Genomic DNA, 72089 nt, shown 5'->3' on the forward strand with positions numbered 1-72089 from the left:
TATTTTATGCATGCTGTAAGTAACAGAAACACAAGAGGATAGACAATAATTTAGAGCTTAGGCGACGGGAAAGCATTGTGACGTCATATTAAAACATGCTTACTTCTTGATGGGTGGCTTCATACAGACAATCCGGCACTTTTACTTTTGTTACGTCACAGTGAAAGTATGTTGAAGTCATGTGTCGGTGGAGAGAAAGGAACAATCTTTAGATAGATGAGGCAATTAGTGAACTAATGAATGAAAAGTCTTCTTACAGAAGCTAAACTAGTTTTTCATTCAATTCTATTAGGTTTTAGCTAAGCAGACTTTACAGAAGTTATAAAGTTTTTTAACAAAAAAAAACTCTAAGTTTAATGGACTTATTGTTTAATTAGAAATCACTTATATCTTAATAAAATTTTATTAATATAAAATGACAACTTAAAAATTCTAAAGGGATTAAATGGTAATGTTTAGTAAATTAACTAACGTAAAAGTAATTGTTTACTGTGTAAATAAAATAAGTTTATATAAGTTTCTTATACTAAAATGCAGTGCAATTAAAGTCTTATCATGTTTACAATCAAATATATTTCAGTAGAATGTTCAAATCAACAGGTGAATTGTTATAAGTGCTAAAAAATTAATTAATTTGATATCCTACCATAGCTCTTGTATTGTCAAAACAACTCTTATACTTGGTTATTAAAATTTAATTTGATAATGTTTTCAATTATTTTTTACTAAACGGAGGAATGATAAGTTATAAGTAAATGTAAGTAACTGTTTTGAGATGTACTTGTATATTAATACTAAAATTTTTTTTTATAAATTTGATAAATCTTAAACATTGATACTTCTTAATTTTGTACAAACAAAACTTATAAAAAAATTTGCTTTTAAATATTTCAAAGTCTATAATATCACTTATACCATAAGTGGTGTAGGCAGTGTTCATTAGTAGTATTCAAAATAAAAAAAAATGATCTAATTACAAACATGTATTTTTTTAATAGTTAATTGAGTATGTAATTATTTTCTTACTTTTATCAAACTACAACATACAAAGTTCTTAGTATGTAGAACCTATTAGTTTATTGTATGTACTGAGTGTCTGCTAGAAATTAAAATAAGCTTGAAGTTTTTTATTGAAGATATATAAAATCGTTCGTAAACAATCAACTTTAAGTTCAACTTCTTTATAATGTTTTTATGATCAAAATAACTTTTTAAATGTAACTGATAAACAACAAACAGATTTTAGGCTTACTTTTACAAAACTATATCTAAACTTTAGGAATATGCTTATAAATCATTGTTTTTTAAAAGCCTAATTAGTACTAGAAATACTTAATTAAAAAATTTGAATTTAACAACCAAGTAAAGCAACACTTTTTATTTTACATTAGAAATGCAATTTCAAATAAATTAAGTTTATGAAATGTTAGGATAGTTGTTATAACGGTTCTCTTTTTAAAAACATGCTTAGTACAAAATTTTAAACAATTTTATTTTAAGCTCAGCAACTAGTCCCGTGGTGTAATGGTTATCTTATTGGATTTTGAATCCATTAATCCGAGTTCAAGTATCAGCGGGACCTATTTTAAAATTTGTTTTTATTTTCTAACTCACATCAGTGTTTAAAAAAGCCGATATTCAATTTTTACATGTGTGTCATTTATATTTTTAACTCTAAATTGCTATATATTACTGCCTTAGTTTGATTTTAAAATGAAGGTAAAGCTATTTGTCTATTTAACAAAAAAAATTGTTATTTTCTGTTTTTAGTAGTTGTTTAAAGTTTCAACAAAATCTTCAAATTTGTTTTAACGAAAATAATTAAATCAATGAATTTAATACCTATTGGAACTTTTTTTTTATTAAATATTATAAATAATATTAATTAAAAAAGTAATAAATAGCAATGATTATAAATAAATTATCCAGCTTAGTTATAGATTGTTTCTTTTAATAGTCTTATAATGAAATTTTTACAAACAAGTTATTAAGATAAATAAAAGTAAAAGATAAAGATAGCTTGAATTTCACTTTTACAGTCCAACCAGTTGACAATTTAAAACTACAAGTAACTTAAAACATGTGTCCTATACGCCATATCAAAATAATTATAAAGTTAAGAAATTTTTTCAAAACATTTGAAGTACTTTAAACTAAATATTTATTTTAAAGCAGTTTAAGAAATATAAGTTAAATCAGTTATAGGTGTAAGCTTCAAAGGGGGCAAAGTTTCTTAATTTCTTTCTTTAATCTCATTCAGTCTGTAAATTAAGAATGTTGTTGATGTATTTTTTAAATACGAAATAATACAACTTAATTTAAACTTGCTGTCAATTATGTCTTATTAAAAACAAACTTCTGGCGCCTACTTTGACCAAACAACACAAACTTTAAACACCTTTGAAAGATTTGACGCCTGAAAGTCTGTTACTTGTGTTTGTACCTGCTAAATGCGGTGAGCAAAGTTTTAAAACGAAATAAAAGCTTTGTAGTAGTCTGTTAAGATATTTATACTCTTTTAGCAAAAAAAAAACGGCAGTCTTTTTAAGTATAATATTTCTATATAAAAACCTTTTGTACAGTTAAAGGTTAAAATGAAAGATGAAAATTATTAAAGAGCTAGATCAAAAAAAATATTCGAGCAGTCTAAAAATTAAAAAAAAGTGTTGTTTTAAAACAAATGTTTAAGCATTGGAGGTAGTGCAAAAAATTAAAAAAAATTATAAAAGTTTAAAATATTGTTATAGTTTCTTAATAGGATTATTATTTAAAAATTTTTAAAAGTTTAATAACAGTAACACAGTGATCAAAATTTTTTTTAAATCTAGCAAAAGTATCTAAAGTCAAGTTGCTATATTTGATCAAAAAACAAGTTTCGGTCAAAACTACCATCATTAATCATTGTATTTCTAGAATAAGAACTATAGTATTGTACACTAAAATCGTAAATGTTTTTCTTTTACAATGATTAATAATATTCATTAAAAAATCACTCAAAAATCATTCATCAGCAAAAAATCTAAGCATGTGTCATTATTTACACAAAGCAACCATTATTCCTTTAGATAAAATAGTTTCAGGATGTTTGCAGTAATTATTCGATAATGGGGTTAAAAGAGCCGTCAAATTGTATTAATTATAATCTAATTTTAGCTGGTCTGTAAATATGATTTTTGTTTGTTTACAAGCGCTATAATTTATTACAGTAAAATTTGTAATACATGATAAACTATAGGTTTTATTGAGCATTAACAAAGCTGTATTTAGATACTAGTTTTTATGTTTGTGTTTCCTTTATTTATTCGTTTTCTTAAAGCTTCGTTTTTTAATGACAATCTTCGTTTTTATGTCAAGTATGATCGCAAAACAAAAAGTAGAAAAAAAAATTTTTGAATTTACTATAAGATATTGGTTAGATTGCAAAAAAGTATTTTGCAGCTAAGTTAATACTAAAGTTACTTTTCAAATAAAAATTAAATATAAAAACTAATGTCGAAAATATATATTTTAAAAATCAAAAGTAAACATAATACTATCTATTTTTAATTATATAATATTATCTATAATAACATTATGTCGACTAAAACAAAAGTTCGCATTTAAAAGATTAAAATTTAGCACATATTTAAAAGCTCAACTTAGTTTTAGTATAAAGTTGTGAAAATTTTCTTTGTTCTAACTTGTGGGTTACTGTAAATAACTTACTTTAAAATAAACGAATCTGGTCAAAAAACGAACTCAAGTACAGTGCTTCCTCGCTAATCCGGTCCTCGCTAATCCGGTTCCTCGCTAATCCGGCCGGTTTTAGTCGAGAAGTCAACTTATTTACTTTAGCGTTTTTAGCGTTTAATTTCATTTTACTTCGAAAAACTATTCAATTTACGTTTTATATGTATGCAAGCAATATATTGTTACGTCATAATAAAGTATCATTTGTATAATGTTAAGTTTTTTTTCATACTTTTCCCGCTCAGTTGTAACAAACTTGTTTATTATTCATTTGCAATTTTCTGTTACACTTTAATATACTACAATCAACATATCTGGTTAAAAAATGGATAAGACAGCAAAGAAACGAAAACGCGTTCAACTAACAATTGAAAACAAGTTAAAAGTTTGCGAAATGGCAAACAATAATGTGCCTAAAGCTGTTATAATGCGCCAGTTTAACATTGGTAAGTCAACTTTAAATGACAATCTGAGAGTTGAAGAAAAGTTCAAAAAGTTTAAAGCCGAAAAGGAGGAGCTGGGACTAATTGGAGCTGCTAAAACGGCAAAAAAATAAAGGGAGGCGTCTTTGACAAGCTAGACAGCGCCCTTTACATTTGGTTTCGTCAGAAACGTGAAAAGGGTTGTCCAATAACTGGCCCAATACTATTAGAATAGCCTCCGAGTTCCACCGTTTAAATTACGGTGAAAACTCAAGGCCCTTTTCTTATCCGGCCAAAGGCAAATCCGGCCGTATTTTCAAAAAATCTTGCCCAACTTGGCCGGATTAGCGAGGAAGCACTGTATATTGGAAAACAACATATTAAAGTAAGTGTGCTTTGCTATTATTAGATAAGTTTATAAAACCTTAATTAAAGTACGTCTGAAGGTTTGTAAAAATACTGAATTACTTTATTTATTATATTTTAACATTTCTTTTATTGGTTAAATTTTAACGTTGAACGTTTTTATTTAAAACAACTGGTCTTTTGTAAATAAAATAATTTTTGATTCTTTTAATTCGAATTATATAATGTGAAAATAAAACTAAAGAATTATTTGAAATATAAAAGCTTGTATGACAATAAAAAATTAAATCACATGATAATTAAATTTAAAAATTTTACTTTATTTAGATTGAAGAAGTTATAAACAAATATGCCTAGAGACAAACTATTTTAAAGGGCTAACACTAGCTGTAAAAATTAACACAAATAAATAAATAAAATACAGGTACCACACAACTTTTCTAAAGTGTTTATTTTATTTTTGAGTTTGCCATAATGTGTTTTCGTATTTTTTTTACATAATACATTTAACCTTTTTAAAGTTATCAAAAAATGTCTACAATATTTGTATAAACCAAATAAAACAAGACATATTGTACAATGCATTACATAACATAGAATAGGTTTGTTTGCAAAGCTTTATTCTTCAAATATTAAGTATTCGTTAAGTTTTGTTTTATTGTAAATATTGAACAAAATAACTGTTTGTTTAATAACTACGTTTTTAAATAAATTTATAATCTTTACACTGTGACACTTTTAATTGTGTACTATCTGTTTATTTAAAAGCAAGTATTATTAAACTTTAATAAAAACTTTGTATTTAACTTCATATTATTAGAATTAAGTTCTATAAAAGTTTTATTTTTTTTAAACAATGTTAAAATTTATTAATACAGAATACCATGTTTCAAAAATATACAAATGATTTATGTTGAAACTTTATTAAGTTGATTTATTTAAGTTTAACAAACTTGTAATTACAAAAAAACATAATTTAAATAACATGATTTTTAAAATATTTTTTTGAATGGTATAAAATACCAAAAAGTAGTCAAAAAAACGAACACTATAGAAAGATTGTTGTGACAAACTTAAAGTAGGTCATATGAAATGATATTTAAGATATCATTTTTAATTTATTTTTTATGTTAGCTATTAATGAAAATATAAATAGCTGATTTGTTTAGTATTTTATAAACATAGCTTCCGTATATAAAATTAACATTTCCGTAAAACATTGTAAAATGTATATAAAACCATTTTTTTTTTTTTTGAAATTATACTGATTTAAACACAAAATAGTGATAAAAATACTTTAAGCAGACACTTTGACATTTGCGTAGTTTTTATTTTTAGGTTGCATTATAGAAACAATTAACATATATGAATAAACTAAAATTAAATAGCTAAAATAGTTAAACGCTAAAATAATACCAAGCATAAAGTGACATAATGTAACAAACTTTAACTGTAAAAGGTTGCAAAATTTAATTCAAGATATTGAATAAACATAAGTTTAAAAATTAAAAAGTTTTTTGTATAAAAAACAAATTTATGAAATTAACTTCACGTAAGAAGTTAATACTTTTTTTGCACGTTTGAACTTTTAAAATATCTGTACGTGAATATTTGAAAGTTTAAAATGACATTGACGACACATCAATCCTGTTTTAAACTTAAAATAAGTTCACGACTATAACAATTAATTTGTAATATTAGACACAAATATTTTGATATTTTACCAAAACAAATGTCACTTGTATTTCATGTAAAAATATCTTGTAGTAAAAGTTGTATTGATATTTACTTTTTGCTAGTATTTACTTGTACATTTTTGTAAATGTCTGTTATTTTAGTAAAACATCCATCAATCACTTGTTAAGCTGACTATTATTATGGTAGTTCTAAACATAAAACAACTACAATTAAAACTTTATACTCTTTTAACAAAAAAAGGTTAAAAAAATATCTCAAAACTTTTGTATTAGGTTTTTTTAAAGTGGACTGTGTAAGTAAAAGGGTTTTTAAACAAATATATAGTTAATGACTTACTTTTACAAATTTTGTTAACTTTTAATTTCTCAAAATTTATTACCAAGCTAAGTTTAGCTAAAAGCGCTTGCCAGTGATTTAATAACTATTATTAGAGTGGAATGTTCCATTTGTTCTCCTTATATGAAATGAAGCTCTTTAAAAACTTCAAACGATCAAACCGATAGTTTTAGTTATCCTTATTGTTTAACATAAATGACATAAAAAACCTACCTTCTATACTTACTACATAATAGGTATACCTAAGTTAAAGATTAAAAAAAATTAAAAATTTACTGATGTGTAAAATATTCAAAAAATCAATATGCTATATTTTCAAAAGTTAATTTAAAGTTAATAAAAGCTTTCAGCTAAAATCTACAGCTAAACTTTGCCTATGCGTACATAAAACTAATGTTATGTATATATTAATAAATTAATTAATTTATAAGTTTAGTCATTACATTGTGAAGTTAACATTGTTTGTATGAACGTTAATATGACGTCACAAAAGTTACTGCTGTCAGTTTAATTTAATTAATAATTGACAATGTTAGTTTTAAAGTTAAAATATTTTTGTTTTCTCATCATAAGTTGCTTTCTATTAACTAGCATAACCAACTGCTTACTAACACTGATTTACATAAAACTATAGAAATTTATAATTCATTAAAATTTACCTTTACACAAATTATCAATACTTGTTTTTGCAACGTTGTTAGTTATTGAAATTGCAATAATGACATTTAACGTTAAGTTTATCGCCAATAAGTAAAAAATTAACCTAGTGTAAAAACACAAAACAAAGGAGTAAAAGGTAGTACTTAAAATTAAATATTTTTTAAGTAGTATTTAAAGTAGCTTAAACTCAGTAGGTATACATTTATGGGTATCCTAGCAGGGGAACACTTTTGCACAAAGAGTCTAATATGCATGAAGACTTTTTTGCTACGAATTATATGTTTTAAGCCGATAGTGATGTCACGATCCACGATCACAACGATTAGTTTGTTGTTTTCAATAAAAATATTTTTATTCTACTAGAAAACACATGTTACTGTACTTCTCGTAGAAAGTATAAGTTTTGTTTTTAAGTACTTATTTTGTGCATGTTTGTAAATGTCTATCATTAACAACGATTATAACATCAATCAATCATTTTTAAGTTAGTGTTATTATGAAAGTTCTAAAAATACACACATAGTTGATTAAAAGCTTAAAACTCTTTGGTAATAAAACAATATTAAGCTATTTAATTATTTATTTATATAAAATTTATTTATAATTTTAAATTGTTTTAATTATTGTAACTTCTATACCAAATTTTGTTTTTGTTGTTTAACTTTATATTTAATGAAATTTTAAATTAGTCTGTTTCCTCTTATTAAAATTGCTATTAATGATTTTAATTTCTAGTACTTTAGCTTTTTACTTTAAATTTTGTTAAAAACCTTTATAATAAGATCGCATAATCTTACGGGTTTATTAAATTTTTACACAAATATGTTAATTTATCTACATGAACTTTTGATAAGCGTAGATTGAAAAGTTTTAAGTTCACAAAAACAAATTGCAAAATGAATTTCTGTCTCCAATTTTTATTAAAAGTTATTTTAGGTATTCGTTTTTAAATCATCAAACACTTACATTTTTACAATATTCTTTCAGAGTAAATTTAATAAGGCAAACAAATATATAATTGGTCATTAACTTGATAGCTTTCAAAAAGTTTTGCTATCATTAATACTTTGGCTATAGATAAACAAACTAAAATATAATCATGGGTGCCAAGTTTTTACCAATTTACTAAGTCTCTCACACATTCAAATAATTTAGAACCACTTTTTTTATTTTTTGAGTTTGTTTAAAATATTTTGCTGATTTCAAGTTCTATAAATTAAATATATTATTGAAAGTAAATCGTTAATGTAATAAAAATGTTTAAATGCTGTGATAGATTTATTACAGTTAAAAAATTAAAATATTGCTTCTTAAAGATTCAGTATTTATTTTTCTTAAGTTTACAAATAAATAAAATTTAAAAAAACAACAATGTTTACCTTCAAGTGTATTTTGACTTATTCTGTTTACATAAAATCTAAAAGTTAAAACTTCAACTACAGAAGTTTTAAATGACAAATGTTTTAATAAGAAGGTCACCTGACCACCTTTTTGCGCAGAAAATAGATTTTATCAATCACGCTTTTATTTATCACGTGACTAGACATTTTGGCGCCAAATTGAAGTTACGCCTGAGTAAGCATTTTAAACGAGAGAGCTCTTGAAATGCTGTCACTTGTCAGCTGTAAAAGCTTAATGTGTTATTCTGGCTTAATAACTTCGATTGTTTCAAATTTGTTCGTACATATTTAAACAAAAAATTATTTATTGTGTTAAAAAGCTTTGAAACTCTTAGGTTACAACACTTGATAAACCTTTTACTCGTAAATTTGCCACTGAAACCTTTAAATTGAAACTAAATTTCTGTTTATTATTTAAAACATTTGAGCTTTTGACTTAAAACGGCGTTACCTTGCTACACAAAAATTGCCGGTTTCATTGCAATATTTAATTTACTTTGAATTGCTTAAAGTAAATAAACTTTAAGCTAAAAGTAACTTTTTGGATCGTCAAAAAGCTATCAATTTTTCTGTATATTTCAGAATTCTAGGGCAATTAAGTATGAAGATAATTTAACCTAAGTTTTTATGTAATTTTTGCAATATCATGTTGATCACTTCTTTAATGTGGTTAGTTTAAATATTTTCAAAAAACTAATGAATAAAAAATATTTTATTCTACTTTAAAAACTTTATTTAAAACAAGCTTATTTGTTTTATTACATCAAGTTAAAAAAGCTGAAGACAAGTGTATTTAAAAACTGCAACGAAATACATCAAATTATATTTTTGATAGGTGTAAACTTAATTTAAAGAAATATTTAAAATTGTTGTGTCTTGTTGCTAATGCCTTATTTTCTTAAATCTTTAATAATGTTAAATAGTTTATAATTTTCTAAAAACTCAAACACACAGTCTCATTTTACTAAATAACGTTTTTGTTAGATATTTTTTTAATTTATTTAGATAAAAAAGTTCTTATATAGAATTGTCAAAAATAGAGAAAATGTACGAAATAGTGCATAAGCTATAAGCTTTTGCAATAATTAAAGTTTTGATTTTAATGTAAATTGTTTTAATTAACAAAGCTGCTTTAAAATGAAAGTGATTAATTTATGCTGTAAAAACATGTTTTGTTTGGCACCATAGCTTTGATATGCCAACAAAACAATACATGCGAAAATCAGTTGTAAAACAGGTCTCATTTTGACATCAATAGTTGTTTTTTCGCAGGCATAAAATTTTCCTGGCTTCATTTAGTCGTCAAAACAATAATAGTTTGATGTTAGTCATAGACAGAAGTACAGCTTTGTAAAAATTAAAAAATGAAAAAAGTATGGAACCCTAAAAATATTTTTTTACTTAATGTTTTGAGCGATGAAAGCATTAGCAAAAGTCTACAGAGATTCTACGGCTTGTGGTCTAATGATCGAATTGGTATGATTAAACCTTATGGTAAATTTATGTTTTAGTGTTAGTTTTCTATGACTCGTTCTATAAATATTTAAGTTATTATTGAAAATATATAATTTTATCTATTAACTTTATTCTATAAACTAAAAGGCTTATTAAAGTTTTTTGATAAACTTGCAATCCATTTGCAGCACTATAGTTTAGTTTACACGATAACCAAGCAATTAATTTTTTGTTACGTGAAACCGATGTTTATTTTTTTACAAGCTTCGAATACAAAGAATTTATACTTATTCATTTCATAAAAGTTTGCAATATAAATTCCAGTTTAACACCTAACAATACTTTTGCATTTTTCAGTGGGAATTTCAGTAGGAAGTTTTATTTCATAGTTACAATGACCGTACTAAATGGTAAAGTCTTTGTGTAAAATTTAAGTTGTAACAAAATCTTCCAGAAACATGAAACAACTTAAACTTTATAGTTCTACATTTGATATTAAAATAAAAAAATATTGAAATACTGAATTAGCATGACTAGTTAGGTTGCAATGTTTGTAAAATATTTAAAGTGTATAAAATTAACAAACTATTTCTCTAAAGTTACTATTTACTTTCGTAAAAAACCTACCATGGTTAGAAAGTAGTTAAGTGGTTTAAGGTAACAAAATACTGCTTATAATTTTTTTTTTATTTGCAACCTCTTATTTATCTTAAACATCAAGCTAGCTTTAAGCTTTAAAAAAGTAAAGCAGTTTTATAAATATTAAAAAAAAAAATTGAAATACTTCAAAACTGCAAAGCTGCTACCATAATTCTTAGAACATTTTTATAGAAAATGCACTAGAAAAAAAAACTGTGTTCAGGCATTTTAACTCTATTTTAAAACTTTCTTAAGAACTTGATCAAGTTTACAACTTTTTTTACCTTTATAAATAGATTTTGAACTTATAATTAAGTTATACATAAATCAAAACAAAAAAAATTAAAAATATATTTATATGGTAACGGTTTTTAATATTTTGTAAAATTAAAAATATCCCCCGTTTTTAAAAACTTATTTATATATTGCATTTTAATCATTTTTTAATAGATTTTTACTGTTATTAAACTAACACCTTTGTATTCAATAATCAAGGGTCCATATTTAATCGAAGTTGTTACTAAAAATTGCTTCAACTGAACTACAAATAATAAACATTCGAGTTTCTTAATGTTATAAAATAGAAAATAAACTTGTACATTTGGCATCTGCACTATGCACAGTGCATATAAAAGTGAAAACATGAAAAGTATGCTGTTTACAAACAAAGTAAAGTTAGTAATTAAAAACAAAAAAGATCTTACAAATGCTACGAGTATATTTTCGATATTTAAACTTTAATTATCAATTGCATTTTAGCAGATAAATATTGATTAGTTTATATTTCACAGTCATTTTACAACATTGTTATAATCATTTTGATTTTAATAGAATCTAAGCAATTATATTCATAAAAACCAAAGTTGTGTGAATATAAAGAGTTTTGCTACACAATTGTTTAAAAAAATATTGTTTGTAGAAGGAGCCACTTAAATCTAATTTGAAACTTTTAAGAACAAAGCTGTAACAAAATCATTGGTCAAATTGATATAGTCATAAACCTAAAAAAGTTACGTATACAACTAAACTAGTCTAACAGTACACTAATTTTAGATATTAGATCAGAAAAAACAAGTTATAAATAGTAAAGTTGTAACAAAATTGTACAATCAATTCTAAAAGTAGTTGTCAATGTAAAAAAAAAAAGTTCAAAATAATAGCATCTGCACAAAACAGCGGAAGAAGTTTGTCGAACAAATCTGTTTCAAGAATGGGATTAAGTCAGTTTTTCAGTTTAAAAGATTGGCTTACGCAGGCGCCAATCCTCAGCAAAAGCTGTTATTGAAGTAATTTTGATCTAAGGAACAGATTAAAGTCGGCGCCGTAGCGTCGCTATGCCAACAAAGATGAAGGAACCTGCTAAAGAGAGGTAACAGGTTCATTTGACAGCATTTTTAAGGGGATCAAATTTCTGTGGCGCCTTTTAGTCGCTGTACAGGCGAAAAGTCGATGTTGATAGATAAAAAAAAATCTTTGATAAAAAAGAAAGCTTCTGTATATATATCACGAATAATAAAAAGTTTAAATTTATATAATTTTTTACAATACTTTATTAACATTTTCAGGAATTTATTAACAGTTACCTTTCAGGAAAAAATTATACTACTACACACATTTGTAAAAAGAATAATATGCAAACTAATCTAGTATCAAATATGAAACTTTTATGGTGCATCTGTTGCCCCTCAAAAATGAAAATTTCGAAATTTCGTTAAGTAATTTTTTTTTCACTTTGGTAAATCACATAAATAGACAGCACAAAAAAGAATTAGCTTCCTAGTTTTAAACCTGTTAGGGAAAACTAATTTTGATATTTTGCTTTATACCGGCATATTTGTTAAGGGGAAAAAGAAAACTTCACTCTAAACTTATTTCCTCCTACGTTTTTTAGAATACTTATTATTTATTATTATTTGAGATTTTCAAATAATTATTTGAAACAGTTTTGAATTCTTTTGCAAAATAATCAGTTGTCTTAATTATTATTTTTTAACTTTGTTTATACAGAGTTTTTTAAATATGGCAAGGAACATTTTCAAACCTTATCAGGTAATTTTATCAAAGAACGTATGAGAAATAATTTTTTTAGTGAAGTAGTCTTTTTTCCCTTTTTTAATAATACCGATATAAAGCAAACTTTTCAAAAGTAATTTGCTCCAACAAGCCTAAAGTTAGGAAGCTTTTTTTTGTGTTTTCTATTCATGTGATTACCCAACGTCAAAAAAATTGTTCAGCAAAATTTTAAGATCGGGGCAACAGATGCTAACTTATAGTCAACTATTTATAAGTAATAATAAAATAACGACTATCTTTTAGCAATTCATCTTAAAAAAAAATTTATGTATTTCACTACAAATTGTTCTAGTTAGTCCTAAGATAAATTGTTAATACTTTGCTTAGATTAAGTATGTCAATTATAATGCAGTTAACTGTTTTAGAAAAAAAAAGATTAACTCGGAAAAAAAATAATTAGTACTAAGTTAATTAACAACTCTAAAGAACAATAAAAAGAAACTATTAAAAGCAACCAGGGATAATCAAAACCAGACTAACACGTTGACAACTTTAAACAAAGCTGTTTTCTGAGAACACAGTATGTTTGATGTTAGCAACAGATTACAGTTGGCGCCAATTGGTCGCCATGACAACAAAGAAGCGGGTTTCTAGGCGACAGGTTCGCATTTTGACAGGAATTGTTCCGGTGAATTCATTTCCTGGCGCCGTTATTTTATACATTATTAAAATCAGGTATTTAAACAAAAAAATTGAGAATTTCTAAATTTACAAAAGTTATTTGTAAAACAAGGAAATTCCGTTTTACTAGTGAATTAATTTACCTAAAAATACAAGAATTATAAGAACGTTAAGCAACCTGTTTTTTTACAAGTTATTAATCAGTTTGCCGGAAAACAAAATAAATATAATTTTTAACTATTATTATACAGTAACAAATTTTAAGAAAACTAAAAAATAAAACGTTGTGGTTCATACCAAAACTTTTTTTGCCTGTTAAATGTTTCCTTAGCATAATCCTTAGAACAAGTTTTACAATAGTTTTATTTACCATTATATTTTTGAAATTTAAACGGTATAAAATTAAGAAATTGTAGTTATGTAGTAATAAATAAGCTTATAGTGATCTAAAACATAATTTTAAGTTAAAATGTAGTGTAGTAGAATGTCTAAAATAGAAAAACACTAATTTGAGAGCTTTTTTAGAAAGCCTGGTTAAGTTATAAAATTAATTCGTTTCACACTACAAACACTCCAAACAAAAAATAAACGCTAACAATAAGATAAAATTAACTCACTAATATAAGTTTAAAACATAAAAAAACAGTTTTATACAAAAAACTAAGTTTTAATTCATAAATGTGTAATTTAAAAAAAAACTAACAGTTTCAACTAAAAGATAACTTTTAAATATATTTAATATTTAACAAAATAAACTAACCTTTTGTTTTAAAATTATTTTAATTATTTAAAAAGGTAACCATAGTTCGATATATAAAAAACTTTTTTTATGGCTAAAAAGTTTTAGAGCTCTTTTATTTTAAAAGTTTTAAAATCAATAAATTCTATAAGAAATTTTCAAAAATGTATAGCATAGAATAAACAGTATATTTTAAAACTTTAACTGAGTAAACTAGCTTGAAGGTTTTATTATTAAAGTTATGCAATTTTAAAAGCAAGAGTTATTCTAGAACAGGGGTCGGCAGGCAGTTGGTGTTTGCGGGCCAAATTTCAAGTTTTCAATATCTTCGCAGGCCACAGTTTTAGTTTTAGTGACGTTTTAAAAATTTTTTGGCTTTAATTTTGGTCACACAAGAGATAGTTTTACTTTTATTCACTTAATTACTTTAAATGACTTTTTGATTCACATACAATGCCTATTAAATATATAAATATCTATTGTAATGAAATTTTCATTGTTTTATATACTTAGTCTTAATAAAATATGTACTTTTTTAGATACTTAATAACTTAAATAAATAAAATACTTTTATTATTTTACTTACAATCTAACTCTCTATAAAACCGAGCTTGAAAAACATTTATGGGTCATTTTATACATTTTTTATATTATGAACCACCTTCTCATATTTAAAAAATGTTAACTTTAGAAATTGTTTTTGCGTTTTAAATAGTTTACAATATTAATTCAGTAATTAGTTATTTATATTAAATTAATACCCATTTATACTATAGATAAGCTAAATCAAAATTTTTAGCATAATCAAATAAGATACCTTATTAGTAATTAATTAGTCTTTAACACGGATGCCATTTTCAAAGAAAAAATTTCTAATTTATTTTAAAAGTTTACTAAAAGTTAAAAATCTAAAATTTTTTCTGTTAATCAAGCTTAAATACATAACTAAAGTATAGTTATTATAAAAAGCACAATATGTAAATAGACAAAAATTACAATTAGTAAACTACACTACACTCATAAAAACTATTCTGAGAATTCGAAGATTTATTCAAAGTGTTTGAAATAAAAGTTTTAGATACACCTGAGTTTTATAAAATTTCTTAAACAGCCTTAACCTAGTCTGAATTAAAAAAAAAAATTAACTAGCCTGTTTGTTTGGCAACTCAGTTTAAAAAAAAGTTCACAAAATAAAGAAATACCGTAGTTTATTGACAATGAATTAATTATATAACAAAAAAAATTAATGTAATTCAGCTTGAATGGACAATTAAGTTTTTAAACATTTACCAAGCTATTAATGAATTATAAAAACCTATTATTTATTGAGGTTTATAGCAATTTTTTATCTGCAACAAAAATATTGCATTTAAAAAGAGCAAATGTGAATTATAAGACGAGCTATAAGAACTATAATACGTTAGTTTGGAGTTATTGCGAGAAAAAAAAAATCGCTTAAGTCAGTTTCAACAACGAACATAATTATTTTCAGTTACTACAGGCTAATCAGAAAAAAACTGTCTAGGCAAGTTTTAAAGAAGCAAAAGTAATTACTAAAAAAAGATACCGTTGAAAGTTTAAATAATTTTTGTTTGCATTAGTAAAATATTTTTGTTTATTTTTTCAATATCAATAAGAAGTCGTGTTTAAGAAACGTCTGAAGATTATAAAGCCGTATAAACCAAATTAGGACTTAAACCAATCTGTTAAGATGCGAGAACTGAAACAATAGATATTGTTAACTTTAAAGCTTTTATTACAGGTGGTTTTACTAATTTTGACATTTTAGAAAAATTCCTATGTTTAGTTTCAATACAAAGCACAACAATAGGTAAAGACATTATAAAAGCAAAGGTTTAATGAACCAATATAAAGTTTTCAAAAGTACAACTTTTTGCTTCTACTTTTAGTATATAATTAAGTTAAAGGTAAAAAAAACTGTCTTAAATAATATAGAAAAAATTAAAAGATGCTGTTGAGATACTTTAAATGTGTTTTTTAATAAAATATATTTATATGGTAGATTTTTTGTGTTCAATCAAAATTTCATTACTTACCTGAAAAATTGTTTAATACTCCAGGTGTTTTTGATAATTCTCAAATTCAAGGCTTTTTCAGATTTTTTAAGTATAAAATGTCAAATTCCAAGCTTTTCCAGGATTGTTTGATAACACTAATTGTTCACACTTATATGTATACAGTTAGTATAAATAATAACTCAAATTATATCAGCTGAAAGACGTAAAATTTAAAATATATTTTAATTCAAACCAACACTTGCATTGAACAAAACATACATCATAAATTTAATCTACCACACTTTAAAGAAAAAAAGTCAGTCCGAATGACCAAAACTAGCCTGATAATTAGCATACAAAAAGCAATTCAAGCCAAAAACTGAAAAGTGACTAAATTGGCTTGAGATTTGAAATCTTCAAATAGTAATAGGTTGAGTGTGTAGAAATTTTTACTTGTTTATATGATCGAATATGAACTATTTTGATTAAAAATGTACAAACTTAATAAATTACCATTTCTCAATCTAGTTTGAATTAAATAGGTAGTTCCAAAAGACAGCAACTATTTATATTAGTATGCAACGCATAAAATATAACTTATTTTGCTAAAAAACATAGTTTGAAAAATCAAAAAGTATACTAACAAAAATAAACTTAGATATTACATGTAGAAACAATGATGTTAGAAAATTATGCATTAACAAAATAAAACAACAATTAACAAAATAATTTCACAAGTTCAAATAAAAACCATATATCAAAGTACTGAAAATTATTTTTTTTTATCTTTTAATAAAGGTTTTAAATTGTTTTATATTTAAAGTTTTTTTCAAACAATTACATAGGTCATAGAAGTTAAAAATATAAACGAAGTATTTTTTAATCATACTTTTATAAAAAAATTTAACATTTAGCACCATCAACTAACTTTATATCTCTTACGAGTATTATGGTAATTTCATAACTTGGTTTAAACTTAATTAGCAAATTTTATTACGTTTTTAAGTATTCTTGATTTTACTCTTGTTTACTTTGGACTATTTAAAGAAATATTTTACAGGTGACTTATTATTATAGTTTGTCGTTTTATTTTCTTCTTTTTTTTTTTGCGGCCTGCAAAAGACTGATTTTTTTGTAAATCATGTAATGCTTTTCAAAGATAAACATTTAAAAGAAAAAAAAAACATAAATATTGATTTTCAATAATTATGAAAAGTAGATGTTTTAGATTTAAATCAAACTTTTGTAAGCAAAACAAAGATTCTTCATTTATACGATTTACAATAAGCGTTTAAAAATGCTTTGTGTCATTTATTTCACTAGAACACAAATATATTTATTTATTCAATTGATAATATTATGAATTTCGATAATTTGAAGTGTTTATATATTTTTAACCTTACAAAACAACGTTCAAAATGTATTAAAGTTCTTATATCAATAAAGATAAATATGAAATCAATTCACCTTTTAAGCACTAAGTTTATCACCTGTCGAATTTATGTCTTGCGTTATACAGATTATCTGAGTCACCTTCAAGCCTTTCACTTACCCACGTGATGAGACATTGTGGCGCCAAAAGTTAAGTCACGTGTTACTTCACGTTGAGCTAACGAGAAAATACGAGAGATCTCTCGTTCAAATGACAGGTTATTACTAAAAAACTTTGTGTGGGTTCAATTCGTGACGGAGATTAAAAAGGCTCAAAGTCTAGATAAAACTATTTTAATCCTAAATATACTTGTCTTTTAAAAAACAGTTCGATACTACCTGAATTACTCATAACTTCTAAAAATGATAAGATGTATGGGGTTATCACAAAACACAAAGATTCACATATTCAGTAGTTGACACTTGACTAAACAACTTGTACTCACTTTAATATTTACTTTTAGGTTTTTACATATCAATGAGTATAAATAGTCTGGCATACTTGTAACTGAAAAATTTTGTAGTTTAGTGAAAATTCAAGCAGCTATGATAACTATCGATGGTTTTGTATGGTTACAATAGTACTACTTTGCAAGCATAAAAACATAAAAGTCCAGAATAAAATGTGCCAGCTAGCAAAAATTTAATAATTAATGTTTATTGATGATCATGTAAAAAATACTTACTGTAGGAAAAGAGAAGTAATCTCATACAACAGCAGATGTTATTTTTCATTTCTACGTTCATGTTGTTTAAAAAAAAAGATTTCTGAAGATGTTTTATTAACGCAAAGTCCATATTTTATTCCACGATTGCTTTGTAACACTGTTATACAATCAAGTAAAAAGTAACTAAATTGATCAAATTAAAACATGATAACTTGTACCGTAAAATACTATTCAGTATGTAACCATAAGTATAATTTTCATCTCAAAGGCAATAACAACTAGAAATTACTGAAAACTTAATACTTTAATGTATAACTTTTTTCATTTTTAGTTATGCAAAAAAGTAAATTGCTCGAAATTTATGTTTTAATTACTTGAAAAAAATGAAACGAAATTTTAAAATAACTTAAAAAAAGTTGAATTAGTTAAAATTGTTCTATTTATGATTCTTTTAGCAAACATTAATTATGACAGTCATTTTTTTAAAGTTTTCAAAGTACTCAAAGTTTTAAAAAAAAACTATTTTATAATTAAATATAAACTAAATTAAAATAACTAAAAAATAATTGTTTAGTGTATCATCTGCAAACTTTAGTAGTTGTGTTAGGTTTTATTTTACACATCTTACATCTGTTAAGTTTTTGATTGGATTAGCCTTATACAAAAAACTGTTGTTTCGATAGTTGTTATGATAATGTACATTAGGCGCCTTTAACTTTCCTATACTGGTGTAGGCCGTGTAAAGTGTTTGAGTAAAGCTCAGAACTTTAGTTAACTACTTTTTAAAGTCGTATTAATTAACTTGAAAGAGTTTTAAAGTAAACTTTGAGAGTAGTTTATAGATATTAGAACACTTACTAGCTGTTCGATTAAATATTAAGTTAGTTCTAAAAATTTAAGTGTAATTATAGGGCAGTGTTTTAAATCATAAAGCTTACAAAATAAAAAGGTGGCCAGTTTTATATGTTCATAACTGTTTGAAGATATCTTATTTTATCTTTTTTTGAATTTAAAACAATTTTTTTACTACTGTTAATAAATCTAAAAAAGTTATAATTTATCTAACAAAATAAGTGTTTAAAGTCATTGTTTAAAAAAGTTTTAAATTTTGCAAAGCATATTTTAACTACTTAAAATTTTTAGGTATCTATTTTAAAAAAAAACTTTTTAAAACTTCTAAATTTATTTATTTTAAACAGGAAATGCATACAAACTTAAATTAAGACTTAACTTTTAGATTCAAGTATTATAAAATGCGTATGAAAAAAGAAAAAATAATAAATGAGTTTAAAAATAACAAAATTAAAAAGCAATAAATTTACAAGAAAGTTAAAACACTTAAAGAACTTATTAATTTATAAATGGTTTCAAATAAAGCTTCTTTTTCTATTTAGTTACATCTTCTAAGAACAAACTCAGTTTTATAAAATTTGTACACGGAGAAAAATTTATAAAACAATTTTTATTGTAAGTTTAAGTAGTGTGAAACTAAAAGAAAAATATTATTATTCATTACTTTTAATAAAAAGCTGAAGTTGTATTTTAGTTTGTCCTAGTTGATAATTTAAAATAGTATTAAATTTAAAAGAAAATGTGATATCTTTTTTTAATTAAATGTATACATCTGTTGTGTTAGCAAAAGAAAACCTACCAGTCTGTTCGTCTATTGTTTGCATTTCAATTATTTTTTAAAGAAATACCTTAACATTGTTTAAAATCACCAATAACTTGGTTATGAGATTTTTTTCTAACCGTTAAACTAAGTTAGTATTAAATTTGAAGCATAAATGAGGTCAAAATTAAAGTTAAAAATAAAGCAAAAAGCTTTTCATCTGCTTTGCGAAAAAGAATTCAAGAGAATTTCAAAGCTGTTCACGAATGTTTACTTTTCAACTTAAAAGGGGGGAAGACTTACACAGGCGCCATGACGTCACAAAGAAAACAAAACCTGCAATCTAGAGAAAACCGAAAGCACACGTTGACAACTTTAAACTTTACAAAGCTGTTTTCTGAGAACACACTTTTTTGATGTTAGCAACAGATTACAGTTGGCGCCACGTGGTCGCCATGTCAACAAAGAAGCGGGTATCTAGGCGACAGGTTCGCATTTTGACAGGAATTGTTCCGGTGAATGCATTTCCTGGCGCCGTTCGGTCGTCATGACAACGGAGTATAAAAATATAATCACTGATATAAACTCGCCTTGTGGTAAGAATAAAAACCATGTGTAGTTTTTTTTTCTTAAATTTAAGTTTTGTACTTTGATACAGGGTCTTTTTAGAGAAGTATCAATCTGTTTATTTTAATAAGTATGCTATTTATAGTTTAGTATTTAGCTGTTTTGTTTGCTTTTAAATCTTTTTAAATTTAAATAAGTGAATTATCAAATAAATTTAGTTTAAGTAAATTAGCTCGATATGTTTTTATTTTATTTAAGAAAATATATAGTTATAAGTAAACTTAATTTTAGTTATCTCTAAGTATAAAAATATACAACTGTTTTAAACTTATTTTTAATTCTCATCTCAATAGCTTAAATTGTATTTACTTTTTAAATTAAGTTAAATGTACTCTTAAACCTTGGTTTAATTTAACAAATTCAAGTTATAATTAGTCAGCATATGTAAATATTTATTAGATATCTTAACTTTCAAAACTTAATCTATTAAAGTTCTATAGATTTCTAAAGATTAAAAAACTTACTTTTTGTCCTAGATTGAGTTTAAAAGGTTGTTTTATTAAAAAATCTCGTTTCGTTAGTATAGTTTAATGATGTTTATAACTACTAAATTATTGTAGTTGACTAATAAAAATTAAACTAAGTTAATACTATACAAAACAATATTAAGACGTTTTATAACTTTAAGCTTACCATTATATACCATTTGAAAAATTGTATAATTAGCTTGAGTAATTGTAGAATACTGACAAAAATTTTGTTCAAATTTACTCATTGCAAAAGCTTATCACCTTTCAAATATGCATTGATCACATCACATCAAATCATTTTCCTGCACTTTAAAACACGTGACTAGACTTTATGGCGCCAAATGTAATTCACGTGCTATTTAACGCTTCAGTGAAAAATCTCTCGTTTCACTGACATCTGTAAAAGTATTCTTTTTGAAAATAAAGCTCCAGAATTTGTAGAGGTTTGGTTCGGCAATTTTGTCGTAAGCGTTCATTGTTTTCGTGAACCCTTGTCAATAAACTTATAGTGAATTTTTATCTCTAATTTGTATTTCAATACATAAAAACCATATTTTTCTGACCAATTATTTTCATTCATAATGTAATTTTTAGACATACTTTGTAAATGTTACATTAACAATATTTGTTTTCTTCAAAGCGTTTATTATTGTTCGATAGTAATAAAAAATAAACTTTTAAATAAAACAATAATTTTATAAATTAAAATAACCTCTCAAAATATCACTAATCTAGTTGTCAAAATTAAAAGAACGTGTATATAAAACTAACTACTTATTTTTAGATTTTTTGACTTTTTAGTTAAATAAGAACATAAATATATTATTAAATGGTATTTAACTTCATGTGTTTAATTATTTATCATTTTTTTCTTCTGCAAAATAACTCAGGGTTTTTAAAAAGGTCATTTAAAATATAATATATATTCAGTACTTTTTATGAACTACAGTTAGTTTTTTTTTTAATCTTTGATGAAGTTTAAAATATATTTTATTAAGTTTGATATAGGTTTTGATTTGTTATAAACTAATGCTCAAAATAAACGTTTTATAGTATAAAGTTTTTGAATTAAATTTCATTCATTAATATAGTTAAGATGAGATATTAAGTACTAGAATTATTACTTATTGTTCATCAATAAATAAAGCTAGTAAACCTAAAACAAATTAAGTAACTAAGATATACAGTATTTAAAAACATTATTAATTTAAAATATATTTAAATGAACCACAAAGTGATAAATGTGTTTGTGAAAAACTAAAATTATTAATATATTTGCGGTACATTCTAAATATATTTTTTTCTTATTAAAACAAAATTAAAAAGCCATAGTTAACTATATTTAACAGTTATAAAACTTGAGACTATAAGTTTAACTATATATTGTTCAAAGCTACAAAGCTTAGTTACTTACTAAACATGTAAAAACATCAATCTAGCCAATATATGTATTTTTTTATTTGTGTTAAACAGATTTTAGTAATAGTTTTAATTTATTTACGATTGGCCAAGAAAAATTAAAAACTGATTATACATTATAATAGTAATTAAATCAAATTTTTATAAATTTATACCTTCTAGCTATTTAGTTATTATGGTTATATATGCTTTTTCAATTAAAATACTTCGTTTTACTAATATAACATAAAACGCACAAATTATTGTTTAATCAGCACTATTTAACTACAATTATTGTTTTAATACTATTATTAAAAGATACGAACTTTGTTCTATTGTCTCAATTAGTAATAGTATCTGTTTTTAAACAAAAAAACTTATTTTGTAGACATTATTCAAAGTAAAAAATACAACATTAACAGAAAAACAACTATTTTTAATCAACAAATAAAATTTTATAAAATATAAAAATACTGTTGTCAACACTACGACTACATGTTTGTTTGCAATTCAATTAATTATATTTTTTTTAATTTAATTTCTCTCCAAAGGTCTTTTGTCCTAATGCTATATCAACAAAACACATGCACTTAGGATCTTAAATTACGAATAGCTTTAAACTTTAAATATTTTTTTAGCTTGGAATTATTTATTATTGTAAAAGGTAAATAAAAAAATGCAAAAAAATTCAATTGGAATATTGTGAATAAAAAAATTTGCGAAATATTAACAAAGAACAAATAAGATATTTACGTTTTTCTACTAAAAAAAGTTTTTTTTAACTTTGATTATACAAATATTTTTCAAACAGCAGAATTATATTTTGATAAACAAAAATTAAAACTTAAATTGTTTTATAGTCTGTTAAATAGGGAGAATTTCAAGCTTATACATAAGATTATAAAACTATAAGTTTTAGTATTAGTCAAGTATATGAGCATATTAAAACAATCTACTAAACATAAAAAGTTGCAAAAATCATAAAAGATTAAATAATAAAATGATACAAAAATATAGTATCACATTTAAACAACTTTTTATTGTTGCATAGTGTTTCAAACGAAACTTTTAAACCTGTAAAAGACTTTTATTGATTGATTTTATGATTAAACGTTAACTTCATATTTCAAAGATCTTAAGGCTATAAAAGTAATTTGTTCTAGTACCGATGTTTGCTTTTGTATTATCTACTTTATTTAAGTGTTAATTTATTCTGATAAATTGTTCAGTGTGCTCGTTTCAACATACCAGCACCTTAGCTCAAATTCCTAATTTACTGTGATAAATCTTGTAAAAGTTTTATAAAGTTGTTAGGGGAAAGTTTTTATTTTTATACTTCATACAAAATCAAAAAATGTTTTTAGAGAAATTATAATCAGTTGAAATACTTTAAATACATACTTTTTATTAGCTTAAAAACAAGCAAATTGATAAGTACTATAAAGTAAATAGAAAATTTTGTTAGGTTTAATACTTTTTAGTATTAAAAGTAAATATTCTTAATTGAACTCCTACAGACGATTTATTATTTATCAACCAATTGTTTAAAGTACTGCAGAGATTTAGCAAGTGTTTGAAACAACTTTTTATAGTTGATTGTTTTATTTTTAATGTGATAAAACTCTGTAATAAGTACTAACTTCATTTGGCATATTTTCTTAACTGGTATTAGATAAACTTTACTTTTTTTAATATTATTATTTGTTTTTATTTTTTTTTAACTTTATGAACACGCATGATTGAAATGAAAACAAAAAAGGACAAATTGTTATTTATTGTTGACAGAAAATAATGAAGTATCTTTCAATAGTTGTACCTTTATACATGTTCAGTACAATCAAAATACTTCAAAAAATTAATTGAACTTTTTAAATGATTAAGACATTAACATATTAACACATTCTTATGTTTTTATTGTCACAAAATACCAAGTAAACTTGAATAATAATATTTTAAAAAATTGATCATTGTTTATGTAAGTTATTTTAATGTAATTAAACAATTAGTATTAGCTTAAATTGAAAGCATCTTTTTGTGATGACAAAATAACTTTAATAAATAAATATTTTTAAACTTATAACAATGACGAACTAGAACATATGTGTTTAATCAACCTACTTTTAAGCCTTTTTAGATAACATTAATTATAATCATATAAGATATTCTCGACAAAATTAAAACCTATTAAAAACAACCATTTAGTTTCATAGTGAATCCAATTACTATATTTTATACACAAATATTCCTATTCAATTGAAAAATATACTTAATTAAGTAATTCATTAAAAGAGTTTTCATAAACTACTTGATAAATGATTGAAATCTCTGTATAACAAAACGAAAATATATAATCATATCATCCATATAAATTAAATCACAGTTACTACAAATATTACCAAAAAGTTGATTTGAAACTAACAAAATCATAATACTTGGTGATTATGAAAAATATATTATAACTATCAGTATTTATAAGTAAAACTTTATTATAAAAATGACCAGTTAAATTTGACAGCAACATAAAAATCCAATTACCTAAGCACCATGACTGTTGTATCGATTATAATTATTTTTTGTTTAAGTACATTATTGCCGTTTTTTGAGTTTTGACATTTTTATATACATCATTGTTTTTTGTATTTTATATCTGTTTTTAAAACTTATCTCAAAAGATTTTTTTTTTTGTAATTTCACAAATTTCACAATAAACATAGTCTATAATAAATGTTTAGGTATTTATGATTTTTATCAATTAATAAACAAAAAGTTGTAAACTTCAAAATCTATGTTTTTGTAATTTTTACTTGTTTTTTTACTATCACTTTATTAATTTTAGACACTCTACTGTCATAGTAGAAAAAAAAACAAGTTAGTTGTTTTTGTTTGTTTAAAAAGTTGATTCAGGCTATAAATTACTAAACAATTTTACTTCAAAAAAATACTAATAATGATGCAAATTTTTTATATTGTAGCGATGAAAGATATTAACACAATAAGTTATTTAAAAAAGTATATATATAGAAATTTAAATAATTGTTTAAAACGGGGTGATGCCGTTTTGAATAGTAATTTAACTTGTTTGAATTAGTAAATAGACGCATTTGTAGTATTGTGTATTTATTTTTATGATGTATTTAAAACTATTTCTGTACTTTTTGTTTTGTAAATATTTCGTTTAATGTGTAAGTGTCAATCTCAACGTTAAAGTATCACATCAATAATTCTAAACATTTTTAAAAGTTTTCAAACTCGTGTAAAAATCTGCAAAAAAAAAGAGAAAGTCAACATTTCAACAGTTAATTTTACTTTAAACAAATATCTTAGTTTGAATAAACAATTTTATGTGTATTTACTTACCAGCTTTTAGAAGTTGACTTATCAAAACAGTTTCTCGAAAATAAAACAACAATTTATTATTCTTATTTTGAAACAACTTACACTTTAAAATATCTATGAAAATTTAGTTAGTTTGATTTTGTAGCATGTACTTTATTTTTATAAAAAATCAGTCGAAAAATATTCTATAGGCAATAAAATGTGTATTTACCTACCAGCTTCAAAAAGATGGCTCAGCAAAACAGCTTTTCGTTTTGTGCAATAAAAGTTTCCGCATTAAACAGATTATGTCAATCGCTGTCGCGCGCATTTAATACATCACATGGGCAGACATGTTGGCGCCAAAATTAAAGTCACGTGTTTAACGCTTAAGTAAACATGAAAGTGCGATCATTCTGTCGCAGCTGCATAAGTTAGCTGCGTGAGATTTTCGACAGTTTAGATTTCTTCTCAAAGAAAGGTCACAGGTCAAAGTGATGTAATATTTCTGCAGTTAGTATAAAATAAAAAAAATATATTTCGTTTAAGTTATATAAAAAAGTTCAATATACTAAAGTATTGTCATTTTGTGTAATAGTTATTTTGTAACAATATAGTTTTATGTGTTTGTTACTTGCATAGTTTAATAACATTTGTTTAAAATTTTTATTTTTATTTAATGTTAAAATTTGTTCTCACTAGTTAATCTTAATTAGGCTAAAGTAAAAAAAAAACTTTTAAGGAATTTTATCATTTTAGCAAAAGTTTTATGTCGGAGATACAAACAGTAATAATACATTTAAATACTACTTAAATTTTATAACTGTCAATAAGTACAAAAATTGCTTATCTGGATGATAAATGTTCATGACAAAAACTTAAATTTTCAATTAAATTTGCGGTAGATTTTAAAGTATTTGTTTTGCTAAATCAGCTCAATAGCCAGATAAGGCGAGATCTATTCAAGCTGTTGCTATCTCGCCTTGCAGAATATATTTTAATAACGTTTTTGGCTGATTATTAAATTGATTTGATTTTAATTATTCTACTGGCGCCAGTAGAGAAACCATAAGAAGTACAGTCACACGTTTTAAATTTAGATTATTTTTATACAGAAAAACCTTTTGTTTGATATATGTGTGCAATTTATTGTTTCATAAATGTATATATACATTTTTTTTGCATTATGATTTTTAATTTGTTTTTAAGTATATGATAGTTTACAATGTCAAGGAATTCAAAAAAAGTACGAAGTATTATAAATTTTACTCTAACACTTATTGAAATATTATGCCTTAAAATTTGCCTTTCTCAAAAAATAATTTGACTTTTTAGTTAAGCTTTTAGTTTAAGTTCTTTAAAAATCACCTTGATTATGTAATTTAACGACAGTAAAATGTTATAAATAGTAAAATAATTTAAGACTGAAGCTTTAATAGTTTTTTTTTGTTTTTATAATTCTAAATATTTGTTAATATGTTTTTATAGCTAGACTTTCTTTAAAACCTGAAGTATTAAAAAATTTTATGTTTTTTTTTTGGAAGTAGATATTTATTTAAGTATCAACAATTTAAAACAAATCTTGAGTTTGTTATAAAATCACTACATTTCAAAATACTTTCTTAAACTATTTCGAAAACTAGACTTTTAATTATTTGAAATCCTTAATTCTAAAAAACTTTTTCTTAGTTTGGGGTTCAATATATTTACAAAATTTGTTAGGACTAACACTGAAACAGTTATATATACTTATATATTATAAAATTTTATACAATAGAAATAAAATCATTAGTAAGTAAATTAGTTTGTTTTTATTGAAATGTACTCATTTTAAGACTTTATAACATAACTTAGAACTGTCAACTTATTTTTTTATCTTTTAATTTCAAACTAAAATAAAGCATTTATAAAAAACTACAAGCAAAAACTGCTGCTTCTTAATGTTACATGCAAACGAAATTTCAAGAAATTTCACCAGCTGGCATTTTTGTTAAAATCAATAATTCCATCTAAGATCATGTCAAAAAAATGTTACCAAGGAAAAGAAAGTAAAACGAATTCGACGTTTCAGCAGATGTTGCGTCTTACCTCTCTATGTGTGCGTTTTCGTTAAAAATTTGATCTCAGAAAACTCTCATACATTGGCACCATATGTTTTGTCAGAGTGATTTTTGCATTTGCATGTAGCAAAAACTAAATCTCAACTGCTTCCTAGAACACTAAAAACATCTTTAACAGTTTATTCTGACAAAACGTTAACGTTTCAAAAACCGTTTCAAAAAAAACTTACACTCGATCAAAAAGATGTTTGTTTAACTTTAGTGAAACTTGACAATCAAATAAAAATTAAAAAAACTAAAAATTGTTGTAATTATCAATATAAAGCCTAATTTTATGCGTTAAAGTGTAGTGGTGTTTGAAAAAAAATTATACAATTGATGCTTGATAAAAATAAGTTTTATCTTGTTTAGCCCAAAACTGTCTGAAGTTTTTTTTAGAGCTAATAGGTTTTAAATAAGGTTGTACAAGTTTTTTTAACTACATAGACTTTAAAAATACAGTAGTTTTATTAAATAAACTAGTATAAAATAGTTTACTTGGTTTGTTTAAAGGGCTAAAAAATCATGGTTTGGCGTCAAATAGTACAACAAAACTTGCACATAATTTCGGAAAAATCAAAATAATAAGACTGCAATATTTTAACTATTTTCGAAAACCATACACTTTAGGAAATTTCTACCGGCAAAATGTGTAAGCAAATTTCACAAGTAAAACAACATCTAACATCTGCTACAGTATTGATTAATATTTCCTTGTTTAACGCGTAACATTCCCTTTTACTTCCTTCTGTTAATTATCTTATTCTTTTTAATACCTGCGACTTATTAGAAATGATTAACTACAGCAGATGTGTACGGTCCCATCGGAATATCAAGCATCTTTTTGCTTTTATGAATTAACATCTCTAAACTGTAAATGCACTTTTCGTGTTTTCGTCTTTTTCTTTTTTCTTTCCTATGTGGAAAATATTACTTACAGCTTTAATATCATAACTTATTTTAAAAACCAATGTTTTTACTGTTCAGAGTGCACAAGTTTTTTTAAACGTAAAATTAATATTAAAAAATTTAATAGGTAAATTTTGATAATTTTTTTTGAGAAAAAAAATTTAAACAAGTTTATATGTAATAAAAGTACTTATTTTAACATGTTTTTACCAATAAACAACACAATACGAACATTCAAAACATAATACTACAAACAAAAGTATTTAGCAATTTTTAATACAGTAGAATTATTAAAAACATGTTTTTCAAAAAGATGATGTTACAATTTTTTATAGCAGGCGCCATTATACAACTAATATACAAAATTCTAGTAGTCTAATATTTTGAAAAACCTAAGATTTTAATTTCAACAACAGTTTTGATAAGCTCTTTTTTATTTTTTTTATAAAAAAATAACTTTTATACCATACGAACTTGAAATTGTTTAGTAAATGGTAAGAGAAACCTGATAGTTGGGCTAAAATTAGAAGGTTTATTTTAAGTTTATATACACAAACTTTTAAATTGTTTAAAACAAATTTAAAAAAAAAATATTTACTAAAGTTGAATGAGATATGTAGAAAAAAACAAAAACTTAATAAGTTATTAAAATAAATCTATTTAAAACTACTTAATCGGAGACAAAAATTCTGTGAAATTTGAATGATGTATTATTTGTCATATAAAAAACAAAAATGTAGTTAAAATTGGACTTATTACTATTGATTTAGTGTTTCCTTTAGCGTAAACACAGTTATCTTATAACTTTTTAATTTTAAATCAACTTTATTTCCATTTGTAGATCAGGATATTATATATTCAAAAGTTTTTGTTGTTTTAACCTTGTTCACTACATATATACAATTGTTAACGATTTTTGGAGGATATTCTTTTCCGTAAAGTAGAGTTGTTGTTTTTTTACCATAACTGCTGTAGTTTTTTTTAACTTAATAAATTAAAGTTAAAATTTTTAAGTTTAAGTTTATGTAAATTTATATAACACATAAATTGAGACGTTATATGTATGTGTTTTATAAATTTACATAAATTTAAACATAAAAATATTAAGTTTATATCATTGCTTTGTATAGGTACAAATTAAGTTTGTTTTATTTTTGAAACTATGTTATATGTTAGTCATAAAATTATGTATTTCATATATACACATAAAATCAGTTATTTTGTTTTTATAGGTGTTGTAACAAAATGAGTTAATTTCGCTCGGCACTCAATTAAATGTTTAATTTGCGAAAATAACTTATTAAAACAAACATGTTTGTGCGATCGAAGGACAACAAGTAAAATATTTTGACATTAAAACTAACTAAAGTTGTTATGTGCAAAACAAAATAAGCTAATGGAAAAATTAATTTTGATTTTAACAAAATGTATTTTTCTATTGGTAAACTTTATTAAAGTTTTAATAAAAAATTAATATTATAACAGTAGTGTAGTTTTTTCTTTTACAATTTTCAAAAACTAATTTAGTCAACGCAGTAATCTAGTGAAAGATTGAGTGGTAAAATGATTTAAAATATTTTATTTAACTTAGTGGCTTTGTACCGTGGTAAAAAAAGCATGTGACTTTTCGAAAAGTTACATGACAAAATCTTTACTTTTATAATTGTATATTCATATATTAGTTTGCTTGTAAGTAGTTATTCAAAGTTTCTGCTAACTTAGCAGGTTTTAAAATGGGTAAAAGTCATTAATAAAGTTTTTGGGGAAAAAAGCACACTTTTTATAACTAAAATACGTCATATTAGCAAAGTCATGTGTAAAATTATAATTATAAACTTCAAGTAAATGACTACACAAAGCCTGAAAGCTAGCAGACTTTCCTAATTAAGAAAGTCAAAATTGTGTGCTTTTTGATATGAAAACAGGAAAGTTCTCTTAAAACTTCTGCTTTCAACAAAAAAACAAAGAAGAGTTTCTTAATGCAGTGATTTTTTAATAATTAATGAAACATATGTCTCAGAAGCAACATTGAACCGTCTTTTCGGGAAGGTTTTGTCATAAGAAGCTGTCAGCTGTAAGAAATGAATGAAGAAATCGATACCGAGTCAAGAAAATGTCGTGAAAAAGACAAAAGAAAGCAGACGCTGGTGCTTTTACCAGCTGTAAATGGCTAGAAAGTATCTTTTTTTTGCGTAATAAATATAAAACTTGCACATTTGTTTTGTGCAGCTAATATTTTAATTTAATGTAAGTAACATGAATGGTATTGCCCAGTTTTCCCTTCTTTGACATGAGAAGCTCACCTCTCCAAAGGTGAGCTTTCGTTTGAAATTTATATTTATTATACTGCTGTTTAAAAAGTTAAATTTCTTTACCATAAAAAAGTTTATTTTAAACTCCATTAACTTTAACAAGTAAGACTTTTAAAAGTATAACGCAAGATGTTTAAACTTATCAAAATTAACATAAATAATTTTAAAGGTTTACTTAAAAAAAAGTAAAAGTAAACTTTTAAACTACCACTATCAATAAATTATGAGTTGTTAAATTTTTAAATAAAACAGCAGAAACATTTTATCATAAAAATAACATATCAGTTTTCGTTAAGTTTATAAATCAGGCCATCATAAACATGTATTTGGATTATTTACTCAAACATGCGTTTGTAGCATTTTGTTTTATACAAAGCTGAACTTTGTTACTTTAAATAAATAGTTTAAAAAATTAGCAGCTAACAGCAAAAAACGCAAAGTAAGTTTTAGTACTGGAAACATTATTAATCGTTTTTATCATTTTGTTGTTATTAACGTTTTGTTTAAATGTTTAAAAGATCATTTTAAAAACTTAAGATATAAATTTTGTTTCAAACTCCTAAAAGGTCAGGTATTAACTTTACAATCCGCTGATTATGTACACTAAATGAAGATTTCACTTGAAATATCCCACTCATAAATAATTAAAGCATTTCAAACTTGAGCAGAGTGCAGCAAGCTGTTTAAAACGATAGAACCGAATTCGAGAGAAGGAGAAAAAAGAAGAGAGGCGAAGTGGCAGAAGACAAAACTGGAAATTTCGCTAATAATTGCTTCAAAGTGCCTGAGAAGCGCTACTAACAGCTTGCAAAGTTGAAATATTTATTTTCATTCCAGGAAAAGCTGAATGGTATTGCCCAGTTTTCCCTTCTTTGACATGAGAAGCATCTCTCCAAAGGTGAGCTTTCGTTTGAAACTTAAACTTATGATACTGCTGCTTAAAAAAGCTACATTTCTATACAACAAGAAAGTTTATATTCTAATGATTAGTTTAAACAGGTAATACCTTTAAAAGTACGACGCAATATGCATAAATTTATAAATATTTATATAAGCAATCTGAACAAGGATATTTTCGTTGAAAATAATGAGTTAAATACACAGTACAGCAACTTACGTTTTTTAAACAACTATCGTAATGTTCAGACTCAAAGCTCGAAGAACTCGCAGTACAAGGATCTGAACGACTACACGAAGAAGATGTCGCTGCAGGTGGCCAGCAGCTACCAGCAACTGTTCCGGGGTTCGGGGGTGTACAGCCCCCCAAACATGCCCTCCGAGAGCGACGCGTCCGTCACCAGCGACAAAAGCGACAAGGTCTGTTTGCTTTGCTGTTTAAATTGATTAAAATTTTTATTGTTTATGATTAACGTAGTAGTCAAGCGTTGAAAGTTGATTAATGCGCTTTTGAAGTTTAAATTATTATTTGTTGAAAATTTATTGTTTTTGAATATACTTATTCTTTCAAGACTTTATTGTGCAAACTAAGTTTCGGTCAATGACCTAGTCAGTGCTAGAATTTAAAATGTTATTGTTTTTATTTATGATTAGCGTAGTAGTCAAACTGTTTCAAACTTTTGAATTTAGCAGTTTAAGCCGTTTTTATTTTAAGCTTGATAATCTTGTTTTGATAGGAAGTACCTTTAAATAGTAAAAGCTATTTCAAATTGCTTTTTAGGAACTTAATAAGAAATCATAAATAAATTCGTTTTTGAAATATTAAATATCCAGGCTTTATAGCTTAAGAGCACTTTGCAGTTTTATATTTTTACAGCTGCCTATTAGCTTACAGTTTTAATAGGCGCTTTAAAAGCGTAACTTTACACTAATGCGCCATACAAAAGCAAAACAGCTTAATCAAAGCGATTTTTTTATCAAAATGCCCAATTTCGATACTCTCTAAAGAAAACGCGATACATATAAAACGCTCTCTTTACAAAAACAATAAAAAATTCTAAGAAGTTTTTTCATAATACATCTGCTTTGTATACAAAACTTTTTATTTTTAACAACCGGCGACGGCAAGTCTGTTCGCGGTCGAAGGCTCTAAACATTAAAACACAATTTATCGCCAGCCGAGAGGAAACAATTTGCGTTGAGAATATCAAAAACGCGAGCCGCTAACAGAACCGACGGCTCCAGCGCGTCTGTTGTAGTGGCGACAGGCGCAAAGTGAGTGGTGCCGCGAAGTCTGCGAGCTCACGTAACACAAGAAGGCCGCAGAGTTCACACAATTTTTAAAATGCGGGCAGGTAGATGGAGCAGATGACTTGGGTGGCTGCTTCTCGCTGCAGACTTGCCGGCGCCATTGCGAGACGCCAGCCGGTCTGCGAGGTTTAGAAGCGCGCCGTTTATCTCCTGCGCGCATCGAAAACTACACGAGAAAATGAGCGCCTTTCATGTGATTCATCAAGCTGTCGTTTGCTTTTTATTTTGCTTTGCGTTTTTCTCACAATTTTTTTTTTGTTTTTAGGTTACGTCATTGAACAACGATATGAAAGTTAAAAGCATCAAGAAGGAAAAGAACACGAATTCGCACAGTCAGCAAAAGTCTAGCAAAGTTTCAACGAGCAAAGACCCGTCCCCAACTACCTCATCGAGTCCCGAACGATCCCCTCCCCGCGTTTCCGTGGCAACCAGGGCCACATCGAGCGGCTCCTCAAACTCCCAAAGCCCCAGAATGGGTTCGACTACCAAAAGCGCCTTTGAGCTCATCAAGAGCATGAACCCGTCAAACTTCCAAACAGCGCCCCTTGGCGGCGTCAACCCTTTGATGTACATGAACCCAATGTTGCTAGGCAACCCGCAGCTTGCTTCAATGAACCCTTTGATGCCCTCATTGGCCAATCAGATTGCGGCAAACCAGTTGCTAGCCAATCAGATGATGCTTAGACAGTTTCTCATGTCCGGTGCGGGTCAGATGTACCCCCAGCCCCCGATGATGCCCGGCAACCCAGCAGCAAACTTCATGGCAACCGACGCATCGTTGCTAGGCAGCAACCAGATGAAAACTGCCATGCAGCAGATAGTTGCCAAGGGACGCCAACCTCCACCAAACGTAAACCTCTTTAAGCCGGGTCTGGTTCAACCCAACCCAATGGCGGCGTTGTCAAGGAAACGCAAGCTCTCGCCCCCACAGAATTTCCAAGGCAAACGGCCGTGCATGCCGAACGTTCAAAAGCCGTTAGCGGGTCGCGGAGAGAAGCATGGCGCGGAGGGGAAGATGCCAAAGAGGCAGGGAAAGGGAAGTGTGAAGAGTTGCGATAAGCAGAAGCAAGTTTCAGTCAATCAAGCGTTGTCTGGTTAGTTTATATCACATATTTGTTTTCAACCTAAATATACAGTAAAACATTTTAAATTATAAGTTAAAAAAAGTCAAGTAAAGATTTTTTTCCAAACCAATTTTTTGTAGTGGTAAGTAAGCTAAGCTTTTCCTAGGAAGTAAAGTAAAAGGATGGTAGGATATAATTATTTTTTTTCAAGAACTATTTTTATATACTGTAATAAAAAAAGTCTTATAGCTTTAAAAGTTAGCATAAGTTTAGAAGCGGTTGTTACATACAAGTGTAGAAAGTTTTCTGAGAATTTTGTGTAAAGTTAAGTGAGTTTAAACAAAGCTAAATATAAATTAAAATACGCCTTTTCAAACAAAAATAGTTGTAAGAATTTTTTTAATTGTGCTAACATGAGTATTAAATGAATATAAAGTTTATTTTGATTTTATAATACTTGATTTAAAACGCTAAATTATGTCAATATTGCTAAAAAGTGTTGCTTAATGGTGAAATCCAAATACAAAAAATTTATTAAGCAATGATTAAATTTACTAAACTACTTTTTAGATAGTTTAAGTTATTTTGATTTCAATACGCCTTCATGAAATATTTTTTAATTTAACTGTTTAATCTAAAACTTCAAAGATATCGGTAATACAAAACGTTATTATTGTAAACTAGATACGAACAAACTTTTCACGCCTTCTAAAAGTAAACTACTATTACTACATCAAAATTTGTTTCGGAACAGTTTATTAGTACATTAGTAGTTTGAATCAAAAAGCATTTAAAATACTATGAAAATTCAATCCTTTACAGTTTAAAACTCTATTAAAGTTTTAATTTTTAAGTAACTAAACTTATGATTTTATACCTGTAAATATAAGTGATCTTTAAAATTACAAGTTTTAGTTTATCAAATTAAATCTTTAACAGACCGCCTCCAAGCGAAAAGAACGTACACCAAACAGCCCCATAAACCTCAAAAAGACTCCAAAACCAAACCTTCGACCTGCAATGAGGACAAGTCGTCAAAGAACATGAGCCGACAGCGCCGTTTGGTGGCCAACGCCCGCGAGAGAACTCGAGTGCACACCATTGGGTCGGCGTTCGAAGAATTGAGAATGCAGATACCGAGCTACTCGTGCAACCAGAAACTTTCTAAACTTGCTATACTGAGGTCGGTGTTTAGTCTGAAATTCATTAAATAAAGTTGTTTTTTATTTACTCTGAGTGTTTTGAGCTATATTGAAGTTCGTAGGCGTTAAGTAATCATCATGCACTGAATGTTTATAGTTATTGACTGGTCTTAATATGTTTTACCTTTAAGCATTCATAGCAGCTAGTTTGAAGTCTTAATAAACTAAAGTTGTTAATTTTAGCTTGTAGCTTAATCAAAACTCAAACAAGACAGTTAGATGTATAGATAGCGCAATTTATTTTACTTTAAAGCTTAGTTAAAGCCCTAAGCGTTTAGTTTAAACTGAAAATGATATATGTTTCTTATCGATACTTGACAAAATCACTAGCTCGAGATGCACAACTGCAACCGTAAGTAAAGCAAAGTAAAGTTAATTACTTTGTGTAAAGTTTGCCTTCATAAATAGATAGAGTTGTAGAATGATTTTGATAAACTTTTAACAACTAATTATATAATAGTATTTGAAAACATTTAACATTTAACATTTCTTTCAATGAAGACGTAAATGCAATAAAGATTACGAAACAATATGCATTATTAATGCATTCACTACTTAAATTGTACTTTAATGAACTTAATAGTGTTACTTTATAAGCACAAAAAAAAATTCTTAAAGTTTTATACTTTGTACCTTAAATGTGATACATTCATCACTATGTAATTAATATAAGCAAAGCAGATTTGCTTGTTAAACGTTATTAAACTTTCAAAAAACTTACGAAAAGTCTTAAATAACTAGAATAAGCACAAGTTTATTTTCGATTGTCATCTTATCTGCTGCTTAATTTCTACAACTACTCACAAACTATTTAGTTATGATGTTTGCATTACCGTTTATATCAGATATTTTACGACATTCACAAACTGCTGTAATTATTTCCGATATTTCCTTGATGAAATATTCTCATATAGAACCTTATGGAAGCCATTTTAAAAACATTCAAAGTTATCAAGTGTCATTGAAATAAAGTTTGTGTAAAATAGGGCTTAGCCTTTTTCAGGAAGTATTTACATGAGGTTTTGGATTTCGTGGTTTTTGTAAACAGTGTTTTAGCTTAAAATTATTCAAAATTAATTCAATTTTAATAAAAAAGTTTTTGCAAATTTTTACTGGAAGTTAAAAGTTTAAATATGTTTTATACTTCTCTAATGTTTAAAGTCGGTTTTAATTAAAATTGAATTAAAACCTTAGATTTTGAATCCTAATCTTACATTTTAAAAAAAAGCATTTTATATTTATATAAACTCTACATACTTTATATTTGTAACTTTGAAAACATTTTGCAAAAGTTTAAATGTTACAATCTTGCGGTGAAGTAACGATTTTCTGATAAATTCACATTTGAGTGTTAACTGAAACAGATTTGTTATGTATAAGTGTATAAATTACATAAGATACAATTATACACGATAAAAAAGGTATTTTAAATCAAGTTACATTACAATGCATAATCATTTTAAAATAAATATAATGTCATAGTTTAAATATGTTATTTTTTCATACAGAATAGCTTGCAAGTATATCCATTCGCTTTCGGTACTTGCTGGTAGAGAAACAGAAACCACGTTTGAAGATGGAGTTGACGAATGCACCAATGTTCTACAAGTTAGTATTTATTATATTAGTTATTGTTCTTTATTATTTACAAAATTTCGTTAACTTAACTAAAAAATATAGAAAAGTTATTTTAAATCTATATATAGATAAGGTTTTGCTTTTTTGAACACGTTTTATTTGAACAAAGAGCATTTCAAACTGTTTAAACTAACTTAAAAAAAATTATATTGTAAAACTGGAAAAATTAAATTATTTTTTAGTTGTAATTTTTTTTCTAATTGAAACCACTCAGTAACTTAAAACTTTTGTCTAAAACTCCCGTTTACTATACTTATTATTTTTCAACAGTTAAACTAATTATTTTTTCAACAATTAAACTAACTAATTTTTCAATAATTGAACTAATTATTTTTTCAGGCCGAAAGTCGAGCGAGGAGCCGCCGCAAAAGCAACAAGGTTCAGATCGAAGTCGAGATGACGTCATACCAAGGCAGCAGCAAGACCCCGAACAAGTCAGCTCCCCAGCAACAAAAAGTGACGTCACAGCTGAAAGACGACGAGGAGGCGGAAATCGACGTCGACTCGGTCGATTCAAACTGATCGAGACGTCATAATTGTGATTCTTTTTGATGCGATTTTAATCATATTTTTGACTTTTTCATTTGTTATTTCTCATTCCTTGAGTATTAATTTTGAACTTTGTGTCGTTTAAAATTTGAGACTTTTTTAAAAAGACTAATCATTTTAATTTTTAATGGTAAAAATGTGAGCAGTTTTCAATTTAGTTTTATCGACTGATGCATGAAAAAGGTCATAGCAGTTAACATTTTGTTTTTATTGAGAAAAAAACATTCAAAAGATTTAATAAGTCTGTATATTGATTTTATGACCTCCGCTAAAAACAACTGCCACGAGTATTAAATTTGATTAATTTAAAACAAAATTAAAAAGCATAAGAACGGAACTTGTTTTAAAAACCCTTTTTTTGTTTTTTGCTGTTACATTCAACTTCTATTGATTCTTGCTTTAATGGTGCCGTTATTGTTTAAATATGCCTTTTATATAATAAACACCTATGAAAAATACAACTTGTATTTATTTAGTTTTTAAAGTAGTAAACCTGCATTTTTTGATGTTGAACTTTATTTTATAATAATCAAATGGCAAGCATTAAATCGAGTATTTTTTTATTTTGCGGTTAATTAATTTTATTTCTATTACTTAAAATATTATTTCATTTAGAACACTTGAAATACATATAATATTTTAATTGGTTTCCTTTAAAAAACATATTAAAGTAACAACTTAAAAACATTAAAGAAAATAAAACGATAATAAAAACTTAAAAGTACCTGTTTCATTTTTTAATTAAAGTCTGTATTTGTTTCAAAGAACCCAAATTACCCTTGAAACATATGCTAGTTCTTTGTAGTACTTTTTTTTTCTGAAATCTTTTAAGAGCTCATTTAAAAAGATTCAAAAACGTTAAAAGAAATTAAAACTGCAGCGAAAACTCCTTTCTACGCAATGCTGAACTTTCGCCTGACCTTTTCCACAATCGAAACCACTCGAAATTCCTCGCTTCCACAATCTCACGCTGCACTTTAGCAGCTGTCACGAAAAATGAGAGATCTCTTTATGTTCGTTCAAGCGCGAAGTGGCACGTGACTTCAGTTTGGCGCCACGATGTCTGGTCACGTGACGAACTAAATCGATTGATGTGATCTGTTCGATGTGCGGTCATCAGAAGGTGACAGGCACCTGTAATGTAAATTATCTCGGTAAAAAAGTCGTTTGTATGAGCAGTATTTTAAGATATTTACAAATTAAATTTTCAAAAGTATTTTTAGGTAACAGTTATTACTAGAATTAAAAAGTAATTGTTTCTGTTATTAAAGTACAATTACGGTGGTTAAAGCTGATTAGAGATTTTAGATAGTAAAATAAAAAAAATTAACTTTATTATAATAAGTTTACACCCATTGATTTGCTTAAAGTTTTCTGCATAGATATTTAGTGTATTGAACAATGTTTATACTAAAATATTAGTCACAACTGCATTGTCAGCACAAATAATGTCGTTAAAATTACAAAACAAACAGTTTACGTTGAAAAGATTGCAACTTATTTAATTATTAATTAACGTTAGTGCTACTGAGCAAAATTTTCAATTAACACTGTGCGAAAAATGTTATGCATGCAAAAAAATGTCTTCCAAAAATAACTTGTATGCTAAAAACAAGTATATGTAATCAACATTGTCAATTGTTTGTTGAGATATTTTAGTTTCGTGACGTAATAAATTATTGTTTTAAGCAACAATCCTGAATCAGTGCAAAAACCTGTGTGAAAATGTTATGCATGCAAAAAAGTGTCTTATCAAAGATAATTTGCAATATAATAATACAAGTTTTTTAAACTAACATTTTCACTTATCAGCTTGACACAGTTTTTTCCTATATGTTAGCTTTGTGACCTGATAGATTTCTGCTTTAAACGATTATCCTAGTTTATATCTAAAGATTCTCTACTTGCATTTTGTTGTTTTTTACTGAGTATATAGTGTAAAACTAAGTTTATGCAACACTAAACTGTTTTTAGTTAAAATTAAAAGACTGCTTTTGTAGAAAAACAGTTAGGCTTTGAGTTTGTTTTGTTTTTAAGTCAAAGAAAAAAACACTTGTACGATAGACTAGAGTTTGTCTAGAGTATTAACACTTTAAATAGTTTTCATGTATGTTATAAAGCTTGTATTCAAACTTTAAATACAATTAATTTATAAATAAAATTTTAAACACTAATGAAACAACGAAAGCTGACCATTGAAAAGCAAACTTTTAAAACAGGATTGATAAGTACATACAAAAACTAAGTAGTTTAGCAAAAAAATTGAATGATATAGTTTAGTTTTGTTAAATTTATATTAAGATTTGAATTTAAACATGAAAAAATTGCAAAAAAAATACAGCATTAGTTTAACTTTTAAATCGTCTACAAATATAACATATATTTATAATCTTTTTGTTTAGAAAATACAAATAAACCTCTTAAATATTTGTTTTAAAAACTTTTGTTTTTTTATAAGTTTTAATTTATGACTTACATACTTGACATAAAGTCGATGAATTCTTTTATTTCAAACTTGAATAAACTTTTAAAAATATCAATGTTTTTAAATGTAATTGACAATTATTTACTGATAAAAAGTGTTATTGTTTATTTATATAGATTCAAGTTTATACATCATTTTAAGTATTTATTTTTTAGGTTTAACAGTTTACTACTTTCGTATGTACTGGATGTTATATTACAATAGTGTGTATGATTTTTATAAACTATTCGTTCTTTTAACTGTTTACTTTTAAGAAAATATATATAAAACTAAAGTTTTAAGTTTATCAATATGACTAAGAATATATTTTTTAAATTAATTCCAATTCTCCTCATTAGATACGTTCGTAATTATCACCAAAGAAAATAAGTCTACAGAAAACTGCATCATCATAAAAAAACTCAAGTAAAGTCTCGAGTGTTTTTTAACCCCATTGGGATTTGAAGCATCTGTTGAAATTTATCACTTATGTCAAGGTGGTGGAGCAATGTGAGCTTCTTAAAAACACTAAAGGGTAATTAACACTAAAGAGCCGAAAAGATGTTACTTTAAACGAAGAAAATATCAATCGATATAACAGCAGATGCTTTGGTAATTTTTCCATTTTAGCTGCTTCTTTTTTTTTTGTGAAATTACTTCTTTTTAGATTAAAATAAGTGCACATTAATTTTAAATAGAAGTTTTTAGATGTTTTCGTTTTTTCGGTAAAGCTACAACTAATTTTGTTTTTAATTTAGTTAACTCATATTAGTTTTCTAAGAATGGTAAATGTTTTATTTAAGTTTTCGTTTTATTACAATATTAAATGTTTTTTTGCACATTAAACTTTTTCTTTCAACCGCACTCTCTAGGCTATTTGCTATAAGCAAGAATTTAGCTCAAGAATATTAAACAATAAATTAAGTTCCACTTACCAAAATTCAGTATTCACCTATAAATGAGCTGAAGCTTAAATTAAGATGTGTAAGATATGTAAGATGAATGTTTATGTATACTTTTTTTCATAAGTTATCAGTAATAACTTTTACCATGTTATATAAATAACTATTAAATGCACACTTGTATCAATATTTAAACCGTTTAGTATAAACCTGTTTTGAAAAATAATTTGTACAGAAACTAATTTGTCTAAAAACTATTGACTTAGTAAAAATTGTACTACAAACGTTTGTTTTAAAATTAGATAAAATCCGAAAGAACTAAGTAGCAAAGGGTAAAAGTAGTTTTTATTTTCAGTTCGTTTATCACTTAAATCGCAGTTCGCACAACTGTCACTCACACGAGAGATCTCCCGATTTATCAATGTTCGCTCAAGCGTGAACAAACACGTGACTACAGTTTGGCGCCACGATGTCTACTCACGTGGTTCGAATGAAGCGATCGAGCCTGCTGTGAAAGGTTACAAGTGGCAATTTATCAGTTTGTCAATAATTTATTGCACGCCATATCACTTACTCTACAGAATTACTGTTGGGAGATCTCTGTTGATGATTTTTTGTAATTTAAAAAATTTCTAAGTTTAATTTTACGAAGATCGTTAGAAATAACATCTTTCACGGTTTGAACACTAATTTTTTATTCTAATATAAGCAAAACTATGTATGTACTTTTGTGTACAAATTTTAAATACTGTTATAACATAATGTTTTCACTAGATTAAGCGACATAATACTTATTCAGCTCAAATTATATTCGAAACTTTTAATTGCAATTATAGCATTTCACAGGCCTGCAAAACGTAAATATTGTCAACATTTGCTGAAATTGTTCAAGACACGGTCAATTTTGTGCTTGACACTGTGTGAAACAATATTAGTCAGCAGTTAACTGTGCTAATTAACAAAAACAATTCGTAATGTGAAAATTAATATAATTTTAATTTATAAAGTTAACGCCGGTCGATTGTCGACTAAATTAAACTGACACCTGTTAGCTTTTGTGACGTCATTTTAACGTTATTATTTCGACAAATTATTTCCCACACTAATTTAGTTTTTAGCTAAATTTTATCAGTTAATATCTAATTTCAGTATAGTTTAAAATTTCAATAGTTTTGTATTTGGATTTTTAGCTAGAAACTTAAACGACCTGCATATCAACTTAAGAAAAAGAAACTTTAATACTACTGCTATAAATTTGAAATTAATTTAAGCTTAAATGAATTCAATTTAAAACATTTGTTGACTTATCTTAAGTATTAAGCGTTTTTAATGAAATATTTTGTACTTTTTATTTTATACTTTTTATACTTAATTTCGTTCTACTTTAATATTGCCAAGTTTTGTGACCTTAAAGCTTAAATTCAAGAAATATACTTGTATTCTCCTGTTTTTCGATTGAAATTATTTCTGGCAGAATTGAACGTAATTATATTAATAGGATAACTTATATTATCCTAAAGTTTTCATGATGAGTACCAAAAGTGAAAAAGTCTAAAAAAACTACGAGCATAAATAATTTTAAAAATACAAACAAAATCAAGGTTAAAACAAGGTATTTTACACTGAAAATATGTAGAAAAATATAAGCTTGAGCAGTTTATTACCAGACTACAAATCGATCGTTATATTTGTTCGTTTCATACAAGTTTAAAATTTTATTTCAATGTAAATTTCTAACTGTAAACATTATTGAAACTTAGGTCTAATGCTTTCAATGTATTAAATTGCAAACAAAAATAAACTAAATGCAAATATTATTTTAGGTAGTTATGTTAATTTATTACAACTGATGAAAAACATTAAAGAGATTTATATCTGTTTTATGCGTGTTTTTCTAATTTAATATCAAAAATGCATTGAAAATCCACAAAAATAAGGTCAAAAAAGTATAATAATATAATAAAATATCTGCTTCTTAAACTTTACGAGATGATTTTAAACGTAGTATTTTTGTTGTCATTCAAAATTTCTTTCTAAGTAGAAACAAAACGTTAAAACATTTCAGTTACTTAAAAACTTTTCTCAACAATAAAAGGCATCCGAATTAGGACACAGGCTTTCAGTAATTTTATTTTGTTTTGTCTGTTTTATATTTAAATAGTTAACTGTTTTAATGCGACAGAGGGTCAAATTAAGTTGCATTTTATTTGTTTGCTAAACACTGTCGATTTTATTAATTGTTAAAAACAGTTTTTCTAGAATATTTTTTGAATGTCAACTTATTTTAAAGTATCCTTTGAAAATGCTTATTGTAATTGTATATTCAAGTTATAGTTTATTAGATTGATAGGACTACTTAAAACACACTTTTTTTTATCGTATCTTAAATCAAATAAAATGTTCAATTAACGCTTATTTTGTCTGATTTACGTTTAAGCAATTAGTAAGTCTGCTTAGTTTAATGTTTAGATTAAAAAAAAATAGTTTTTCTTAAAAATCACTGAGAAACATGAATTAGTATAAGAATATAAAAAGTTGGATAACTATTTACAATTTTTTTAAACACTTTTTAAATTCAGATAAACATTTAAAACAGAATATAGGCGTTGGTAAATTTTCTTAATTTATCATAATTTAGCTGTTAGTTATAATAACCTGTTATTGAAAGTATAAAAAATTGCTTTAGCATGCTTATAAGCAGTAAGAGCAATATATTAAAAAAATACCATTGTAAGATATTCATAGAAATTTTTGTTTTGTACCAAAATATTACTTTTCTTCTTTTATTTTAGACAAATTATAAAATATTAATTTATTATTGTTTAAAAGTTAAATTTAATACACAGAGATGTTGTTCATAGTTAAGAAAACACAGAAAGTGTAAAGGTTTTTAATAAACTTAAATTTCAATTAAACCTTAAATTAACTTTGTTTTGTTTTTCAGTAATTTTAGCTGAACGTTTTTGATACTTTTTTGATATGTTTCTCCTGCGTTTGTTTGCTGTTTAAACTGTTTACTTTGCACTAATATATAAATGACAAGTTAATCCGTATTTAAACTGAATACCAAAATAAATTTTGCAGCTGTCAGCAGATAAGTGTTTGTTTTATGCTATAAATACATTATGCTTGCTCATAAGTTCGTTTTTTACCATTTATTTTTCATCTTCAAACAATGAAAGCTGTTTTCTTTAATTTTTTTAGAATAAATAACTTTCTGTAAAAAAATAAAAATGAAATTTTTGTGACGTATATTAATTTGTTTTTTACTTAGACTTTTTCGGAAACTCGAGTAGTTTTTTACATGTTGTCTAGTTTTAAAAATATTTTGTAAAACATAATTTAATGAAAACTGATGTAAATAAAACAGAATACGTTTGTTGAAACCTAAATCAAAATGAAAAACGTTTGCTTTCTTTAAATTTCTAAATCGTATTTTTTTATTGACAAAATATATATAAGTATTTCCTTAGAATCTTTGCTTAATTTTGAATATACTTGTTTTTTTTTCTAATGTACCTCAATATTAAATAAAAAACTTTATTGTAAGTATTTAGAGTAAATCTTCATGTATTTAAAACAAATGTTTACTAAAAGATAGTAAGTTTTAGGAACTTTAAAACGTACGTCTATATCTAAACTTTATACGAAGTTTTTATTAAGTCTTTAAAGCGTTTGTTAAACTGATCAATAATAATATAATCTACATTGAACTATAGGTATGGTTGTAGTGTACTTTTAATGTACAGTATAACTAATTATAAAAAAAAATAATGATAACCTAACTCAAACTTATATTTAAGATTACATAAGGCTACTTTATATAAAACTAGGTATGACTTTTGGTGATTATGTTTTGTGTTAAAAAAACATATCAAGTATTACAAAATATAGAACATCATACTTTTGAAGTTACTTTAAACGTGGTCAAAACTTTTACACAAGAATTAAATCTTTCAGAAACAAACATAAAAAATGTATAATTTCATATTACAGTTAACTACTTAGAATTTAAATCAAAAGACTGCTTGTAAGAAATAGCATGTTTAAAAACGAATTTTATAATACACAACAAATAATGAAAATGTCTACCGTTACAGTATGCATAATAGAAATATCAGAGTTTAGATTTTAATTGTTGTATGTTATTTCGTGTATTGAACTGTATAAAGAAGTAAACATAATTTAAAAGTAAACAATTTTGTAGACGATTATAGTTAGTTGTATTTAAATTTTAACAATACTATCACAAGAACATTCTAACTCATTTAAAAATTTTTCAAAATTTACAGTAAAAAAAAATAGTTAAACTCAGGTCAATGTTCAAAATTAAAAACGAATCACTTTAGTATATATTTTATGAGATATCTTTTCATTTAACACATACTTTAGTTACCTATTATAAAAGAGTAAAGTTTAATACTTTATGTCGATTTGATAATTAATGATAATGTTGTAGAAAGTTGAGCTATTTGTTTATTGTACAAAGCAATCCGTTGTAGAGATATTACGTTTTGTTTGGTTTGTATAGAATATTTTATTATAAGTTCGTTGTACTCTACATTATGTATTTATAGCAAAAACTATCAACTTTTCTGTAATTTAACTTACTCATTGTGAGAATTTGAAAATTGACACTATTAAGAAACAAAAATAAATACGATTAAGTATTTGTTAGTCTAACGTAAAATATCGAAACTATAAACTATTCTTATTAATTTTAAAGAGCAAAGTCATTTTTTTACGAAGCGGTTATTAAGGTTTTGAATTTTATTTAACAATAAAACAAACCGAAAGTTAAAAATCAGTATAGCTATAAATTAATATTGACATCTTTTACAATATAACAGGTTAAAACCATAACTAATAAATGAATGATATAAAGTTAAATGAAGAAAAATGTTTATATTTTTCTATCTCGGCAACAATAGATCAAACTTTAGGCGTTCTATTTTTTAAAGAATATTGGTTTACTGAATTGTTATTTTTTTTAACGAAAAAAATAAGACATATCCTAAACAGTCCTTAATTTCTAGTTAAAATTAAATATTTTGTATGTTGACGTTTAATATTTTTAAAACGTGTTATTATTCAAAGCTTACAAAGCAAGATATTAAGGAGTTTTTATGATTAACAATTTATAAATATATATTGTTTAAACTATATACACATACAGTTTAAACTTTAATATATAAAAAAAAAAAACAGAATAAACTTGTTATAATGACAATCATACAAATCTACTTTATTTTTCATTTTGTTTAAATCGCATGTTCTACTTTCGAACCGGATTTGTAAAACTTAAATTAGTCTTTTTACGTAATAAAATACTGGAATCATTATATGACAACGTTTAGTGTCAAAAAATAAAATAAAAAAATGCTTTTTAACATATGTTTTATTCCATAGTTGGCGGCAACCTGTATCAAAAATCAGTTTAACCTACTTTTAATGAGCCAACGTAACTTTCAAAAACCAGAACTTTTATTCCCATTGCCATTTTAACTGTTTGAAAACGAGCTATGTAAAGTATTTTAAATTGAAACTCACCATATGGTATCAAATTTCATGGTGTTAAAATATGGCGCCAGTGAAAAAATCAAAGAAACATGTATTTAAACCAGCTGATAATTGGATTAAAATTAATACTAAGTGGCGGCTTACTTAATCTCTTTACCAGTTAATCTCTGTAAACAAAGTGGGTTTTTTATCTCGGTAAAATTGATTAATTTTTTGTAAATGAAGATATATATTGAAGTTTTTTTTTTAAGGAATTTGATTGATGTTTTTGTTACACACGTTAAACTTGACAAAAATTAAAAAAAAATCAAAGTGTTATTTAATTCTAAACCTTATTATATTACAATTAACGCATCACGTGCAGTGTAAAAAAACGGTGGAAGTATTTTTTTTTTACCTTTTTTTAAGCAAAAAAATAATGAAATAAGTACAATAAATAAGTTTAATACTCACCTACGTTTTTCACAAACTTAAGAAGGAAGAAAAAAAGTTAAGTATATTTTAAAAACCTTAAGTTTTATAATCAAAGCATCATGTACAAAGTATAAAAAAGGTAGCCATAGAAGTAGTTTTTTCTAACTTTTTTTTTTAAAGCAAAAAAAAATTAAAAAAAGTACAAAAATTTGTTAAACAATTTACGGTTTCTACTAGAGACTTTAGAAAAATACTACATTTAACAAACCTTTTCTATGATAGAAAAAGTGAAGATTTTTGAAGAAACAAGTGATTAGGTTTTAGAAGGAATAATTTAGTTAGTTTATATGTTACCTCTATCTAAAAGTCATCTGTTACTTAATTACTTGGACTTCTTTTAATAATAGTTTAAAAATATTTTTAAAACCCGTTTTGTAAATTTTTAGTGGATATATAAATTTTTTTTATTTTAAATTAAATAGAAGTTTTTTGTGTTTTTTCTTAAACATTTTTGTCTAAAAAGTTTGTTGCAGTTATTTGCTGTTTTGAAAATTATTTACAAACTTTCAATTACTTTTAATTGTCAAAGTATACTAAATCTTATATAATTAATTTATTTAAACTCAAAATTTAATTTTTTATGTGTAAAAAATTACTTATGTATTATTTCCAATTAAAAAATATAATAACGGACTTTAAATCTAATTTACATGTTAAACCTAGTTTAATTTTGTAGAAAGTATACTGTTTACGTTAATCAGTAAAAGTTTATTTTTACTTTTTTTTTCAATGTGTTTTGTTTTCCGTTTTTGTACTAAAAAACTAAAGTATGCTATTTTTATAAGTTATTACAAAAATAGAACACTATATATTAAATCTTTAAGATGCATTTATTCATTACAATAATAACAATAAATGCAAAGTTTTTTCTGTTTACATAAGAAGTTTTAAATAAAAAGTAAGTTACATGAATTTTTACCTTTAACTAAGTAACTTAAACTAATTCAATGTTTAATCAGTATTTAACCAATGTTAGTTTTAATGTTTAAATTAAATGACTTTTCTTAGTTTAAAGCTATTTCTGTCACAATATGAGTAGAAAAAGTTATGCTGTTATACCGTTTCGAAAAAAATTATCGTAAAAAAGCTAGTTTCTTAAGATTGAGGTTCAACGAGTTGAAAATTTTAAACAGCTAAGGTGTTAATAAAAAATAACTGAGTCAAATTAATCATTTAAAAGATGTAGTTAAGCAGTAAACACACCTTAAAAAACTAGTTTATATAGTTGCAGTGAATTATATTCAATTTAAGAATAACGACATTTTGTAGCCTTCTGCTATATAATAGTTAAAAAAAACATTAAATTTTTTTTTCAACAAGTAACTAATGCTGAACATCATGATAAAGTATAAATAAAATAAAACTGATAGAATACCTTATTATTTCACAAGATATTAGTTTTCTAACTAATTTTGAAATATCTTTAAAGTTAAAGTAAGTTTAAGCATTTTTCAAAAAGTGCAACGAATTATTTAAGCAATTTTTTTTCATGTTTTAAACGTTTTGATTTAATCTGGCTACAAACTATTTTTGATGAATTTATCTAACAAAACCAAGACTAAGCTTTAAAAAAAAAAGTTAAAAAGTGTAAAACTATACACATTTCATAAAATTTAGACGTTAATAAACAAACAAATATGTATATATATATATTTTTTGTGCCCTTGTTTGATAAAATTATGTATAAAAAATAATCGTAAATTAACGCTTATAAATATTAAACTATTTATAACGAGCTAAAAACTAATTATTATATTAAGCTTTCTAATAATATTTAATTAAAGTTTACTCATGCATATATATTAAGCTTAACTAAAAACTGATTTGCAAACTTCAGTTTTCAAGTAAGTCGGTATGAGAAATTACTCTTAGTTTCGTAACGTTTAAATGCGTTTTTTAAAAGACCTTGAACATGTATGGGTTACTTTAAATAATAAAAATATCAACTTTGCTGTAATTTTTGTTTTTAGCGAATTTGTTTTGCTGATTAGTACAACTAGTTTCTGACTTTTGTAATTTTACACTAGTGTTACATAAAATGCGATCAATGGTCACTGTCCATATTGTAGAAAACATTTTAACACAAGTTAATTGTTTTTATGTTTTAATATTTTCTGTTTTTAGCTAAAATATACCCAAATTAATATCGTGTTATTATAAACAGTTTTTATATGTTGTTCAAAACTTAAATTTTTTGATTAAAACAAATTTTTTTGTTTACAAAGTTCAAAATAATGTTTAATGGAAAAGGTTCATTTATAAAAACTCGACAAAAAGCATTAATGTCAAAAAAGAAAGTTTTAAGCAAAATTTTAAATGATAGTCATTAAACTTTTTTACGTAGTAATAAGTTATGTTTAAAGATAATCAAGTTGTGATTAAAAAAAAAATCAGAATATTTAAAAGAAATTAAGTAATTTTAAATCAAAGTATTTTTCTGTAATATTCAACTTGTTAAACCTCAGTAGATTTAATAAAGTTACGATACCTATAATGTTAGTAGCTGAAACTTTAAACATAGTAGTTTGATGAGATAACTGTGTTTTTATTTATCAAAATAAAATTGTTTAACAACGAATTTATAATTTTTTGCAAAACTTAAGGTTAGAGTCACCTTGACGCCTGTGAACATTTTATATGGGTGCAAAATTGAAGAAATGTCACCTACGTAAAAGTAAAGACACGTGCAAAACTGATTTCCTGACTCAACCATAGATTTAAAAGATTTAAAAAAACACGAACAACAATCTTATTTGTAATTACTCCATGAACGTTGTACACTGTATTGTTTTTCATTATGATTAACAACTACTGTTGTTGTTACACTGTTTTTGAAGTCGTTTTGTATTTTATCACTTAAAATTTAAGTATGTAAAGCTTCAGATTAGGTCAATTGCTCTTCAAGTTTACTAAAATATTAAAAGTAACTTAAAATATTATTTTACCGCTTTTACCAGGTACTTACAACAAACAACAGACTTTTAGGCGTCAACTTAATCTTTCAAAGATGTTTTTAAATTGTCTTGTTTGGTCAATATAGGCGCCATAAGTTTGTTTTCAACAAGAAAATAATTGACAGTAGGATTTAACTTAATTGTGGTGGTTAAATTTTATGATTAAAGGTAGAAGGGAGTTATGAAAAAATAGCATTTAAAGAGAATTGGCAGGTTTTGAGTATCTTATTTTATTTGTGGAATATGCTTGAAAATCTATTTAAAAGATAATTATGTCTTTTTATGTAATGACATATGCACTCTAAACGTCTGAAAGGATTTAACTAAATTATAAAACAAACGTGATAATAAAGTTTATTTAAAACTAATATTTTGAACTTTAATATTGTGAAGCTTTAGACCTTTTTAACATGAACACATGCAGAACACTCCATTTATAAAAACTAAAATGTTTAAAATTAACATAAAAAAAAAACTTTAACCTACAAAACTACCGGCCTTAAAATTAATTATACCAAAGAAATGACCAAATGAAAAAGTTTTCTTCACTTAAATAGACATCAAAATGTCATAAACAAAACAATTTACACCTCAAGGCAGACACACTGGAGCCCATGTGATGCACACAAAGCTTGAAAGCACAAACCTGGTTGTCATGGAAACATCTGAACATCGCATCGGTTGTCATGACAGCATAGTTGAAGTTAACATCGCTGCTCTTTGGCGCCATATTTTGTTGTGACGACAAACATTGAAATGATTGAGACGTAAAAAGCGTGGTAGTTTTTATTGTTTTGCCGTATTTCATTGCTTTTATAAGGAAAGGCAACTATTAAAAGTGCCATGGTCTTTTCACAACCTGTATGTAGCTTTGTAAACTTTTAAAACAGTTTCCAAACCCACATACTTAAAACAATCTAAATATTTACTTTCTAAAACACTACTTTTTTTCTGCTTATCTCCACATCTGTTTAGTTTAATAAAATTAAAACTTTATGTTAGAAGTAATGCGTATTTTAAAAAGTTTAACAGTTTTTTTTTTTTTTATGTTTTACAAAACCATTAATGGGAAATATAAGGCTTTTTTCAATTAATTATTCAGTTTTCTCTTAATAAATATCAATTAAGAGGCAATAACAAAAAAAATATATATAAATAATTTTAACAACAGTCAGTGCAAAGGTTCATTTTTTCAAAGAGTAGAGACTATCTGGAACAAGTTACCATTGGATGTAGTATCGTGTGAGAGGGTGGAACAATTTCGATTAAAACTAAAAAGATTTAATTTGAATTGGATAAATACCAGTAAAATTCATTAAGTTTATACAAAAACTATAAATAAAAAATAATTAAATATTTAATATAAATTAGTTTTATTTCCCTATGCCTCCCCCTGGCAGAATACTAATTTAATATATTTTTTGTACAAATGATTTTGTGTGTACTAAGTTATCGCTTTTTATACCAATCAAATAAGTTTAATGTTGTTAAAAGTTTTTTTTTAATTATAACTGTGTTTTGTTTTTTGTTTATGTTTATTTTGTGTTGAATACAAATGTTTTTAGTTTCATTATTCTCATGGTGTGTCTTGTTTAAGTGTCTCAGGTGTTGATGCCTGAGTCCAACATTGAACACAAGAACAATAAAATAACAATAAAGCAATTAAAATACAGTCTTTTTCCAGACAGTTTATATTATCACAGTCAAACATCTTTTTTAGATCTCAGAGACATAATGACGCCTGAGCAAAGTGCAAAAACAATTTATCATCAAACACCTTAGACTTCTAAAAATTTCACGGCAGATTTCTTGATGTATACAGACCAAGCGGCGCCAGTAATTTTGTTTATGACGTAAAGACGAACAGATTTTGTTGCTATTATTACGTCATAGTCTTGATGTCACATGTTTTAATAATTGTTTTTACTTCTTTAATTTAACACAAAATAGTATGTTTATTGATATTTAAGTAGTGTATCATTATGGAGACTGTAGAAATATTGTTTTAAACATATTAAATAAACCAAAATTTGAAAGTAGTATCAAAAAACAACGAAATAAAGTTATCGAGTTAGAGTCTGAACTAAATGTTTTGTAAAATGAAAGAACTCTTGCTGAAGCATAAAGTAACACGTGAAAAAACTTTGGCGCCACAGTGTCTAGTCACGTGTTTGAATGAATTTGAAGCGAAAATACATTTTGTAAAAGCTAACAATTTGAAATATAATTTGTAATATAAAGTAAACCATACGGTTTACTTTAAACAATAACTATTAGCTTCTAGATCTTAATTTGAGTTTTATTTAATGTTCTATTTATTTAAAATTATCTTAAACAAGCTTAAAATACTTCCTCATAATAATAATAGTAATGAAAATATAAATTTTAGCTATGAATTACGGGATGTTTTATGAAAAACTTCAACAGGTCGGTCTTTTTATTAGTTTATTAGTTTCAGCGAAAAATTATCCATAAAATTTCAACACCAAACAACACCTTAAAATAACTAAGTAAGTGTTTGGTATTTTTATGGATATTTTGATTGTTGCACATAAAAAAAATATTTAAAAGACATACACAAGTTTAAATAATGTTTTTTAAATTCAATTTATAAATGAGTACATACTTTTTTTTCTATATAATTTTAAAAAGATAACCGAAAATCTGCTAATTGAACAGATTAAGTAAAAATGTTCAAAAATGATGTAACGTGAATAAAAAAACTGAACAGTTTTATAAAAGCTGTCCATAAAAATACCTTACCAGAAACATTAAACAAAAAAGTAATAAAATAATACGTCACCTAAAATAAACCTGTAAGTTTTTAGACATTTTGCAAATAAAAAATGCGTTAAGTGGTTACACAGAAAAAAGATACCTACCGATTTTAAGCTGCATACATTTGTACTTTTAAAATAAAACTGTTAAATTAAAAATGCAGCTTAAACTAAAAGAATTTTTTAAGTAAAGTTATTTTTTACTTATTCAGGATAAAGTAAAAGCAAAGCGTTATGATAGCAATTTTAGTAATTAACAACGTTGCAAAAACAAGTTAATTTGTGTAAAAGCAATTTTTACTGGTTGTTCATTTTTCATAGTGCTATGTGAATCAATATTAGTCAGCAATTAACTATTCTTGTTATCAGAAATAGTTAGTAATGTGAGAAATAGTACATTTTTTTAGAAACTATCTTGGCCAGTTGTTGATTAAAATAAACTGACATTAAATAAGAAAAATTAATGAGGAAACAAAAATGTTTCAACTTTGAGATTAGCACTAGTCGATTATTAATTGAATTAAACATAGACCCGGTTCTTTTGTGACGAAGTTTAAGTTATACAAACAATATTAATTTTGCACATTTATTATAAAGTTTTTTTGAACTGATGAATAATTAAGTATCAAAGGTATAATATATTAATAGTTTTATGTCTAGTCGTAAGCAAACTTTAGATATTTTCTTTAACTAAAAACTTATAAAAACCTCGAATAAGCCTTAAAAAAAGCTAGCATGTTGATACTGGTAATTTGGTTTGTATATTAAAATAGACACCTACTAGTTTTTTCTTAATCTTTTTGATTGAAACATTGTTTTTATTTGTTTTATACTTATTTTTTTAATTTATAAAACAATAGGTTTGGTCATTAGAAATACTTAAATACCTTTATCTTATAGAAGAAAGCATTTTACTTAAATAAGAATTACTTATTCAATGCACTGACAAATTCTCGAGTATATCTAAGTTTGCTTATTTTTAAAAATAAAAGTATTATTACAAATTTTAAAAGTGAGTTATTATGTATTTAAATTTTGAACTTAATTTAGTCTATTTAAAAAAATTAAAACCGTTTTTAAATTTTATATTTCAAATTGTTTGTAAAACAAACCAAGTTATAAAATGTTGTCTAGTATTTTAAGAATTGTACTGCAATAGTTTTCTAACTTTGCATTTTATTGATGGATGCTTTAAGTAAAATGACAGACATTTACATAAATTTACAAGTAAATACTAGCATTAAAAAATATTGAAACAACTTTTGTTACAAGATATATTACATGATTTAAAACTGACAAGTGTTTTGGTAAACAACCAAAATAGTTTAATCTACAATCACAAGTTAATCGTTATAGTCGTGACTTTAATAAAAGTTTAACCATCTTTTATATATTTTAATCCCGATATTTAAGCCTTCAAATATTCATGTAAATTTGTTTTGGAAGTTTGAACATAGAAACTGAGTTTAAGTTTAAATTTCAAGTTTAGTCCTTAAAAACTTTGTACTAGGTTTAGATAATATTAAACTTTAATCAAAAAGCAGAACATATTCTGTTCACTATCATATGTTATTGATCTTTGATGACTTTGTAAGTTTTAACTTCACCAAATTATATTTATACTTAATTATATCAAAAAAACTAAATATACTTGTTAAGGTCTTTTTTACTTTTTAATTTCATATCATTTTTAAACAAGCAAACTATTGTTTAAACTTTGTTTTTTATAATTATTTTAGACTTATTTTATACAACATATGATTTTATACACATATGTAATTATAGTACAATTTGTTTTTTTAGTGCAAAAACTGTTAACAAATACCTTAACTATGCATAAAAAACTAATTACGAAAAGTTTACTAATTACAAAGTTACATTAGCTAAAAGCAATATATAAATAAATGAATATCAAAATAAAAACTTCAAAATTAAATGTGGCATATTTCTATTTTATTTCGTTTTACATTCAAAAAAAAATTTAAGTTTATACTAGATTATAAAAAAATGTATATTTAGAAATACTTATAACTACTTTAGTTTAGAAAGTTTACTACAGTTTTAGTTTACTATGACTTATTGTTTAAAACTTTATTTACAGTTTATAACGCTTTTGAATAGTTTTAAAATTATGTATAAAATCTATTATTATATTTCTAAAAAAATGAAAAGCTTACATGCCATTTTTACGTTGAGTCAAAGAACCTTATATATTACGTTTTACTTAGAACAACTTTTTTACAAGCAAGTTACAATATACAAAACAAGTTATAATTCTCTCTATTTTTTGTTTGTAAGCGTCCTTACGTTTTTGACAACTCATTACAGTACATACATGGTTTGAAAAAAGTATTAAAGTTTTTTTTTAAACCAGATTTGTTCAGCTGTTAATAACTCATTTACATAAATGAGTATATAAAATCAATTTAAAAAATACTTGATAATTTTCAATTAAAACGATCTAGGTTTTGTAACAAATGTTGTATTTTAATCTTGGCTGTAAGTTTTAAGCACGTTTGTATTGAACAAGCAAATCGAATTTTGTTTTAGCCGACACAATTTATTAAATAAGCACTCAAGTTATATTTTGTTCTTTTATCATTTATACTTAGTCGTTTTGATGTTTTATTTTAGGTTTTTTGTTTTTTAATGTGTAAACTAACCCCCAATAAAATTTAACTTTAATTATGAAAACCATCTTGTTGTACACATCGTTTTACAACGTAAATGATAGGTTTTAATGAACTAAAATATCGGCACCGTTCACATTTTTGCTCATACTTCTTTAAAAAAGATGTTTAGTAACTGTAAGACACAAAGATTTTGAAAAGGAAATAAAAAAGTTAAAAAATGGAAAAACTTAAGTAAAAACAGCTTTGTGTAAGATTCATTACAACATGTAGTTTATTAAGTAACAAAATTTTACGGTAACAAAATATGGCGCCTGTAAATAAATAAAAATCAGCTTTACAGACCAGCTGAAAATTAGATTATGACAAATTCGAAGTAGCGGCTTACATAATCCCATTATAGATTATCACTGTAAAAAGACTAAAGTTATTTACACTATGGCAGGTCTGTTTAATTTTTGTAAAATCATGGCACATGCTTAGAATTGGAATTTGCGATGAGAAAGTTTTGATTTGCATTTATTTGTTTTATATATAAAAGGTCACTATTTTTTGTTTGTTAGACAAAATGAGATGAATAAACAAATAATTTTCAACATAAATGTTATAAAGTTTTTTTTCTCTCATAAATACTATAGAATTCAATTAAGACTATTGAAAATCAACTTTAAAACAACATGTAAAAAAAAACAAAATCGAACTTAAAATGTTAAACATAAATTTAAAAACCTTCATAAATAAGACATAAAATGAACGAAAATAATTTGAATAAGAAGTAAGGGGCATAAATTGTGAGTAATAAATAGAAGTAAGAGGCTATCACAAAAAAAAACCCTCATCAATAACATAATTTGATCGTGTTTCTGTAAATTTTCAATGTTCAAGTTTATGTTTATAGAAACTTTTACAAAATGGTCTCATGCATTTATGTTATACTCGTTTTTATTATAAGAATATTTACGTTAAAGTTCTAGATACTTATGTACTTTATTAAGTAAGTTAGTTTTAATAATGTAATTACGGTCAGTTTTGTATCTAAATAAAAAATGTTTTCAATGAACGGCATTGTTTTAAAGCACCTTTAGTTTTAGAAGATGAGTTTATACGCGAGACGATCTACATTTAAATGTATTGCTTTGAAATTATTTTAATGTTTAACAACATTTTCAATTTATCTAATCACACTTATCAGGTATAAACACAAGTAACAGACTTTTAGGCGTCTTTTCAATCTTGTAAAGGTGTTATTAAATTTGTGTTGATTGGTCAAAGTAGGCGACATAAGTTTGTTTTGAACAAGAAAATGATTGACAGCAAGGTTAACTTAGTTATGATGCTTTAAACTTTAATTTAAAACGTCGAAGAAGTTTTGAAAAAATTGCGTTTACAGAGCTTTGACCAGCTTAAATTTTATTATTTCATTGTCTTAAAGTAGTATAATAGAAAATCCGGCTATCCCTTTTTTATGTAGTGGCTTCTAGTTGTACTTTTAATTTTTAAATATTCAGAAAGATTCAAAAAAATTCTAGTTTTTATAATCTAATTCTAGATTATAAAACGTGATTGAAATTTTTACTCCAAATTCTTAAACTGATTAGTTTGAGCTTAAGCATATTGTAGCTTTAAACCTTCTTAGTATGGAGATTTTCAGAATACTAAATTTATAACAATTAAGATATTCGAAGTCAATATTAATGTAACACAATTTTTTTTTAATAACATATCTTAAAGCATACAAAATATAGATTTTAAACTGTATTAGACAATTTAAAATTTATAAACAGATGAAACGTTTTCTGCACTTTAAAAGACATCAAAATGTCATAAAAATGAGCATGCGAAACTATTTACACCTGAAAGCAGACATACTGGAGGCTATCTGGACGAAACTTGAAAGCATGAACTTGGTTGTCATGGAAACATCTGAATTTCACATGACTACATATTAGGAGTTTTTTCGCATAAACGCTCTTTGGCACCAATATTTTGTTGTGACGACGAGCAACAATTGATTTAGACGTAAGAAGCGTGATATTTTTTAATGCCGTAACTTTTTGTTTTTATTTATAAAGTTTAATTATTACCATTGTTATTGTCTCTTTATAATAGTTATTATAGGTTTTTAAACTTCTAAAATTGTTTTGAAAAATAGATAATTAGTATTGATAAAATGTTTACTTTTTTTTTATTTTTTTTGCGTATTTCTACATCTGCAAAGATTATTCAAAAATGGTTCCAAAATAGAAGCAAAACATTTTCTTAAATATTTACCTGTTTAAAACAGTAAAACACAATATTCCTTTTCAACCAATTTCCGTTTTAACGTTCAAACATTCATTTAAATTCTCAAAGACACGCTGACGCCTGTGTAAAGTGCAAAAATAATTTGCCATCAAACACCTTTAATTTCATTTTTCTCAAAATTTTCACGCCAGATTTTTATCTTTATGTTTACAGACGGAACGGCGCCTGTTTTTGTGACGTAATAATAAACAACTTTGGTTGTTACGTTACGTAAACTATTAACGTTTGTTGTTAACGTAACAGTTTTTTACTCCTTTATTAAGAAAACACTGTAATGTATTGAAAAGTTTATTAATGTTCAGAGAAGTTTAGCAATACGAAGACATTACGAGACGACCATTTCAATAAAGTAAAACAAATTTAACAAGTTAGAATCTTAAATAAATACTTTACAGCTAATGAAAGAGAACTTGTTTTCAATTTGGAGCCACAATGTATAGGCCTTGTGTTTAAATACAGAATCAAAAGTACATGTTGTAAAAGCTTACAAGTGTAAATATTAAAGATAATATCTTATATACCATATGGTGAACTTTACACAGTTACTAATACTCAAAGCTTTGTGAGCTTATTTTATACTTTCATGTTCTTTTTTTTTATATTCAAAAATTACTCTAAAATACTTCAGGTGAACAAGGTAAAATAAACTTACACGACAAGGTAAGAGAAATCTTACGGGAATCTTACGGGTTTTTTTAGGTATCCTAATTGCAGCAAAAATTCAAAAACAAACAATGCCTAACAAAATAATTTTATTTTGGGTCTTTTTATGGATATTTTTAGTTGTCGCACATAAATTAAAATAAAAAAGTTTAAACAAGCATATAAAATTTTAAATAAACCTTTTTTGCTTCCAACGCAAAAGACAATCCTTTTTTTTATAATGTTGTTGAGATCTAAACTAAAGTCTACTAACTAAACATATTATATTGAAAATGTTTAAAAGTTATGTCACAAGAAAACAAAACTGAACAATTATACAAAGGTGATCAATTAAAATATATTATCAGAAATATCACAGAAAAAAGTTACATAAGTACGTCACGTAAAATTAAATTGAAAAGTTTTAGAGAAAGTTGAACAAAATCAACTACAAACACTGCTATCTTCACAACTATAAACCACCTTAACTAGGTGTGTAGTTTTTGATTATTGTTTTACCTATTCGATAAAAAAAATTAATATTTATTTTTCAATCGCAATTTAATAATGAACAACGTTGCAAAAACAAGTAAAATTAATTTGTATTAAAGTACTTATTACAAAATGTTAATTTTCTATTTTTCTTCGCAAGTCAATACAAGTCAGCGATAAGTTATGATAATTAACAAAAACATTTTTTAATGTGAAGCAAATTTATTTAATTTAAAATCAAAACTGTTGGTCGTTGATTAAATTAGACTGATACCTGTAACTTTTACTGAGCAGTTTTACGTTATAAAATAAACAGTAGCTTCCCACACTAACAATGAAATTAGTAGCTGTATATATTAGTAAATATTTAATATTATAGTAGTTTTATTTACTTGCTTAAGCAAATTTTAGATGTATTTTTTTAACTGAAAGCATATAGTAAATTTAAACTGACTTTAAAAAAGCTAGAAAGTTTAAAGTAAAAAATTAGTTCGTATTTTTTAATTTTTTTGACATCGAACTGTTTTACGTTTTTTATCAATAACTTAAACAACAATTTTTTAAATTTAAATATTGCTTTTTTTTTAGATTAAACAAGTAGTTAATCATTTATAAAACTTGAGGTTTAATCAATAGAAACACTTAAAGTTCTCTACTTGATAAAATGAATTTTTTTTTGGTAAAAATTTTATAAACATTGCATTGATGAGTTTGCTTTTTTTCATATAAGGTATAAAAAATTATAGAAATGTAAGTTATAAAATTTTGTTTTTTGCAATTCTATTTATTTTACTTAAAAAAAATTAAACCAATGTTAAACTTTTTTCGACCTATATGTATCAGAAAATTTTAGGCTATTTAATGTAGTTATTTTTTTCTTAGATTTATCGTAATCTCTAACTTTACAACTAATTGATTGATGTTATAACGTCAATGATAGACATTTACAAAAGTTTACAATATAACTATAAACAAAAATAAATACCGAAACAACTTATATTACAAGATATTTTTACATGAACAACAAATGATAAATGTTCAAAGTATATGTTTAAAAATCAAAATAATTAATTTTCAGATAACAAGTTAGTCGTCTATATCGTGATTTTATTAATAGTTTAAAAAAAAGTGTACTATGTCGTTATTCTCATATTAACCTTTAAGATATTCACAGAAACTATTTGGAAAGTTCAAACGTGCAAAAGATAAGTATTATGTTTGTACTTAAAGTTTAGTCTAAATAACTGTTTTCTTATACAAAAAGTATTTTTTAATTCTAAAACTTATGTTTTCAATACTTTATAACCAAACTTTGCAATTTTTTCAGAAAGTGTTTATTTTTATTAGTAATCATGTTATTTCTACATATAAAAATAATATTATTTATTTGTTATAATTTATATTACGCAAAATTTATCCATATTCCAACCTAAATAAAATATGACGCGGTTGTCAAAGTGTTTGGCTAAAACATTAAAAATAACTTTGCTTGCTTTAAATTTGCTATATTGTGTTTTGGAATTGTGTAGTATCGAATTATTGTCATTTGGATTAATATTTTATTTGTTTTGTTTGAAAATAAACTTTCCGTACAAAGCTTGATTCATAAGCTGTCAAACAAATAGGATTAGACAGTTGACTATGGTCGTATTAATAACTGGCATGAATTAGAGTATTTTAATTATTAATTTTACTATATCCTACCATACATGTTCTCAAAACAAATATCCTATACTGATTGTATTTGTGATTTTTTTTGTTTTCTTTCAAACAATTTTATAAAATTTAATACGATAAATGTTATTTTAAACATTTCACCTCAAAATTTTAAAAGTTTGTTGAACTTTGATAATTTAAGCAAAAAAAGTTTTAAAATAAACTAAAAATTTAAAAAAAAAGTTTGTTAGTTTTAAGTTTGTTTGGTATTCATCGAAAAGAAAATATACAAAATTATCTATTATTCAAGTAAATAAGTACTATCTGCTGTTTTATATTTTATCGAAAATATGCAATAAAAAATGACAAACCTAGAAAAATAAAATATTTTAATATGTAGTAGTGTTTAAACAAACATTAATTGTGCTGTAAAATTAAAACACCAATTGAAAAAACATAATGTATACCTAATAACTGATAAAAAAATGTAGCAAACAAAATGGTTTCTATGTTATGCAGAACAACTAAAATTATCAACATTTGTTTATTACTACCACTTAGTATTTTAAGTTTTGTTTTCAAAGTTTTAAATTTTCTTTTCTAACCCGATTTGTTCAAATTAAAGTAACTTATTTACCCTAATTATCAAAAAAACGAATTTTTTTACTAAAATCAGACTAAAAAAAAAATTTTGTAATATTTTTTGAATTTCACTGACTTTTTATGCAAATTGGTTTATTTTAATTTTATTTTAGCCTGTGCAGTTTAAGAAAAAAAATCGACTTTAGTACTTTTTCTCTAAAATTGTAAAGTAATTTTATTCTATACCAGGGGTGGCAGCCTTATGTTATTCGCACTATTTAAAAATAACCTTTGAGGGCCGCACTTATTTAGAAAACTCTAGTAATCAGTAAAAAAAATATTATTTGAGATCAAAATTACAACAAATTAGGCAATATTGGAGAATAAGAAAAAAGTATTTATTGAATTAAAATCTTAAATTTAAGATTTTATCACAAAAAATATAATTTTTTTGTTGTTTAAAATGTATATTTTTGGAAAAAAGGGAGCTCCGGGCCGCAGATTTTGACCCTGTTCTATACTGAGTTACGAATTTGTTTTTACAAGTTTACCTATAAGTTTCAGTAATTGTGTAATATAATGTGACTAACATTCTAGTGCGATCATCCTTTTTTAGAAAACAATGTTTTGCTGTTAAAAGATACCAAACTTTTGAAAAAAATAAAACAAAGGAAAAATAAGCTACTAAATCTGTTTAGTAAGACAACAGATTTGTTTAAGGCTCAATAAACCTGTAGTTTATCATGTAACAAAAATTGTACGGTAATAAAATACGGCGCCTGTAAATAATTAAAAAGCTTATTTACAGACCAGCTGAAAAATATATTGTAATAAATACAATTTAGCAGCTTACATAAACCCTTTACCAGATAATCACTGTAAAAAGAGTAAAGTAATTTAAACTATGGCAGGCCTGTTTACTGGTTGTAAAATCATGGCACATGATTGGAATTGGTATTTGCGATGAAGAAGTTTTGATTTGCGTTTATTTGTTTTATATATAAAAGATCACTTTTTTTTATCAGACAAAATAAGATGAATAAACAAAAAAATTATAATACAATTTTATAATACTGATTTTTTTATAAAATATTATAAAATTCAATTAAATAATACTATTGAAAAAATAATTTTAAAAACTTGTAAAAAAATTAAGTTTTAAGCAAACATTTAAATTCTTCATCAAAAAAACATAAAATAAATGGAAATAATTTAAACAAGTAGTATTCCCTCAAAAGATCACATAAAAAATAGTGATGTTTTTCTTATTTTTTAAGTTTTAGGCTTATAACCTTATAGATACCTAAACAAACGAAAGCATTTGTGTTATGCCCGTTTTTTTGACTTTTTTTATTGTAAGTATATTTACGTTAAAGTTCTAAATACTTTTGAAAGGCAGCCATAAGTTTGTTTTGAACAAGAAAATATTGACAGCAAGGTTAACTTAAGTAGTGATGCTTTAAACTTTGGATTAAAACGTAGAAGGAAGGTATGAAAAAAACTGGTTTTAAAAAGTATTGGTCAGCTTTAATTAATTTAAATCCGTTTATCTCTTTTTATGTTTTGGTTTCTAATTATTATTTTAGTTTTTAGACACTAAGAAGGATTCAAAGTATTTTAAAAGATTTTATAATGTGATTGAACTTTTTACTCGAAATTCTAAAACTGATTATATTGAGCTTAAATACAATGTAGTGTTAAACCTTTTTAATATGAACATTTGAAGGGTACTATGTTTATGACAGTTAAGATGTTTGAAGTTTATCTTAATGTAAAACAAAAATTTGTAATTAAATTAAAAGCATACAAAAATATTGGTATTTAACTATATATGTTAGGTAATATTAAATTTATAATCAGATGAAACGTTTTCTGCACTTTAAAAGACATCAAAATGCTATAAAATGAGCATTCGAAACCATTTACATCTCGCAACAGACACACTGGAGCCCACGCAAACGAAATTTGAAAGCACAAACCTGGTTGTCATGGAAACATCTGAATTTCACATGACAACATATTAGGAGTTTTTTCGCACAAATGCTCTTTGGCGCCAATATTTTGTTGTGACGACAAGCAACATTTGATTTAGACGTAAGAAGCGTGATTATATTTTAATGCCGTAAGTTTTTGCATTTATTTATAAAGTACATAGTTTTTATCGTTATGCCTTTCTTTTAATTGTAAAAATTAAATACTACAAGTTTTTAAGTCGCGTTTGTAGGTTTTTTAAACTTCTTAAAATGCTTATAATTAATTAACACTGTTTTGATATCTACTTTCTTCGAAAAGTATTTCCACATCTGCTAAAAAATTACAAAAATGGTTCTGAACTAGAAGCAAAAAAATACAATATATATTCGCAACCAGTTTCCGTTTCATCGTTCAAACATTTATCTAAATTCTCAAAGACACGCTGACGCCTGTGTAAAGTGCAAAGTTGATTTACCATCAAACACCTTAAACTTCATTTTTCTTAAAATTTTTGCGGCAGATATTTATCTTTATGTTTACAGACGGGACGGCGCCTGTTTTTGTGACGTAATAACAAACAGCTTTTGGAGTAACCTTACGTAACATTGTCAACGTTCGTTGTTAATTTAACAGTTTTTATTGGGCTATTTTAACTCCTTTAGTTAAAAAAACACTGTAATATAATAGTTTAGCATTACTACAACTTTAAAACTTCGAAGACCATTTTAAAAAAGTATAGAATTTATATAGATAATTAGACTCTGAAATAAATATTTTACAGGTTAAATTATCGAACTTGTTGATTTCAATTGGCGCACTTTGTCCAGTCATGTGTTGAAATATATCTGAAATCAAAGTACATATTGTAAAAGCTAAAAAGCGTAAATACAAAAGCTAATTTTTTATCTATCATAATTTTGTGCTTTACACAGTTACTAAAAATAAAAGGTTTTAGATCTTATTTCATGTTTTCATTGTTCGTTGTTTTTTTGAAAATAATTTCGAACAAGCTAAAAATATTTTAAATTATTTAAAACAAGTTCACGACGATTTAAAAGACAGTTTATGAAAAATTTAAGTATGTCGATCTTTTTATAGATATTGTAATTGAAGAAAAAAACAATCACAAAAACTCAAAATCAAATAAAACATAAAAAATAGATTAATGCTTAATTTTATTTTAGATATTTTTAACTGTTGCACATAATTTTTAATAAAAAAGCTCAAGTCGGCATATGTAAGTTTTAACAAACCTATTTTGCATTCAACGTCAAAAACTATTCAAAACTATTTTGTTTGTTATAAAATATTATAAATGTAACCTAAAGTCTACTAACTAAACAAACTATACAAAAATCAATCAAAAGTTATGTCAAAAGAACATAAAACTGAAGAAGTATATAAAATTAAATACAATAATGTTTTATCATAAGTATTATAGAAAAAAGTTACAAAAAATACGACAAAATTAAAAACTTTAACAGCACTAAATGAAGGTCAAGCTACACACACTACTATCATTTAAGTAAAATTAATATTCAGCCTAAAATATGTTAGTGTTTTTAAATAAAGTAATTTTTTACTTATTCAGTATAAACTAAAAGGTAAACCATATAATCGCAATTTTAATAGTTTAAATTTTGCAAAAACAAATATTGTTAATTTGTTTTAAATCTTCTTTTAATAAATGTTTTTTTGTAACTCGATAATAGTCAGTAATTAATTAAGATGATTGACAAAAAACAGTTTCAATGTGAAAATAAATTTATTTAATTTAAAGTTAAAACTGTCGCTTGTTGATTAAATTAAACTGGCACCTGTAACTTTTCTTACGCAGTTTTACGTTTGTAAAATTAACAGTAGCTTCCCACACTAGTAATGAAATTAATAGATGCATTCAATAGTAAATATGTGACATAATGATAGTTTTATTTCTTGGTTTAAGCAAACTTTGGATGTATTTTTCAACTGGAAGCATATAGCAAATATAAACTAATCTCATAAAACTAGCATGTTTAAGACAACAATAAATTTCGTTATTTGAAATATTTTTGACATCGAACTATTTTAAATTTTTACATAAAACTTAAATAACAACAATTTTATATTTAAAGAATGTTTTTCTTTGTTTAGTTTAAGTAACTAATAAACCAATTATAAAACTCAAGGCTTAATTAATAGAAACATTTTAATTTCCCTTCTTCATAGAATATGAGTTTTTTTATAAAATTTTTATATTCATTGCGTTGATAAGTTTGAATTTTAAATATTTAACGTATACTAACATACATATATAATTAAATATATAACGTATTTTTGCAACTACATTAATTTTACTTTAAAAATAAACTTAAACCAATGTTTCACTTTTTTTCGATTTGTTTTTAACAAAAAATATTGGGTTTTTTAGTGTAGCTGTTTTTTTCTTAAAGTTATGTTAATCTCTAAATTTGCAGCTGATTGATGTTATAAATTAAATGATAGACATTTACAAAAACTTAAAAATAAATACCAACATAAGTAAACATTGAAACAACTTTTCATGATATTTTTATAATGAAAGATATTTTTACATGAACAACAAATGACATATGTTTTGGTGAAAATCGAAAATATTTAAGTCAAGGATTACAAACTATTCGTTTATATCGTGACTTTATTAATAGCTCAAAACAGGTTTAGTACATTTTTATTCCCATTTTGAATTTCAAATATTCGCGAAAGTTTTTCTAAAAGTTCAAACGTGCAAAAAATAAGTATTAGACTTTTACTTTAAGTTAAGTCTGTAAAACAGTTTTCTTATACAATATATACTTTATTAATTCTAAAACTTTTGTTGCCAATAATTTATTACTAAGTTTTGAATTTTTTTACAGTAAATATAAATTAATAGAACATTGTTTACTTTGTTTTAATTCTTACTTTCAAATTATATCCTTATTGCAACCTAAACACAAAAATTACGCGGATATTAAAGTGTTTGGCTTAAAACTTAAAACAAACTTAGTTTGCTTAAAAACTGACAAATTTGTTATCTTCTGTCTTAGAACTGTGTAATATTATCTAAAAACATTATTAAGTTTTTTAATTGAGTACAGCATTTGAATAAGTTATTTCTTTTTTTTTTCTGTAAAACAAATTTTACTAACGAAAGCTGGATTCATAAGATGCCGAACAAATGAGCTGATTATAGTCTTATTTATAATTGGTTTGAATAAGAGTATTTTAATTTTTATTTTTATATAACATACATTACATTCACTCAAAACAAACACTCTATATTGCTTTTTTTTTGTTTCTTTTATACTATTTAATAAAATAGAAGACGATAAATATTATTTTAAATATTTCGCCTCATATTTCAAAAGTTTGTCTAATTTCGATGACTTTATAAATAATTTTCGACATAAACTAATTATTTTTTAAACCTGGATTTTTAGTTTTAAATGTGTCTGGTATTCTTGAAACTAATTAAAATTTCATATTTTTCATTCTTTCATAAAACTTTGTTTCTAACTGTTTATAAGCAATGAGGTCACATAAAGTTTATATATAATTTAACTATTTTTCAAGTAAATAAGTACTATATTCTATTTTGTTTTTATAAAAAAACATGAAATCAAAAGTGACAAACCTAAATATATACATATATATAAGTAATATATATATAAGTAATATATATAAAAAAGTTTATTTCAAGATGTAAAACTCAAAGGACTCGATATCTATATATATATATATATATATATATATATATATATACATTACTATGTAGTGTTTAAACAGACTTTAATTCTGTTCGATATTTATAACATCAAGTTGAAAATCTACGTCTACCTTATAATCCATAAAAGAATTAGGTATAAAAATTTTATTAAAAAAAATAATTAAATATAAAAAATTAATTAATAAAAAAAAAATTAGTGTAAAAAATTAATTAATAACAAAAAATAGGTAAATGCAAATAAAATGGTTTCTGTGTTGTGCCTGACAACGGAAAGTACAAGTACTTCTTTATTAGTACTTTGTATTTAAATTTTTTTTTCTAACCGATTTATTCAATCTAAAATAACTTATTTACACTATTTAACAAAGAAAAAGAATTTTGTGCTAAATTTAGACTAAGAAAATAAAATTTTTGTAACATTTGTTTTACTTTAGCAATGTTTTATTCAAATTGGATTAGCCTATTCCTATTTTAGGCAATGCAACTTATAATTATGTTTTATTAATAAAATTTGTTTTTTTTACGATTTTACGACTTAGTAGTTTTTTTTTTTAACTGGAAAAGTAATTTGAGTTTATATGTCCTAGACAGAACGCTAAAAGGTGTTCAAGTGGTGACTCGATAACCGAAAGGTTTTTTATTTCGTTCAACAAACTAATAATAATAATAATCATACTTAGTTAAAACTTAACTTTTCAAAGCTTTCATATACTTTTTAGTGGTTGTGTAATATAATGTGCTTTTAACTTTAGTGCGGTAACCTTTTTTTTTGAAAAACAATTTTGTAAATAAAAGACACAAAACTTTTAAAAACTATAAAACTAAAGAGAAGTAAGCTTTGTTAGTCTTTAAAACCAGCTTTGTTTAGGGCTCAATAAAACCTGAGTTTATCATGTAACAAAGATTTTACGGTAATAAAATATGGCGCCTGTAAATAAATAAAAAGCATATTTACAGCCTAGCTGAAAATTAGATTATAATAAATACAATTTAGCGGCTTACATAATCCCTTTACCAGAAAATAACTGTAAACACACTTAAATTGGTTAATCTAAAGCAAGCTGTTTTTTTTTTTAAATATGTCTTCATGATAAAAAATTTCTTATTGTATGAAAAATTTGGATGAATTTCCGGTTTATAAAATAATTTATTTTATTTAACTCTTTAGAATATAACAATAATATTTTTTACTAAACTAAAGCGCTGTTTTTATGGTAATTGAAGTAAAATCAGATACAATGGGAATGTCTATGTACAAAATAATGATATTTAGACAAAAGTAAAACCTTAAAGGAATCAAAAATGAACTACTAGTACAATTTTAATTCTAAATTTATTTAAAGATTAAGCTTAAAAGAATAAAGACGATTACATAAGTAAGCGAAGCGTGAAGTGTAACAAAAAAGTTGGAGATTAAATATATTATAAATATCTTTTTCTATATTGTAGGTTTAAGAGTCAAGACTTATGTTACAAATCGTTTCTAAAGTCATTATGTAATACTCTTTTCTCTTAATTTTATCTGCGTCGTAACTTAAGACAGTTATTGTTTATTGACATGCGCTAAAAAATTGATTGTGAGCTGACGATCAGAAATGTCAATCGGCTGCTGAAAACTGTATATTACAATTTGTTTCACAAAAATTGGTAGTTATTTTTGAGGCTTCTGTTTTAAAAGGCTGTAAACTTTTATTTTATCGCAGTTTTTCAAGGCTGGACACATTGAACTAACAACCTAATGAATTCCTTGTAAACTTATAAAAGAGAAAAAATCAGATTACTCCAAATACACAAAATCATGGCCAATAAAAATAAATGTCCGTGAAGTACTTTTGCCCTCCTTTTTTCAGCATCGATTCAGCTGACCAGAGCAGCAGCCACTCGAGTTTTTTTATTTACTAAATGATGTAAAACATTTTAAAATATTTAATAAATAAAAATTTCACACTAACTAAGGTTTTGTTATTTTTTCATTGTTTAAATATGACTGAAACTTTAATGTCCAAAAACAAAGCAGATACGTTTGTTGTAATTTAAAAAAAATATATAAATGACCGAAAATAAGGCTTTTGGTATAATAATAATTAATGTTCTTATTCGTACTAAAAAAGGCAGTCAAGTCCCAACAGAATACTAGAACATCTTTAATTTTTTTAAAATTTAGTTTACCGCACTTAGCGGGTGAAAATATAAGCAACAGACTTTCAGGCGTCTTTTTAATCTTTTAAAGGTGTTTTTAATTTGTGTGTTGTTTGGTTAATACAGGCACCATAAGTTTTTTCATTTAATAATTGACAGCAGGGTTTGAAATTAAGTAGTAGTACTATAAAGTTTCAGATACGCATTAATAATATTTATTCCCTAATTTTGATAAAACGTTTCAATATGACGTATAGGACAGATGTTAAAATTTATTTGTATTTTTTGATTGTTAACTGATTGAACTGCTAAAAGAAAGTTAAAGCCATAATCATATATTTCTTTATGTCTTTTAACAATATGCAGCTTTTGTTTCTAAAGCTTTCTCTATAATAATACAAACAATGTATATTTGAACAGGAATAATTGATTTATAAACTTGTTATTTACTAGTTTCTTAATTAATAATATTTATTCATTTTGTCATTAATAATTCTAAAATAAATTACTATAGTAATTAGTTTCATTAATTTAATTTTTCTCATTAAACCATTTTTATAGATTCTGTTTAATTTCTCAACAACTACTAAAAAAAATAATGCAAATGATATGAAAATCGACAAACAACTTTAACTTAAGTTTAAAATCAAACCAAGGAAATTTTGTCAGCAATATAAAGTTCAAAATATAAGTTACACGCATGCAAAAATCACATACAGACTTTTTTAGATACTGATACGAGTTTAAAAACTAAAACTAATATTAAAATAGGTCCCGCCGAGACTTGAACTCGGATTACTGGATTCAAAGTCCAGTGTGATAACCATTACACCACGGGACCACTTGATAGTTGATAAGCAACAGCGTTTTTAAACTTGCGTTTAGCGTGCTATTACAAGTGAAGTATTTACTAACATTACATGTTCTATACTGTAGAGAAATTAAAATTTATGTTTTAAAAAATTGCGATATTTTTAAATTAATGATTGTTAAACTTATTTTTTTTTCAAAGTATATTTTAAAGATTTATTAAGCTTTTATTAAACAATATTTTATTACTACATTTCTAGAGTTTAAATGTAAGTTTACATAACACTAAACCCAAAAATGTTTTATTAGTTTAAAGTTATATTTCAAAAGTTTTTTTATTATAAATTTATATTTATTATACTGTACTTTAGATTTTTTAATTACGAAAGTTTTTAATATTTCTTATAAATAGCTTTAAATTTGTATAAACTTTGTATACAAAATCAAACTTTATATTTACAAAATAATAAATTTTGAAATATATAAAGAATATTACATATTAAACAATAATTAAAATGACACGCCTTATTTGTTATAAAAATATATATTTGTTTTTATTTTGAATTTACAGTTGTAAACAAAACGATTTATTTTATTTTAAAATTTACTGATGATTATTATGCATTTTACTAATTTTAATAAGTTTTGTTACTAAAAACGAACTAACTGTTTATGAAAAAATAGTTTAAAAATTTCGTTCAAATTTTGTATTATAAAATTAAGAAGTAATAATGTTCGAAATCTATTTAAACTCTACGTTTAAATACTTATAGCTATATTATACAATTATAAAGCGTATCATCTTTAATTTAAATGAACTGTCTGCTGCAGTGGCTATCATAAAAATTATAACAACCTCATTATCTAAAGAAACCTTTAAATTTATTAAAAAAGTGGTTTAGTTCAAAAATACAAGTACACCTTGAACAAATACTTACATATATTACATTTATCATTTCTGTGGTTAGTAGAAATTGGTTAAAATCATTTACAAGTTTTATTTTATTAACCAAGTATAATAGTTGTTTTGATAATACAAGAGGTCCGGTAGGATAACAGATCAAGTTATTTTTAGCACTTATAACAATTCACCTGTTGTATTGAACACTGTGCTGAACTATATTTGATTGTAAATATGATAAAACTTTAATTGCTTTGCGCTGAAGTATAAGAAACTTATATAAACTATTTTTTATTTACACAGTAAACATTTACTTTTACGTTAGCAAATTTACTAAACATTAATATTTAATCTCTTTAGAATTTTAAATTGTTGATTTTTAACTTTAGGATTTTAATTATAACTAAAATAATTTTTAATGTAAAGAAATTACTATTAAACATTAACTGTATTGAAATTGTAAACATTTTATTGTGAAATTTTTAATTTCTACAAAGTTAGTTTAGCTAAACCTCTATAAACTAATAACAAAACAAGTTTAGTTTTTGTACGAAAACGTTTCATTTATTGGTTCTTTAAGCGCTTCAACTTTCTAATATTTGTTCTCGTTTTTTCTTGCAAGAACTTAACATAAGTTCATTTTTACGTAATAAAAGTGACGGGTTGTCTGAGTAAAACCAACCATATATACGTCAGCAGGTGGAATTATGACATAATACTTTTTTCAGTTTGTTTAATAATTTCTTAACTCATAAATGTTTTACTTTAGTCATACATTGCAATTTATTTTAGTTAAGCTTGTTTACTTGTTTTATTGGTAATTTTCTGTATTAGAAAAACAATACTTGTTCATAATTAATTTTAATATTTTTTTTAAATTAATTTGAAATTTAATACTTAAAGCCAGTAAAAAATTATTACAGCTTGAACAATATGCTGCCACTAAAACGAGAGATTTCTCGTCCGAGAAAAGAAAAATCACGTGACTTTAATCTGGCGCCAATATTTCTAGGCATGTGAAAAAGTGACAAGCATGGTAACAACTTAGGTTATCTATTTTATGCGTTTTACAGCTAACAAGTGTTAGTTTTTGTGGGTAGACTTGAATGTTTTCTTAAATACCTTTTAATAAATACTAGATTTAAAGCTAGCTTGAATTTATTTTGATTTAACACGTAAAAAAAATTTTAAAATTAATTTAGTTTAAAGATTACTTGTGATAAAGTTTAGGTAACTAAAAGTTTGTTTTAATTCAATTAGAAACATTAAAATATCTTAATCTTTTGTTTTTAAATATTATTGTAGTACTCAGTATATCTTTTTTGTTAAATATTAAACGTTATAGGAATTTTAGTGTATGTTATTTGTAATAAAACCGTATGAGAGAACTTTAGTCAGTAAATAATTTTTGTTACCAACTAAAACTATCCTTTATGTGAAAAAAATAGTTTGTTGGTCGATTGTTGACTAAATAAAACTGACA

At 25.0% G+C, this 72089-nt stretch overlaps 1 protein-coding gene and 1 non-coding gene across 2 annotated transcripts; one reads left to right on the top strand and one right to left on the bottom strand.

Moving 5' to 3' along the window:
* Positions 1–31781: 31781 nt before the first annotated feature.
* On the top strand, positions 31782–38106 carry LOC145829304 (uncharacterized). The gene is made up of 6 exons (XM_082937067.1): positions 31782–31895; positions 32144–32314; positions 33471–34299; positions 35209–35452; positions 36980–37079; positions 37449–38106. Exons 1-6 carry the CDS (start codon positions 31845–31847, stop codon positions 37629–37631), a joined length of 1578 nt encoding a protein of 525 aa, XP_082793193.1. The 5' UTR covers positions 31782–31844; the 3' UTR covers positions 37632–38106.
* A 31558-nt stretch (positions 38107–69664) lies between these two features.
* Trnaq-uug (transfer RNA glutamine (anticodon UUG)) lies at positions 69665–69736 on the bottom strand. Its single transcript has one exon. It is a non-coding gene; the product is annotated as a tRNA-Gln (tRNA).
* Between the last annotated feature and the right edge of the window lie 2353 nt (positions 69737–72089).

The sequence above is a fragment of the Thalia democratica genome, chromosome 2, assembly GCF_965202585.1.
Source record: "Thalia democratica chromosome 2, ktThaDemo2.hap1.1, whole genome shotgun sequence".
NCBI classification, from domain to species: domain Eukaryota; kingdom Metazoa; phylum Chordata; class Thaliacea; order Salpida; family Salpidae; genus Thalia; species Thalia democratica.

Bases quoted from the DNA above. Each gene is read 5' to 3' on its own strand.
- LOC145829304 (XM_082937067.1), top strand. From the start codon at position 31,845: ATGGTATTGCCCAGTTTTCCCTTCTTTGACATGAGAAGCATCTCTCCA. The intron at 31,896-32,143 runs GTGAGCTTTCGT...CGTAATGTTCAG, and splicing joins TGAGAAGCATCTCTCCAAAG to ACTCAAAGCTCGAAGAACTC. The intron at 34,300-35,208 runs GTTAGTTTATAT...AATCTTTAACAG, and splicing joins AGTCAATCAAGCGTTGTCTG to ACCGCCTCCAAGCGAAAAGA.